The following is a 71,238-nucleotide window of genomic DNA, read 5'->3' on the forward strand; positions in this document are numbered from 1 at the left end:
GCAACGGGGGCTGAGAGGAGCGCCTCTGCAAGAGGAGGCGAGCAGCGGGCAGCCGGAGACTGTGGACGGAGCCTAGCAGCGGCGACAGCGACCAGGATGAAGCACACACGGAGTTGCATCGTGCGGGAGAGAGGCTAACCTAGCATCTGATACCATGTTAGATAAACAGCAACTAGTATTCACTGAGGGCCAAAGGCCATTACATATACATGTTTGGTAAAGTGCAGGAAACCCCTTATACAATGAGGATATACCAAAAAGGGACTGTACACATCTAACAGTGACGATGACAGCATTCGGTGGTCGTTTGCGGAGGGCATGGTCGGCGCAAGTCCTGCATATTTCCCTTGTGTTGCTCGTCGTCAAAGTCGGAGCTGTCGGTTGCTTGCGCGTGTGGCCATCCGTTGGCATTTGCCCTTGTGGCTTCTGTTCCATGTCGGTGGCCAGGTTGGCCGGTGGTGCCCGTGTCATGTGGGTTGTGTTGTATCGGTTTTAGCTCGGTTTTTCGTCAGTTAACCGGGCAATTCTTTTCTTCTTAATCAATGAAAATGGCAAGTCTTTTGCCTCGTTTAAAAAAAAATCATGCTCTTGTTGTTGGTTTCTTGGAACGAGGATAACAACATCCACGAATAACAATTCCAAGTGCATTGACAATTTTTTTGAAAGTAAGTGCATTGACAATTGCATAAAGACTTGGCAGCAATATAAAGTTCCGGAACACCAAATCGCTGTTGCCCTGCAACACATTCTGCAGACCAGAATGCCAGGACCTCGCGCCCCAACCAGAAAATCTTATAAGGTATGTCACGTACCAACAAGATATTATTTTGCTCCACAACAGAAGATGCACCATATCTATCGTCTTATTAGTTACCGTTAGTTACAGTGGAACAACAAACAAGGAGATCAGCTGAATGACAAAACACAGTAACACAATCAAGTCTGGTGATGTAATCCTACATGTGCCCTCAAGCAGAGAGCCACAGCTACCACCGCCCATACCCCAAGTCCTCAAGCAGAGAACCATGAGCACAACACCACTCCTCAAGCAGAGAACCGAGCACCATGATTAGTTAGGACTAGCCGCTAAGAAAGCAGCAGACATCAGCTCAGCGCATAGACATCAGGGTGCGCCTCTGGACAGCCGGGGTCTTGGAAGGCCGAGTAGCCTCGGGATCAGTTCGCTTGAGGTTCCGGCTCACCATCTTCTCAATCGCATCTATGGAGCTGGCCAGTTGCTTCTCCACGCCTACTTCTCCACTTGGTCTGGATGTAGACTGCAAGGAGCAGTCATCAGATGCCTTCACCACCGTGGTGCTCTCGCCCTCGCCCAAGCAGGTTGCTGATGCTGCGGTGGTTTCAACAACTTTAGCCCAGCCAACACCCAGGGTTTCATTTGTTGGTGCTGTGCTTCCATGAATACCCTCGTCTGTTTGTGCTGGATCCTCAGGCTCCGAGGAGTCTTCTTCATCCCACTGGAGCTGCTGCCGAGCCGCAGCATCTCGCAGCCGGCTTTTCCTCTCAACAGCCTGCAGAGAACTTAGTTAGTATAGCACCAGACTGCCATGGAAACATATCATCTTAAAGGGTGAAACTGCATTTCCATTTTCACCATGCTAAAGTTGACAGTCTACAAGCAGATATCAACCCTGAAGCAAACAGAACTATGAGCAGGAATAAAAGGCATGAACAGCTAACTATTTCAGAGATGTTGCATTTTTTTCGATGCATACTCAAGGGAAGCAGTGAGGCAAATTTATAATTCCAAAATATTAGAAAAAAGATGGGTAAATGACTGAACATGGGATTAAAACTTGACACACAAACACATTGCTGAAAGAGAGCATCCAGGTTATAATAACATAGCATAATCGGGAAGAAAAGAAAATCCAGTGTAAACAACACATTACAGAACAAACTGGAGTATAATTCTGAAGGTTTAAAAAAAAAGATGGGTAGATAACTGAACATGGACAAAAACTTGACACAGGAAAACATCAAAGTTCAGTTATCTAAAATTGCATCACCTAAATAACATTATATCCATTGTGTAAGCACTACATTACAGAGCAACTGGAGTGTCGTTCCAAAATATGAGAGTTTATTAATGGATATATGACTGAACGTGGAGTAAAACTTGATACACAAATATCTTGCTGAAAGAGAACACATGAAAAGTAAACTGAGATTGCGGCCCACAAACTACACTATTGATGTACAAATTCATACACCAGGTCAGATGTTGCATGAATCTCAGCAAGGTACAAAACTAGCATAAGCTAGATCATACTGTTGTGAATACTAACTTTGGACGCCATAGACTAGGCACAGCTAAAATGCACATGATCATACAATGTAAAACTGTCATGATCCATGAAGCAGACCCACAAGAGGAAATGTTTATCACCTTGATGACTGATGTGATATCACGGAGTGGGGTCCTTGGGTACCACTCGGGCAGGGAGCTCCTCCTCTTGGGTGCAGCCCACGCAGCCCACGCTGGTGGCACGTTCTCCTTGTTGCTGGACGGTGACGGGACCCGACGAGCAAGCGGCTTGACGGCGCCCTTGTCCACCACGGCTCCGGGAGACGCCACCCTCCTGACGAAGAATCCACCGCCAGAGCGATCGGCTACAGCCGTCCTGCTGGCAATCCTCACTTCAGCCATCTTTACTGCGAGAAGATTGTAGCAGATCAGCAACAACGAAAGAACTCAAGAAACGCATCCAAGATGAACACGTGGTCCTACAAATTCCTGGTACACTCCTCGAGCACGAAGAGCACCCATCAAGAAATCGCCTCGAAACAGAAAAAAATCCTCTATTCTCCGACTCTTTCTGGTCAGAATCTGTAAAAACTTCGAAAGATTCGCAACAAAAGAACCCAAGAATTTTTTTCGAAGTTCCAAAGATTCGCAACCAAAGAACCCAAGATTTGTTTTTCGAAAAGAACCCAAGAATGGATCAGGAAACAGCAGGGACGCCGTTTGGGCGGACGCGAGCCAACCAAATCTGCCCAGATTTCAAACTACTCACCTCAGATTACTCCCGCTCCGAATCCTGCACGCCAATCCTTACCCTTCCGCAGATCTGAGAGGCCATAAACGAGAGAAACGCATCAACGAATTGCTCGGGAAAGGGCAAGAACACAAACCCCCCCAAAAACCTGCAAAATTTCTCACGATTTGCTCTGCTCTTCCCCCCGATTCCAGTCGATTCGAACCTCGCAACGGCTACTTCCTAAGGTACGGCCCTACTTGACCCCTAGGTCTGGGTAGATTCCTCCGGTTCGGACTACAGGGTGGCTATGGGTTTCTATCTAAATCTGCTCTCCTTTTGTTTTTGAGATGAGAAGTTTCTAGGGGTCTATTTTCTAACTAACGGGAAGGGGAGGCGAGGAGCGGGTTCTGGGCTTGTTTCAAATAAGGAGGCCAAAGTGGCCGCCGCTGTACTGGTGTGCGTTGAGTGGACAGGGAGCACCGTCTTGTGTCGTGTGTCTGGCTGGAGGAGGAGATGGCAGAGTCATTCCGGTGTATGGACCTGGTGTATAGTTCATAAAATTATGCCGTTGCTTGGCCCTGCTGCAGAGGTCTTTCTCTTTCCTTTCTGAAATAAGGGTACCAAGTGTAAATATGTAACCCCCTCAAGTCGATTAAGTGTAAGGGCAACTCCAAGGCAAGGACACGTGTTATGTCCGCCCAACAATGGCTCACGCATTGCGTGGACTTAAAAATATAGGCGTCTCAAAGGGATCAGTCGCCTCGCACGCCGTCAGATGTAAAACGCTGCAACCATTTGATCTGTTCCAAACACGAGCACTGCTGTTATGGCGGGGTTGTAACAACAGAGCAACCCCTATCCGATAGTGCAGCCCGCCAATGTTTGTCGGACCGGCGTCCTGTCCAAAGATGCCCCAAGGCAACACCGTGTAGCCCCCAACAGTGCTCCAATGCAACTTCGGCGATGCTTCATCACACGATCATGCACCCCCGCCGCCTCGACGATGCTTCAATGCAACTCCGGCGATGCTCCATCACAACATGCGCCACCCCCACCGCCCCCGACGATGCTCCAATGCAGTGGCGGAGCCACGATTGGACCTAGCCCCAGGCCCCATGCATGCTACAGTGTTACTACAGTGTCAAACAGTACACAATATGCTATAGTCAAGGAAGGGTATTTTCCTCACAGCCCAGGCCCAGGCCCCCCGGCCTGGGTCCTGTCTCCGCCACTGCTCCAATGCAACTCCGACACTGCTCCGTCCCAACATGTGCCACCCCGCTGGCCCGTGATGCCCCAATGCAACTACGACAATGCTCCATCACAACATCGCGGCGACGGTGCTCCATCGTAGCGCGGTGGCAGCAACTGCGGTTGCTGCTATGCAGCGCACGACAGCGGTAGCGGTTGTTGCGATGCAGTGCGTGTGCGGTGATGGACGGTGGCGGGGACGATAAGTAGCTAGGCCGTGTCCCTCACTGCGCCAGTGGTCGGTGGTGGCTTGTTGCTACTTCGTTGGTGGATGTTGCGACGCAGCGCGCGACGGTGACAACGGTGGTTGTTATGCAACGCACGACGTGATGGCGGACACGACGATGAAGAGCGCGGCGGGTAGCGGCATCAGATGCTGCTATGAAGCGCACGACGATGTCGCGCATGCTGCGCGCAGCCTCTTCTACGAACGTTGGTGCCGGGAATGGGAAGCATGCGTGCCCTGCTTCGTCCCTTCGTAGCGTCGGTGGTAGCTGTGATAGAGGCAAAGGTGTCCCGATGTTTCGATGAGATGGTGGCTATCGTTTTCTGTGGGAGTCGACTTTGACGATCTGACTACGAACGTGCGAGACGTCGCGCCTTAGCAATCGCTAAACCAACTTCCGAGGGTTATTGACCACGCCGGAGCACGATCAACCTGACCACGAGGGCCTGTTTCCTGCGAGCAAACGAAGAACAAGCAAGAAACTAAGATTGCAATCTGGATATTGCGAAAATAAGAGGAAAGCTTTATTAATGAAGGTGGGGTTCTGTGATGCCTTGGTCTGGTCGTTGAACACAAACGAAGTACGCGAAGTTGCAGCTATGGCGAACTTTTAATCTAAACAAAACCCAAAGTCTAAACGACGCCCTAAGGGCTGTATATATGGAGGAAGAGGAGCGAATTTCATGGCCCTTGAGGGAGGGGTCCGAAACCAACCCTGACTCTTGTTTCCCCACACATACGGACTCTAAAAACAGCCTATACTTAAGTATTTCGAAATTACATGGGCCTGGCCCAATAATAAGGTGACGCGGCACCTAAAATAGCCTATGGACGAATATTATGAAGTGGCATCTTGTATATTTCGTCCAAGGCTTCATGCACTCATTATGGTGGCCTCAAAGTCCTGAAATCATCACTTGTAACTCCGTTCTTGTTCCCCTCGTGCATGCCATCATCTCCATGCTTGGTCTTGCTCCAGTGTTCATCCCTCTTATCCATGACAGGCCCTTCATTTGTAAGCAAAACAAATGTATCCAATTTAGGCAGTATCATATTCTCATGAACATTAGAATCATTACCAAGAAACGAAAGTACCTGATAATTTAATTGGCGTGCGCGAGCTCTAGTAATTGGTCCAGTATGTATAGCAGCAGGGGCTGTGGGTGTAACAATGGTATTGATGTCCTCATTATCCTCCCCTTCTTGAAATGAAGTCGTCCTCGACGGAAGCTCATCTTCCTCACCCAAATAAGGCCTCAAATCTGCAATGTTAAAAGTGGGACTAACCCCAAAATCTGCAGGCAGCTCAAGTTTATATGCATTATCATTTATTTTCTCTAACACTGTAACACCCCAATAATCCTGCTACAATAAACTCCTGCTACTGACTGCCAAGTCATCACAACTATTTTGCTAATCATCACTTTGTTCCAAATCAAATTCAAATTCATATTCAATTTGCATGTCAAATTATTTTCTTCAAAAATAAAACAAAAATGTTGGTTGGGTTGCAAATTTTCACTAAGGAATTATCATGTAGAAACCAACATCATTTGACTCATAGATAAATTCCTAGGATTTAATAAATGGTCCAACAACATTAAAATAAGCCATTTTTTTAAACAATTAGTCTAACTTTTTCGAATGCTCTGAAACTTTTTGTGCAGCCTTAGGATAACACCGGGTATTTATGTGCCAAGTTTCTTCTACAACTAAAATCATTTGCTACTAAAAGTAAATGCCAAATAAATAAATAATATATAAAAAGGAAAGAGCTAGGTAGACTGGGCTCTAGTCCACAGTGGACAACCCAACCCACCTCACATCATCTCCCTTCTCGCTACAGGAGCAGAGGGGAATCGTGGCGTCCATCCGCCGGCGATGGTCGTGCGTGGCGGCCATCCACGCCCACCTGGCCGCCTACAAAACCTCCCCCCGCGACCCCCTCGGCCGAACCCTAGCGCCTCCCCACTTCCCCTCCCCTCGCGCCGCTTCGCTCTCTCCCGAACACAACCGCCGCCATGCGCCGCTCGATCCCGCGGCCACCGGCGCCCCTACGCCCGAGAACCTTGCCTGGGAGGCGTGCCGGCCGTCGCCTCTTCTTCCTCAACCATTGGTTAAAGCCGGGGCGATCTACAGCGAAGGAATCGGGTCCTTCTTCGTCCTCGGCCGCGGCTTCTTCCCCGACGAACCCCGGCGCCGTCGGTCCTCCTCGAGCCCGCTGCCCTCCCCTACTGAACCACAGTGAGCACACGCTCCCCCTCGTCCCGTTGACTTCGATCCCCGAGCCCCCTAGCCTCTTCTCCGCCGCAACCGTAGCTCGCCTCGCCGCTGCGGCCACTGCTCGCGAAGCTTGTATCCGTGCACGTAGTCGAGCTCGTGGAGCTCCCAGGCCCCGAACGCGCACGCCTGCTCCTCCCCTCTTGACCTCTGTGCTCGATCCCGAGCATCACGTGCTCCGGCCGCCGTCGCGGGTTCGTTTCTGACGAGCTTAGGCCACCCCGCCTCTGGTTCTTGCTCCCTCACATGTGCGCCATCACCAGCACTCGGACGAGCCCTCCCGCGCCTCTTTTGGCTGCCGGAGTGGCGTTTCCGACCATTACTGCCGCGCACTGCTCCCCGCACGTCCTTGCCCTCGCGCCTTGCGTCGCGCTCATCCCCTGGCCGCCTTGGCCGGAGCCAGCCCTGTCCGCGCGCGCCTGGCGCCCGTCCGCGTATGCGTTCCGCCGCGCCCGCTGCTCCCTGCCGCCTCCATCCCGGAGCTCGTCCATGGCCGCGTCGTGATACATGTGCGCCTGCTCGGCTACTGCTTTGTCGCTGTTGTCGCTTTGCTGCACTGCTGCTAGTTACTCCCGCCACTGCCTGCTGATGCTGCTGCTACTTCTTCTGCTGCTGCTCCCCTCGCATGCGCACGCCCGCAGCCGCCGTCGCTGCTTACTGCTGCCCTGTGCTGCGTACTGCTGCTGCTGCTCATGCGCTGCTGTTGCTCATGCCGCTGCTATGCTACTACTGCTGCTAGCTGCTGCTGGTGCTTGGCCATGGCCGCGAGCGCCCCATGTGTGTGCTTGTGCGTGAGCACAGCCACACAATGGATGGCTAGTGCCATTGCTATATGGGGGTGGGCCTAATTAGATTAGGATCTAATTGCTGTTAATGCCATCCTCCTACTAATAGTCACTGACGTTGGGCCCTGCTGCCTAAAGAAAACAATTAAAATCATCTAAATTGAAGTAAGTTAAAGTATAGGCAATGACAACCCACTAGCACTGTTCATATGTTGACTGGTCAACCATTGACTGGGTCAACACAACCCCATTGGCCCCACTCTCATACAGACAGGCTAGAGTATCACTAGGTGACAAAAGTTTATTCTGTTTTTAATTCAGATTTACATATTCCAGAATTTTTGAAAATGCATTAAACTTTGAAAATTCATAAAATAAACCGTAGCTCAGATGAAAATGTTTTCTACATGAAAGTTGCTCAGAACGACGAGACGAATCCGGATACGCAACCCGTTCGTCCACCACACATCCCTAGCATAGAAAACACGCAACTTTCCCCCTTCGGTTCGTTTGTCCGAAAATGCCTAACTTCGGGAAAGCATTCCCGGATGTTACCCCCCTTCGTCGGTAGCGTGTAGCACCGCGTTAGAACACGTCTAGCTTTGCCTGTTGTCCTGTTATGCACTTGCTTGCTCTGTATTTACTGTTTCTTCCCCCTCTTCTCTCCGGTAGACCCCGAGGCCGTTGCTGAGGGCCCGGTGATCGACTACGTCGACGACGACCCCTCCTTTCCAGAGCAACCAGGCAAGCCCCCCCTTTGATCATTCCGATATCGCCCATTCCATTCTCTCATGCTTGCATTAGATTTTGCTACTGTTATTGTTTGCTCCTATTCTGATGCATAGCCTGCTTTTGTAACCTGCTTATTGTTACCTACCTGCTTATCCTAACTGCTTAGTATAGGTTGGTTAGTGATCCATCAGTGACCCCCACCTTGTCCTTGTTGCCCCTGCTTCATCATCGAAGACCCGATCAACGGGATCGAAGACCAGGCCCCGGCACCGCACATCACTTTCCCCTTAGTTGCTCGACACTACTGGGTTACCATCGAGTGCCGAGGGTAAGACCTCATTAGCACTTCTGATGTTAACCTTGTAGTGTAGCTATTCGGTCGTGGTCATCGAGGGTGATTTCCTCCTTAACCACTTCCAACACGGCTCTGTCGTGCAACCCCTCAAGTGTGAACCTCGAGGGTGGATCCTCTTATGTTCACCTTGATGATTACATCGAGTGGAATTCACCGGGGGTGATTCCTCGGGTTTTCCCCTTGATGTTTGGACACACGGATACTTGGACTTTACAACTGTTACTTGGAAAGGCGGGTCGACCCTGAGGGGTACCCGCGAGTGATGTGGAGACGGGTTGACCTAGAGGGTGCCCGTGAGATAATTACGAGGCGTGGCCGGGCATTCCTAGCCCTTGCCGCAAGTCCTCTAGACGGGGCGACGGGGTCACATCTTTCGTGAATCTCTGCTTGTTACCGCACGTTCCTAATCCACTACGATTTGGATATTTGATGCGAGGGGCCTCTGGCCTGATAGCACTAACCATCACGTGGGCATAGTATGGGCGTTCTGCGTCGTATACATCAGCCAAAGCTTAATAGACGTCAGCGACTGAGCGGCGCGCGCCGGGTTGGACTGGTAAGCTCCTGCCTTTTTAAGGAGGTAGCTAGGTCTGCTCACCGGCCGCCCATGCAACGTGCAGGAGTTCCCGGGGCGATGGCCCATGACCCTGGGGGCATAGGTTTAGTCCGGCGTGCTGACCTCTCTATTAAGCCTAGGTCGGGTTGCGGCGTATTGTTTGGCCGAGGCCGGGCATGACCCAGAAAAGTGTGTCCGGCCGGAGTTAATCGAGCGTGGTGGGTAAGTTGGTGCACCCCTGCAGGGAAGAAAACATCTATCGATAGCCTGTCCTACGGTAACGGACACTTGGAGTTGTATCCCGATCGATACAACTAGAACTGGATACTTGTGATGAGAATTGGATTGTGATGAGAAATGGATAGTATGGCTCTGGGATTGCTTTCTCGCAGGAAGTCGAGAAAGGATCTCTGGCCGAGGTTGATAACACTACTACTACTTTACTTTATGCTACTCTACTCCCTCCTGTTGCTGCAAGATGGTGGTTTCCAGAAGATGCTAGTCTTCGATAGGCTAGGCTTTCCCCTTCTCTTCTGGCATTCTGCAGTCCAGTCCACAGATACAGCCCATTTCATTGATACCGATGCATATGTAGTGTAGTTCCTTAATTGCGAGTACTTTGGATGAGTACTCACGGTTGCTTTGCTCCCCCTTTTCCCCCTTTCTTCTTCTTTCCGGTTGATGCAACCAGATGTCGGAGCCCAGGAGCCAGATGCCACCGCGATGCTTACTACTACGTGGAGGCCGCCGACGACTAGGAGTAGTTAGGAGGCTCCCAGGCAGGAGGCCTTGCCTTTTCGATCGATGTTGCTTTTGTGCTAGCCTTCTTAAGGCAAACTTGTCTAACTTATGTCTCTACTCAGATATTGTTGCTTCCGTTGACTCTTATGTTTTCGAGCTTATGTATTCGAGCCCTCGAGGCCCCTGGCTTGTAATATAAAGCTTGTATTATTTCAATTTGTGTCTAGAGTTGTGTTGTGATATCTTCCCGTGAGTCCTTGATCTTGATCGTACACATTTGCGTGTATGATTAGTGTACGATTGAATCGAGGGCGTCACAAACACCTTAAAAGGACCATCAACACGTGGCATTAGCTTTGATTTGCGCAAATTAGGAAATCTATCCTTACGCAAATGTAACCAAACAAGATCTCCAGGTGCAAACACAACATGTTTTCTACCCTTATCTCCAGCAAGTTTATATTTAGCATTCATATGCTCAATATTTTCCTTAGTTAACTCATGCATTTTTTAAATCAATTCAGCACGTTCTTTAGCATCAAAATTAACCTTCTCCGAAGATGGAAGAGGCAACAAATCAATAGGTGCACGAGGTAGGAAACCATACACAATTTCAAAAGGGCACACCTTAGTAGTAGAATGCAATGAACGATTATAAGCAAATTCAATATGAGGCAAGCATTCTTCCCATATTTTCTTATTATTCTTCAAAACAGCCCTAAGCATAGTAGACAATGTTCTATTGACTACTTCAGTTTGTCCATCAGTTTGGGGGTCACAAGTAGTACTAAAAAGCAGTTTAGTCCCCAACTTAGCCCATAAACATCTCCAAAAGTGGCTAAGAAATTTAGTATCACGATCTGAAACAATAGTATTTGGCACACCATGCAAGCGAATAATTTCACGAAAGAACAAATCAGCAACATTAATAGCATCATCGCTTTTATGACATGATATAAAATGTGCCATTTTCGAGAATCTATCCATGACAACAAATATGCTATCCCTCCCCTTATTTGTTCGAGGTAAACCTAAAACAAAGTCCATAGATATATCCTCCCAAGGAACACTAGGTACAGGCAAAGGCATATATAAACCATGAGGATTGAGTCGTGACTTAGCTTTTTGACATGTAGTGCAGCGAGCAACAAAACGCTCAACATCCCGTCTCATCTTTGGCCAAAAAAATGTGTAGCAACCACGTCCTCCGTCTTATTCACGCCAAAGTGTCCCATTAATCCTCCTCCATGCGCCTCCTGCAACAACAAAAGACGAACAGAGCTAGCTGGAATGCATAGCTTGTTAGCACGGAACACAAAGCCATCATTAATAACGAACTTTTGCCATGTTCTTCCTTCTTTACAATTCTGCATTACATCTTTAAAATCAGCACCATGCACATATTGATCTTTGATGGTCTTCAAACCAAATAGTTTGAAGTCAAGTTGTGAAAGTATAGTATAGCGACGAGACAATGCATCAGCAATAACATTTTCTTTACCCTTCTTGTGTTTAATGACATAAGGGAAAGTCTCAATGAATTCAACCCATTTAGCATGTCTACGATTCAGTTTAGCTTGACTTTTAATATGTTTCAGAGAGTCATGATCAGAATATATAACAAATTCTTTGGGCCATAAATAATGTTGCCATGTTTCTAAAGTCCGAACAAGAGCATATAATTCTTTATCATAAGTAGAATAATTCAAACTAGGCCCACTCAATTTTTCAGAAAAGTATGCAACAGGTTTGCCATCTTGTAATAACACATCTCCTAATCCAATTCCACTAGCATCACATTCAAGCTCAAAAGTCTTATTAAAATCAGGAAGTTGGAGTAAAGGAGCATGTGTCAACTTATCTTTCAATACCGTGAAGGCTTCTTCCTGTGTAGTACCCCAAACAAAAGGCACATCCTTCTTTGTAAGCTCATTGAGAGGTGCAGCAATGGTGCTGAAATCTCTCACAAAACGCCTATAGAATCCAGCGAGGCCAAGAAAACTCCTCACTTGTGTGACCGTTTTGGGCTGCGGCCAACTCTCAATAGCTTCAATCTTGGCTTTATCAACTTCAATTTCCTGTGGAGTAACAACATAGCCAAGAAAAGATACTCGGTCGGTGCAGAAGGTGCACTTCCCAAGGTTACCAAACAAACGTGCATCACGTAGAGCAATAAAAACATCACGTAAATGTTCCAAATGTTCCTCCAAAGATTTGCTATAAATCAGTATATCATCAAAATAGACTACCACAAATCGTCCAATGTAAGCACGTAAAACTTCGTTCATTAGTCTCATGAAAGTACTAGGTGCATTAGTTAACCCAAAAGGCATGACTAACCACTCATATAAACCAAACTTAGTTTTAAATGTTGTTTTCCATTAATCTCCCAATTTCATACGAATTTGATGGTATCCACTACGCAAATCAACTTTGGAGAATATTGTAGAGCCACTCAATTCATCAAGCATATCATCTAGCCTAGGAATAGGATGACGATAATGAATAGTAATATTATTAATGCCTCTACAATCAACACACATACGCGACGTACCATCCTTTTTAGGCACTAGTATAATAGGAACAGCACAAGGACTAAGAGATTCGCGTATATAACCTTTGTCGAGCAGCTCCTGTACTTGATGCATAATCTCCTTCGTCTCCTCTGGATTGGTACGGTATGGTGCACGGTTGGGTAGCGATGCACCGGGAACTAAGTCAATTTGATGCTCAATCCCTCGAATAGGTGGAATATTCAATTTCAGTTTAGGAAGATGGTCATGATCTCGTACCTCATGTGGTGGTGCATCCCTACCGTTGCGATGATATGCATGAGGACGACCTGGTGGTGGTGGTGCTGGTGGTTGCACGTAGTTCTGATTTTGATCAACCTCATCCTCGTAATGGTCCTCCACCTCTGCAGTAGCAGCAGGAGCTATAGAAGCACAACACCAGGTACAGCAGCTCCAGAAGTTTGACCATCCTCAAGAGGAACACGCTTCGCTCGTCCGAACTGATTCAGAAGGGGGCGTTGTTGTTGTCGTTGTAGTGGTGCGATAGGTGCAGCCGGCGGTGGTGGTGGAAAACGCGAAAGCAATTCAGCAAACTTGTTATCGAGCTTTATTTCAAACATCTTCTCCATGCCATCTATCTTCTCCATGGCCTCTTCAAATCTGTTTAGCACATCTTGCACCTGTCCACTCATCATTTGCTGAAACTTATCATGAAGCTCCTTGCTCGTCAAGTTCTCCCAGTCAGTCGTTGGCTTGTGATCCTGGCATGGTTAGCAGCAATAGAAACACACAAGAATATGATCCTACAGACTACTAACAAGTGGTGGTGGTGGCGGGTGTCACAAATCCATCAAGCAAATCTCAAATTCTTACCAGTTCTTACCCAGCAGCAGTCGGTGATCGACAACCGATGTAGTCAAAACTCTCAAAGCTTGGATAGAGCGATTACCAGGGAGAGTCAAACGCATGATGTAGATGTATGTGGAGCTGGGAAGGCTTATAATATGGTAGCAAAAAGGGTCAGCAATAATCAATTCAGAGATGCAAAGTTGAATAAACGCTCAACGACGGTACTGTGCTTGTCCTAGGCTAGACCGTGCTAGAGACGCGAGCCTAGAATACTAACAAAATCACGGCGCTGCACGTAAACAAGGGAAAAGCACACTTTGGAAATTTTTTTTTCGCTCTGTTTTTTTGCGCTCTTTTTTTTGCGCTCCTCTTTTTTTTTGCGAAAAATCACTATAATGGCGAGTGTCTCAAAACTCTTCCCAGGTCAAACTGACAGGATGGGTACAAATTTTTTTTTTACTATTTTTTTCGGAAATCAGGGCAGCGACGACGAAAAAGTGCGACAAAAAATCACTATGATGGCGAGTGTCTTAAAAGACTCTTTTTTTCCGAGACCTACTCAGGCAAGGAAACACGAAACAGAAAATAGATGGATCTCGAAAACAAACCTAATATGAAAAGAACTCGGATTGGTGGTGGATATATGGCAGCGGTGGTGGTATATGGTAGCGGTGGTGGTATATGGATACGGATCGGTGGTGGTATATGGATACGGATTGGTGGTGGTATATGGATACAGATTCAGAGCGGTGGCGGATAAGCAGTGGTGGTAGATGGCAAGGCGATGATGATGGTGCGGCGGCGGCATGACAATTTATGACCAGAACTCAAAACTCTAAAAGACTAGACTCTAAGACCAGCAACTTGACACGACGATGCAACCGCAAATTCAACAAAGCAAAAACCCTAAAAAGATTATGCAAAGGCTCAGATTGGTTCGGATATGATGAACTAACCCTAATTTTTTGTGTGGCTTTTTCGTGGACTGTAGGTATGAAGAACAGACTCGATCTAAACTACAAAAAACTGTAAAATCTCACCGAGCAGCCTGGAAATCTGATACCACTTGATAGAGGCAAAGGTGTCCCGATGTTTCGATGAGATGGTGGCTATCATTTTCTGTGGGAGTCGACTTTGACGATCCGACTACGAACGTGCGAGACGTCGCGCCTTAGCAATCGCTAAACCAACTTCCGAGGGTTATTGACCACGCCGGAGCACGATCAACCTGACCACGAGGGCCTGTTTCCTGCGAGCAAACGAAGAACAAGCAAGAAACTAAGATTGCAATCTGGATATTGCGAAAATAAGAGGAAAGCTTTATTAATGAAGGTGGGGTTCTGTGATGCCTTGGTCTGGTCGTTGAACACAAACGAAGTACGCGAAGTTGCAGCTATGGCGAACTTTTAATCTAAACAAAACCCAAAGTCTAAACGACGCCCTAAGGGCTGTATATATGGAGGAAGAGGAGCGAATTTCATGGCCCTTGAGGGAGGGGTCCGAAACCAACCCTGACTCTTGTTTCCCCACACATACGGACTCTAAAAACAGCCTATACTTAAGTATTTCGAAATTACATGGGCCTGGCCCAATAATAAGGTGACGCGGCACCTAAAATAGCCTATGGACGAATATTATGAAGTGGCATCTTGTATATTTCGTCCAAGGCTTCATGCACTCATTATGGTGGCCTCAAAGTCCTGAAATCATCACTTGTAACTCCGTTCTTGTTCCCCTCGTGCATGCCATCATCTCCATGCTTGGTCTTGCTCCAGTGTTCATCCCTCTTATCCATGACAGGCCCTTCATTTGTAAGCAAAACAAATGTATCCAATTTAGGCAGCAACATATTCTCATGAACATTAGAATCATTACCAAAAAATGAAAGTACCTGATAATTTAATTGGCGTGCGCGAGCTCTAGTAATTGGTCCAGTATGTATAGCAGCAGGGGCTGTGGGTGTAACAATGGTATTGATGTCCTCATCAAGCTGGCTACTGCTTCAATGGAGAAGAGAATGGAATACCGGAGAGAGAGAGAGAGGCATGCGAGAATAAACATTGTGTGGCCGTTGAAGAAGATAAGATGAAGGCACAAAAACAGTGGGTGGGTTCACAAAGGACACGTGGGAGAAGAGAGAGGCGACTTACGAGTCACTCTTATCAGCCGGTTGAAAATAAACAATTTCCAAAAATAAGTTTAAAATATACACACAAATTAAACATAATTAAGCATTAAAACGGTCTGTCAACCGCCGTCCAAAATTCACTTAAACATAAATTTTAAAATTGAAAAAGCATCTCCCTATTGCAAATATTCCTTAGAGTAATATTTGTATTAGTATATTTTCATCTTCATAATTATAGAGTTTATATTCTATGTTATAACTGCTATGATCGTGGAATATGTGATTTAGTGGAAAACTCATATGCATGTGTGGAATGAGAAATGGTTAAATCAAACTCAGATGTTGTTGCTTCCGCTGACTTATGTATTCGGGCCTTCGTGGCCCTGGCTTGTAATATAAAGTTTTATGTTTGAATTTGTGTCTAGAGTTGTGTTGTGATATCTTCACGTGAGTCTCTGATCTTGATCGTGCACATTTTCATGTATGATTAGTGCACGATTAAGTGCGGGGTATCACATACTTGTACCCAATGCGAGCAAGAGGGTTGTCAATCCCTCTGTACTCATTAATTGCAAGGATTAATTCTGATAGTGATAGATAGATAAATATAAAGTAAAATAAAAGATAATAAATTGCAGCAAGAAATTTAGGGTTTTAGTAAATATGAAGTGAATAGACCCGGGGGGTCATAGCTTTCACTACATGCATCTCTTTCATGAGCATAGTAACGGTGGGTGGATAAATTACTGTTTGGTAATTGACAGAAAAGCGCATAGTTATGACCATATTCATGGCATCAATATATAGGCATTACGTCTGAGAAAAGTAGACTGTTAATCTTTCTAAATCTACTACTATTACTCCATCCCTCGACCGCTATCCAGCATGCATCTTAAGGTACGGAGTAATGCTTGGAGCATGATGACATAATGTAGACAAAGTAGAATCAATCAATATGATTTTTTTGTGGGAAATCTTCCGATCTATTCATCTTTAATCATGGCAGTACAACGAATACCAAAAATAATAAAAATTACATCCAGATCCATAGACCACCTAGCGACGACTACAAGCACTGAAGTGAGCCGAAGGCGTGCCGCCATCATCGCCCCTCCATCGCCAGAGTCGGGCACAACTTGTTGTGGTAGACAGTCGGAAAGTCATCGTGCTAAGGCCCCATAGGACCAGCGCACCAGAACAGCAATCGCCGCAGATGAAGAATAACATAGATCGGAAGGATCCAATCCGAAGACACACGAACGTAGACGAACACCAACGAGATCCGAGCAAATCCACCAAAGATAGATCCGCCGGAGACACACCTCCACACGCCCACCAAGTTGCTAGACGCACCACTGGAACGGGGGCTAGGCGGGGAGACCTTTATTCCATCTTCAGAAAGCGGCCGCTGAAGGAATTTTGCTTCAGTTGGACTTTGAAAAAGCTTATGATAGAGTTCAGTTTTCCTGAGCAGAACACAAACCCTAACAAAATTGAAAGAAACATCTTTCAATATGATTAACCCCCCATCATTTTACACTTAGTAGCAACAATACAATACGTGCCTTGCTACTCCTCATGTCATAGAGTAAGGTCGACGCAAGATTGAATCTACTACCAAGCACCTCTCCTACCGAAGATAAATTAATCTAATTGGCCAAAGAAGATAAATAAATTGGAGAGAAATACAAGGCTATAGAATCACACATAATAAATCTCAGAAAAGACTCAGTTACTTTCAATGAACAATATGATCATAAACGCACAATTCATCGGATCCCAACCAACACACCGCAAAGATTACACCGAATGGATCTTCGAAGAGATCATTGTATTGAAGATTAGAGAGAAAGAGGGAGAGAGAGAGAGAGAGCGAGAGAGAGAGAGATCTAGCTACTGCTATGGACCCGTAGGTCCTGCGGGAACTACTCACACATCATCATGAAGGCCACAAGGTTGATGAAGATGGCCTCCGTGATCGATTCCCCCTCTGGCAGAGTACCAGCGGAGGCCTCCAGATGGGATCGCGGAAGAACAGAGGATTAGGGCGGCGATAAAATTGTATCAGGTCTTGCTCTGGTGGTTTACGGATTCATGGAAATTTATAGGCATGAAATTAGGTCAAGCGGAGCTATGTGGGGCCCACAAGGTCAGGTGACGCCCCCTGGGGATGCACCATGTGAGCTTGTGGATCTCCCCTAGATCTTGTGGCCTCCCCCCGAAACTTCTAGGGTCTCTCCTGGTCCAGGAAAAATCACCGTAAAGTTTCATCATGTTTGAACTTCGTTTGGTATGGCTTTTCTGCGAAACAAACAAATCGACAAAAAACAGAAACCGGCACTAGGCATTGAGTTAATAGGTTAGTTTCCAAAATGATATAAAATGTCATATAAAGCATACAAGCTTGATAATATAATAGTATAAAACAATAAAAATATATAGATACGTTGGAGACGTATCACGACTTAGCAGAGTGGCGTTCCAGGGGTTTGGCTCCAGACGTTGGGTCTTCGCTTCTTGTATCCGATAATCTCCTCTGGAGAGAACTTTGTCGATGATGAATGACTTTTCTTCGATAAGTGGAATGTTTTGCTTGAGCGTCTACTTTGGCGGTCCCATGGTGGGGAGAGCTTGTCCTTTCCCGTCTTGTCCTGGTACAGACATAGGACGAGGTCGCCGACATTGAACGTCCGACTTCGTACTTCCTGTTCCTGATAGCAACAAAGTTGCTATTGGTAGATGGACAAAGGAGCTCTATGGATGCCCTCAACCCATGAAGAAGAAGGTAAGTCACTCGATCATACTTTTTTATCCATTCAAATTTTAGATTCCTACTGGTCACTTTGACAAATCTGGTTGCTGAAAACCGACTACTCAACTATACTGATGAATTCAGTGTCTGCCACATCTGCAATAAAAGCTCTGAAGGACTACAAGGAGTACAAAAAAACCTTGAAAGACGCCCGAGAGAAGGTCTAGAAGTTTGAGGCGATCGCACCCTTGTACTCAAGTTGCTTCTTTGTCAAATGTTGATTCATTCCTTTTTTGGAAGTGTCCTCACAACTTTTGTAGGATTCTAACATTTGTTCGGTTACTTTGTTGAACTCTTTCTAGTTGATGTTCTATCAACTCGTTTCAATTATCAACCTCTCAACGGCAAACTCAATCCTAGTTGGGATGAGTTTTTCTTCCCTTCTTGCTTCAACTTACTCAAAGGGCAACCATCTTCGGTGAGCAACACAAGCATTCGAAGGATGTTGGTTCTTCCTCTTCTGCGCTTATAAAATTTGTGTTTGGCTTTCTATCGACGTGTTTCATCGACTTTCTTTTGTTGGGATGTGCTTTTCCCCACGAGTGAATTGCAAAAAACCACCACATTCTAAGTTCACTTTCGGATTTGCCACCACATTCCTTATGCGCTCCAAAAATCTACCGGTTTCCTTACTAATTTTCTCAATAAACATTGAAGATGGTTCAAGACAAATTAATCCAATTTCTGACATGCCAGGCCCGCTAGTCAGGTCCACACGGCACTAAAAGTCAACATAAAGGAAGTTGACTGTTAAGTTAAAAGGAGGGGCCACCTGTCAGGGCCCAATCCACAAATCTCGTCCAGCTCCTCACCCCAGCCGAGCGCCACCACCTCGCGCATGGTCTGCCGACTCCCCCGGCCGGGCGCGCCGCCGGTGAGGCCGCCTCCGGCAGCCACGTCCCCTTTCCCCCTTCTCCTTCTCTCTCCCTGGCGCCTCCTCCTTACACTGCGCCCGCTCGCCCAATGGTTGCCGAGCAGAGGCGGCCACGGCTCGCGAGCAGCGCTCGCCGCAGCGACAGATGGCCCCGCCATGGCCTGCTCTCGCCACCACACCGTAAGCCGCTGTGTCGGCCTTCTTAGGCCAGGGAAGACCGTGCCACTGCCCCCCTCGCTTCCTGCTTCTGTGACGCGCGTGGACGGTGTTGGGCTAGCCATGGCCGAGGGGATGCGTGGCCGAAGCTTGGTGGCGTCCATGGTGTCGTTCTTCAGGGCAGGGAGTAGGGTGTGGCCGGGACGAAGCTATGGCCTTGCTCAGCTCCAAGAACCGCCGCCGTTCGCTGCCGAGAACTGTCGGTCCTCTGCGCGCAAGCTGTTTGAAGAAATGCCGTAGAAAGAAATATGGTAGCAAGCTCTAACGGATGGGTCCTACATCCAACTTGACGGTCAATGCTGTTTGTGTTGACTTTTAGTGCCACTTGGACCTGACCACTGGGTCCAACATGTCAGGAATTGGTTTAATTTGTCCCAAATCGGTCATAAGTGTTTATTGGGAAAATTAGTAAGAAAACCGGTAGATTTTTGAGGCCCCCAAGGAATGTGGTGGCAAATCCGAAAGTGAACTTAGAATGTGGTGGTTTTTTGCAATTCACTCTTTCCCCGCCCACCCAACCCTGTTTTTCCTTCAAGAAATCAGAATGTTCAGCCAAGGCCAAGTGTTTCTTATCCGCACGTAAAACCTACGGTGACTTGTTTCAAGTGCATGGAGTTTAAAGACATCATTCTCGTTACCTTCAGTTTAATTCAACTCCAGCCAAAGTGCCATTTGATAATGGTATTTTGGCGACAACTTTTGCTTGACCGGCGTTATGAAATTTTCACTGACAAGAAAAGCCTCAAATATATCTTTTCCCAGCTTGATCTCAATCTTCACCAAACGCGTTGTGTGGATTCTATCTCAGATTTTGATCTTGGTATATCTCATACTCCGTGCAAAGAAAATGTCATCATTGATGCTCTTAGACGCAAGCATAGTAATAGTAATCTAATTCTTTAATTGTCTCATTCTTTGGTTGTGAAGCATTCCAGAAGCTAAGATATTAGAGGCTCTTACATTCAACGCAGTTTTGCTTGCCCGGAAGTTTAGGGCTCCGGTTTTAAATACACATGACACTTCATCAATGTATGAGTCCTTCCAATAGATGATATAAGGTTGGTGTCGAAAAATGATTTTAGGGCAGGAGCGAGAAGGTTTTTGGGCATCCGAAAATTCAGATGATGTAAAACCGGTGCCTAAACTTTCAAACATGAGAGTACCACCATCGAAAAAGCACCCAACCCATGCTGCCGGAGCCGGGCACGGAGACCGTCGTGATCTCCGACGAGGAGTAGCTAGAATCGACGTAGTACGTAGGTTCTACTTCCTTTTGCATGTCTTTGTATGGATATAAGAATTTAACATGAGATGTCCTGATGCAAGAAGTGAAATTTAAGGCGTGCACGACCACTGCCCGTGGACGCGCCAGACACGTTTGAGGGGGCATATTTGTCATATATGGCTGTAGATGCTCTTAGTTGTGTACCACCATCGAAGCACCCAACCTAGTGTACTACTTAGTCTATAGCATCCATATTTGACCATTAGAGCTGGACCCGGATTTTGTCTAACGCGCACAACCCAAATCTCCACCACACATCACCATGCATGTCATATCAGCCGGTACACATGCTGTCACATCTGCATGTCCACTCTCTCCCTTCTCTCTTCTCTCCCCCAAACAAATCCATCCCTTTTATTTCATCTTTTCTATCTTAAATCATTTATACCTTTTAAACCAACATTTCAATTTCAGAGCTTTTTATATATTTGAACTCCTGACAAAAGGACCTTTGTAACAAGATCATCTTGGATATATTTTGACTAGTTTAAATTTTTCAGTAACATATTTCACTCGTTTCATTAACATATTTCACTCGTTTCGCTTGTTTCAATAACAGATTTCAGTCATTTCAATGACGCATTTCACTCATTTTACTCATTTCACTAGTTTCAGTAACTGATTTCACTCATTCCGATCACATATTTCACTCATTTCACTCGTTCCAATAATAGATTTCACTCATCTAAAAAATTGATTCACTAATTTCTTTAATTTAAAAAATTGATTTAACTAACACATTTCACTCGTTCCAATAACAGATTTCACTAATTAAAAAATTCAAAATAGTTGAAACATATCCAATATTGGTCTTGTTCGAAAGGTCTTTGCGCCATGATATATATATATATATATATATATATATATATATGGAATCAAAATATTCGTTTAAATGATATAAATGATTTAAGTTAGAAAAGGTTGAATAAAAGGGATGGAGTTATTTGGGAGAGAGAAGAGAGAGAGAGAGAGTTTTTTTTTAAACGGAGGCAAAAAATTTGCCTCATCGATTAATTAAGCAAAAGAGAATTGCCCAGGTAATTAACGAAAAACAGGGCAAAAACCGATACAAATCAACCACATGTGGGCTACTCACTCGACAACCATATCCAACATGTAACGACCATCTAACCCACACTGCTACATCGCAAAGACACCCCAAACGAGGGTAACTTGGCTAGCGACCACGAGCACCGCCAAATCCACAAAGACAATGCAGGCCATAAGGACAACGCAAGAGAGCGAAGATCATCCATTAAGCAGCCGCCGACGCCTTTTCTGTGGCGTCACTCTTCTTTCCTTTGCTCCTAAGAGCCTCCTCCACAATCGCCTTGCCAGATCCAGGGCTAGCCGCCTCCAAACGTTTAAGCAAGCTATGAAGCTCTAACTCAAAGAGAATGTCATCGACCTTCTCACGCACAGAAATCTTCCTCCTCGATAATGGTTCCTCGTCGTCCTCGTCCCATCCCTGCTTGGCTCCACGGTAAATGTTGTAGATGCCTTGCTTATGGGCATCGTGCGGCTGTTTGCAGAGATCCGTTGCGGTGCTCCCGTTGTTTGGAGAATGGTCATTGTGCGCGTGAATGTCGCAACCCCTGGCGTCCTCTGAGCTCACTATCATGCCTTGATGTGCGGCATGTGTCCCGCCTCGGCGCCGTGCATCGTGTTGCTCCTGCTTCGTGTGAGGGTTTGGTGAGATCCACACCCCCTTCCAAGGCGCTTCACCGTGGGTCTTGGGCAAGAGAGTAGACATGCAGATTTGACAGCATATGTACTGAGTGATGTGATGTGTATGGTCAATGTGCGGTGCAGATTAGAATTGTGCGCCTAACTGGTTAGGCATAGCCATATTCGGCTCAAGCTGGTGTATCACGCGGCCAACCGCGCCAGGGCCTCGCCGGCATGCTCCCCGGTGGACTGCCGGAGCCGGCGGTAGTCGTCGTAGCCGAAAGTTCTGAAGAGGCGGTGGCTGCCGGCGCCGACAAAGGCGTCCGGCGCGCGGACCACGTCGTCCTTGGGCGCTAGCAAGAAGAGCGCGATGGAGACGCGCGGCACCGCCGCCACGCACTGCACGCGGTGCCTCACGTTGTGCAGCGCCCCGTTGCTCCACGCCTACACTAGATGCGCACACAGATACAGAGAGTCGAAGTCAAACGTGGGAGACGTAGGGAGGCCAGAAGATGGAGGCATCCTACTGTACTGTACCGTGGCGACGTCGCCGAGGTTGACGAGGAAGGTGCCCGGGACCGGGTCCACGGGCGCGAACTCGCCGGTGTCCAGGTCCGCCACCTCGAGGCCGCCGACGCGGTCGTCCTCCTGGAGAACGGTGAGGAAGCCGGAGTCCGTGTGGACCTGCACGCCGGTCTCCCCCACGGTGTCCGGCGTGTAGTTGTACCTGTTGATGCGGAACTGGCACGGCCAGTCCTGGAACATGCGGTCGGCCTCGGGCTCCTCCAGGCCGAGGCCCGCGGCCAGCTTCGCCGCCACGTCCACGATTAGCCCGTGCGTCTTCTCCGCATACCTTCTAATGGTCTCCCTGCACAAGAAGAACCTCCGAGCGTCACCACCTCGGGCTCGGGGCGGACGGCACAGGAAAGAAACGGCAAGAAAGGCACCTGAATAGGTACGTGACGTACCTGATGTGCGGTGGCGCGTGGAGGGAGGCGCAGAAGGCGTCGACGTCGGCGGGGGACGCGGCGTCGTAGAGGCCGAACGCCTCGTAGAGCGGGTTCGTGGCGCTCGGCGCGACGTAGCCGCTGCCGGAGATGACGTCGGCGTTGCGGCGCTTGGCGTCGTCGGGGAGGTCGAAGAGGGCGCGCACGGCGGCCTTCATGTCGTCCTGGAGCACGCGCGGCACGCCGTGGCCTGCCACCCGGAAGCAGCCCAGGCGCTGGGCCGCGTCCCGTAGCCGCGCGGCCTCCTCCGGCGCCGCGGCGGCGAGCTGCAGGTCGATCACCGGGATCCCCGCCATCCTCTCCTTGCTGCTGTGCTGCCTGATGTCGTGGTGGTTTTATGCACGAGATTTGTTTTTGTACGGGATGGCGGGGAGTGGGACCGCCTAGTGACTTCCAGCTGGGACTTGTCGGGGGCAACTCTGAGATGAACTTGGACACGCAATTTCGAGATGACCTGAAATCTTCACCGCCACGACTCTAGCTAGAGGAATCACATCATATCATGAATGTGCAATGTCTCTTTGTCTTCGCAACGTACAAAAACCAACTGACAACATAGCGGAGACACCACGGAACTTGCAAACAGACCAACACAAGATACATTGCACAGGCAAAAAAGGCTTGGGACACACAACTTCTTTCCATGGGAACGGGGAAGACGGCAGCAGCCTATCCATCAAATCGTCACCAGAATCAACCATGACAAGACGGTAATGCTACTCGGCTGATGTTCATTCGAGAATGACAAATCATATGTTTTTTATGACAATTTATATTGTCGTCAGGATGTCAATTTTAGTTTGTAAGCACGGTAAATCCTGACAAAAAATGAACTTGGGTGGATTTGTCATGCTTGCCAACTAAACTTGTCATCCTCAGCCAACACAAACTGCCATGCAAATCGTTCGTAGTTGTCATCCTTCCTAGCTGACCGTTCGCTGGTTAAGAGGGTCCTAACAAAAACGCATAGAAAACAAACAGATAAACCCGTATATCCGTTCATTGTCAACCAAAGGGATTTCCATGACATGATTTCTCCACCATGCTATACGGAGACTCATCACAGCTTCGTTACATTTGTCCAGTATGTGCTCACAGCGTGCTATATTCACAATCAAGTGTTCGTGTTGATCCTTGTCCAATCAACATCCCTGCTCACCTGGTCAGTGTCCAATTCAGTTTTTCCAACTCTAGTCAGATCGAAACGTCTCTGCTCTTGTCCTCTGTCATGTGTGGCTATGCCATCTTGCACTTCCTAGTGAACAGTTTAGTAGCTGAGCAGCAGGCGATTACGAGAAGCGCCACAGCAATGACAAAAACTGCAGGTAGCATATGAAGTCCATCAAGACATACAACTAGATAAGTGCTGCAATGTGAGGAAAGAGACAAATCATGGTTTGAAATGTTGAGATCGATATTAGTAGCATACCGGCAATGGTGCCAAAGAACAGCAGCGCAAGGCGGTACCGTACCAGCCATGGAAGCTCTGTTTCGAGACTACAATGTGCTTCAAAAGAATGCCCTTCTTTTTTGTTTGCATGTGCATTTGATGGCTTCAGCTCAGATATAGGGAACTCCACACCATCAACAGAATTGCCATGTAAATCTCTTAGTTCAATTTTAACCCGTGGAGGTACTGCATTCCAATCTATTTCGATGGCTCCAAAATTTGGCTGACCTGATACATACAACAACAGAAGGACCAACTGATGAACGAGTACAAGAACAACTCAAACCACAGCAGAAAATAAATTAAATACGGGCTAAAAATTCGTAGTGATTCACAGTTTCAAGGTAATAGCATTAAACTGCAGCTTTTAGAAGAGAAAACGTGTGAAGCTACAAGTACTAAATATGCAGATGGGGTAAACAAAGGAACAGATTACAACTACACCAGCAACCGAAAAGAACCTTCGTATTGTAATATGATAGAAGCAAGGCAATTCGGTAAGCCAAAACTTCAAACACGTTCTAAGGTAATTGTTTCTTAGGGGGATATATGCTGTCATGACATTCTAATGAAATGAAAGCTTACCATATGAGCATGATTTGTGACGGCAGTTAGGGCTGAAGACTCGCATGGGGGTTGGTGTCAGCCAAGCCAGAAGTCTCATAACAGATTGGAATACTGCTGGTACAGAATTCTCGACAGACTGGGTAAGACCACTTGAGGTAATATCATACAATGGATATTGAGCACCACAGTCAAAACGAGCAATTTCTCCAAAATGAACATCACCACTAATAAATAAGACCCCATTTCTCTGCATATAGTCAGCAGTTAGCACATGTTCCATGAAAATAATAAACAGGTAAGGCAAATATTAATTTTAGATGACATCTGTGGAATCTTGTTAAAAATCCAACACTCCTAGAATGAGTAAATCTAAAGCTTTACAGCATGCTACAAGGACACCTGTTATCAAACTGGGCAACATTTTTTCTAATATGAGAATACTTTACATGGGTCATAAACAAAGTAAAACTCTAAAATATGGCAGCTACTTCATAATGAATATGCCGAAGAAGGACTGCCTTTTATAGTAAGGTAATAGTAAGCAACCTTACTGCTATCGATCAGTCTAAACAGCCGTTCTCTTTCCCTCGGAAAGCGTGCCCAGGACTCCACATAGAACAAAGGTCCAGTGGTGGCAGAAAGATTGGACACCACCTGCATTAACACATTGGAAAATGTTCTGTTACTCTATGCTACTCCAATGAAAAACCAAATACAGATAATAATAAATTAATAATGGAAGTGCCAAAAGAAAGGCCAAAAATCTTCTTCTGCAGTCATTCAGCAGCTGTTAAACACATGGAAGATCGTATTATTCAAATTCTCTCACTAAAATCAATCATAGATGCCACTCATGTTGCTGAATCTTTTTATCTATGTATGAAGTTATAAGAGAATCTTTGGTTCAATACTATCATCTGCCACCAAATTGTGATGACGAACTGAAGGTGTATACCCAAACTTTGCAAATTCCTTATACTACACTAATTTTCTGCATGTTCCAATGCTTTTATGAAAAGTTTAAGTTTACAACATGACCAGTCATGATCCTAGGCCAGATCCATACTTTGCAGTATCCTATATCCATTTCCACCAGAGTTTACCCTGTGTCTATTTTAGGACTAGTGAGAGAATATATTTACCTGAATTGAAGATCCAATGATGGTCATCTCTGACTGAGGACCACGTAGCTCCCTCTCCAGCCACTGCCACTGAGGATCTCCAAGTATAGTTCCATCACTTAAGAGTGGGTCTCTGTGATATCTGGTGTCCAACATTATTACCTGTAATAATGTATGAATATCTGTAGTGCACGTAAAATTAATAGTGAAGGGGAATCTTCAATGAAATTTGCAAACACACTGGTTCACTTTTGTGATTTTGACTGATAAATCACCATTTTAGAGCATGTAGAAGTTGTCAACAACTCAAAACTTATGACAGTGCTCATTATATCTGCCAGGGTGCTATTTTATACTGGTTATAAACAATGAGTGTATTGTGTTTAACCATGCTGGACTTAACAAATATGGAGTAGCATACAAACTATATATGCAAAAGCAACATCAACTTAAAAGACAAGCACAAATCAGCACTCACAAGGTACCAGGTTGTTACAAACCTAACTTGTGATGGGGGTTTCCATGTAAGGAATATAAATAATGAAGCAAAAGATGCTGAAGGAATAACTAGAAGAGCTCAAATATTTATTCTAGAAACCTATGAAATGGTACTTGGTTGCAAGTTATACAAGGATAAAGGGGGAACGTGGTGCACACTGGAAGAATCGCAAACATGTTTATGTATGCCTATGGAGACATCCTATTTGAACAAGAGTTTGACAAGTATATACTTCAAGTTTTACAGAAAAAGTTGGACATGGTATTATAGACTCTACCTTTACACGTTTTCCTTCGGGGCCAAACATGTATGAGGCATAAACACCTGCTTGTTTCCTCCTAAATAAACAAGAGAGAAAGTACTGTGAGGTTTCTGATGGCCTGCAACTGTAGGTGTGAAGATCCTGAAATATTCATAGAAGATTCGAATATTCTGCGGAAAAACAGATTTGCAAGAAACATCATAAAGCAAAAAGAAAGGAATTCTGGAGTACCACCATTTACAAGGCAGTGACCGCATACAAAAGAAGATCAAGAACTCATAATTAATTCCAGCGGTCATGCGTATATACCGTGGACTGTCTTCATCTTCATCCAGGAAATCTAATAGAAGCCTTTGGGAGAACACTTTTCCACTATATTCCTTGCCTGCATCATTCACTCCATAATCATGGTCATCCCATGTTCCAATGACCTGCACATTATAGTGAACAATAGTGATGCCAAGTTCTTAATTAACTAGTAAAAGTGGAAATTTTGAAATAAGAAACGATAACAAAGTTGGGCGAATCTTCATGTGCTCAACGGATACGAAAACTGTCCCGATTCGCAAAAATAGCACTGAGCAATAAAATGAACAAATAAATTTTTGTGGTGGCCTACTGCTCACTGCTCAGTTGCAGTAGATTAACATTCTAGATAGCATGAAATTGACTCCCTCACTGCTGTGGAATAATCAGTGCCATCAACATAGCTGCATTGCATGATACTGAATTTTGTAATGAAGACAAACACAACCCCAAAACCACAAGAAACCTCCCCCACCCAGCTCCAACAAACCATATTTTGGACTTGCAGACACAGAGACCAGACAAAACAATGGACTATTTAACCCTGTAGTAATAAAGAAGCAAAATCTCACAAGACAGTGAAGTCACTAGCAACAACAGTGGGTGCCATCAAGAAACGGAACTGGTCCTGGTCGACCCTAAAGAAACAAAATCTAACGACCGACTACCGAATACACAGGCAATGGCAATTGACTACAGCTAGCAATTCAAGAGAGCAAGCGGCGGGGAGCTCACCCTAGCCCTCTCCCTCAGCTTGGCGTACCCCGGGTTGGCCTTGGCCAGCTCGTACTTCCCGCGCAGCTCCTCCTCGGTCGCCGGGTAGAAGCGCGGCACGTTCCTCCAGGGCCCCACCGTGCGCTCCCTCCCGAACACCCGGGACGGGCGCTTGTTGTCCCCGTAGACGTTGTCCCCGAGCCAGATGAAGACCTGCGGGTCGAACCCCACGATGGCCTCCCACACGGGCTGCAAGGAAACAACAGCAAACAGACCCCCGTCACCTCCATCCACTCAAGCAAGGGCAAGGAAGTTGAGACCAGGCGGTGCAGCGGGCGTTCCGTCGAGCACCTGGGGCGCGCTCTGGTTGGCGCAGGAGCCAAATGCGATCCTGGACACCACGGCGGTGGTGTTGGGGGCGGCGCGGAGGGAGGGGACGAGGAGGATGAGAAGGAAGAGATGAACGAGCCGGGAGCCGGCCATTGGGGCGAGCGAGCTTGAGAGCAGAGAGGAGAAATGGTGGGGGTTCCGCGGAGAAGTGGGGGGATATTCCAGTTCCCACGTTTTCCTTTTTTTTCGAGAATTGCATCGATCGATCCTGGTGCTACGTGTGATGTGGTAAACGAAGCAGGTGGGTGGCTGACGAGGCAAGCAACAGCTTTGACGATCCTGTTTATTGTTCTTCTCTTTTTTTTTTAAGAAAATCCAAACTGAAACGCAAAAACAAAGGACCATAAACACCTAGAGTACCCTAAGACAACCATAACACAAGAAGATCTCCGGAGGCCTGGGTTATCATCCCTGAATCTTGAGAGAAGACCCCTGCAGCAGAAGGATCTGCAACCAGTCGCAAACAGGTCATCATCTTCGACCACGGTACAATTGTCGCCACTCTGTTTCCTCTTTTTTTGACTGAGAGGGCATGGACATCAAACCAACACACCTGCAACAGCCGTCATCATCTTTGGCTTTGAGTACCGCGAAAAGTGTCCCTTCCGGAAAGAAGAGAACTCGAGTCATCCGACCGGTCCAGCACCGCGGCCGGGCATCCACCCAGGCAAAGCAGGATCTCCCACCAGCATCAGCGCAGAGAAAGAAGAAGGACAGCAGCAGCAAATCGTACCAACAAGGAAGAAGAAAGGTCTTCGTCTCCCTACCTCCATCGCCCATCTGAGGATCCAAACGGCCAGTGCAGATGGACCTCCAACAACTATAGCCCGCGACCTCGACGAGATCCCGGGATCCCCAACACCGCTGGCTCCTAGACAAAGACAAAAGCCTCGCCTGACCGCGAACGGAGCCCGGAGAAACTTATTCCGACGCGACACCACCGCAACGGCCTCGGCAGCGTCTCCCTCAACCCTAACCCTACCACACACCCACCTAGTAAACAGACCCGAGATTCCCCCTCCCTCCCGCCGCCGGAGTGGCCGACGGAGAGAGAGGGAACCGGCGGCGTCACGGGCGGCGCGCAAGGGACCCCTAGTCGCCTCCTTGATCGCCTCGAGCGATCCAACTTTTCCGGGCGTGCGGTTGGCGACGCGTACTTCCTCTTCTTCTTTTTCTAAATACTCCCTCCATTCATATATACTATAGTATTTTCTTTTTTTTAAGGAGGTCATCCCCTCCCTCTGCATCAGAAGTATGCATACGGCCACTATAGTATATAGGATCTAATACGTTTTTCGAGGTTTCCTTTGACTATGGGTTAGAGTAGTAATATATGACATGTGTGTTACACAAAGCATAACCTTAGATTCGTATGTGAAAGTAGTTTCTAATCATATAATTTGTATAGGAAACACTTCTCGTCAGAAGTATCATACATCTCATGTATTATTAATCTTGGCAATGATTAAACATAACCTCGAAATTGTATAGGCCCTATATATGGATAGAGGAAACGGGAAAAGTAGTATATGATTAAGCCACTTTACCCTCGTGATTCGTGGTAGAGGTGTTTTTTCTCAAAAGTTAAACAATACTATATCAATACAAATAAATCTATACTTATTTTCTTACTAACAAAGGATGGTGTGTTGCTCCGATTTTTTCATCTGTTTGTCATCGTTTTTGGCCTGAACATTACAGTTCTTTTCTTACACCGCCGTATGCTCCATTTTTTGTTCGTCCATCGCGTGTCTATGTCTGTATACACCGGCGAATCCACTAGAGAATGAAATTGAACTCATCTTATACAATTAGCAAACTGAGACGTTATCCCCCCGATTTCCTCCTGATATAGTACCACGTTGTATGAGGTTTCGTTGCCATGGCCTACCTCGCAACGCGACGACGAGGCTGAGTCCGTGGCTAGAGCACGGCGCCAGCGACGCCTGGCTCCACGAAGGAGGATGCACAACTATCCACGAGTCGGCGAGGGGAGCACGGGGATGGATCTCGACGAGGAGACGTCTGTGGGGTTCAGATCAGGGTTGAGAGAAGGGAGTACGACGGAGAGAGAGAGGGGGGCTCAAATTATGGCGGGCCGCGAGCTCCTCCACCCTATCCATCTTTTTCTTCCCATGTACAGTCTACTTTCCCACCTCGGCCATCGTCCCTCGCCCCAACTGTCACATCCTAGCTAGTTCATGCATTAGAGTGTTGCATCATGTCTATTTTTCACAGAAACTTGAAATGGGGACGTCAGAAACCCTCAGCACCCCCCCTGAAACAACTAGGGTTTACTAAAATCCTTTTCAATGAACCTGAAATGCCCTTCATAAATGTTCACCATCTTTGGTTCTGGCCAAAACCTCTGCCAAAAATGGTTTCATATTTTTGGAGGCCATCTTGGATTTTTGCACAAGCCATAAGTATTTGCATTTGGGCATTTTTAATTCTATAAATATTTTTAAATGCCCAAATAATCTTGAAGGTATTTTTAGGCTGCTGAGAATAATTTCAAAGGTGCCTCAGAATATTTTCAGGATTTTCCCAAATGAAATAGTATTTTTACTATTTCAAAACACAGAACAGAAATAAATAAATAAAAGAGAAAACAGAAAGCGGAGAGACTCACCTGTCAGCCCACCTGGCGGCCCAGCACTGTGCTGGCCCGCGCCAGTCAGCTGCCTGCTCTCGCCAGAGCAGGCAGAGAGGTGACGCCGGCGAGCGCGAGCTCGCCACGGCGCCACCTGCTTGCCGCCCTCGCCCGTGGATGCGCTGGACGAACCCCTCAACGCGCCCCCGAGCCTCTGGACACCGCCATTCTCCCCCGTCGCCTCTCCCTCGCCTTTCCCCCACCATGGCCGACGCCGCCGCAGCCACCTCGCCGGAGTAGCCGCGCCCACCGTCGACCTCGCGCCGTCTCACCGTGTCCAACAGCTCCGCCGTCGCCCCCTCCTTCGAGCAGGTCGAGCCCCGAGCGCTCGCTTGCCCCGAAGCTTCGCCTCCGACCTCGCCTTCGCCGCTCACCGTCGGAGATCCCCTCCGCCGTCGCCACTGCAACAGCTCGCCTCCGACCTCGCCGTCCGCTCCGTCGCAACCGCCGTGAGCATGGCCACCTTCCCATCCTCTCCTCTCTCCCTCTCGAGCTCCGCAGCCACTGCACGAAGCTCACCCGTACGCGCCGCCGCACGAGCTCGTCGCCGACGAGGCTCCGGCCATCCAACGGCCGCACCACCGTAGCCATTAGCTCCACCGCAACGCCAGGAACCTGTAGCACCATCCCACGTCCCTCGCCGTGCTCTCTAGCAACGGATTCAACCACGCCCGTACCCCGGCAGCCGCACGGCTCGTCGCCGGCGTCGATTCCGGCGACCCCGAGCTCCACCACCACCACCAGTCGACGCGGTCCGCCCCCAGCTACACGTAGGTACCCTCCGCCGTCCATTTGGTCGCCGGAGGAGGGATCCCGCACTCCACCGCCGCGTCTGGACGTCGCCGGCGGCTAAACGCCGGCGAGTCAGCGTGTTTTGACCACAGGTTGACCCCCCCAGAGTCACCGACAAGTGGGGCCCGCCTGCTAGTTACTCTGAGTTAGTGATAAAATTAATCCTAACTAGCTAATTACCTAACAGTGACACTGACATAGGGGACCCACACGTCAGGTTTGACCTGGACGACCCCGTTGACCTGCTGACGTCACACTGACGTCAGGCTGACGCAGTAAAGCATTACTGGAATTATTCTTATATTGGAAATTCCAGAAATTATCACAAACTTCAAAAAATCATAGAAAATAATCTATAGCTCAGAATGAAAAGATTTATATATGAAAAATGATCAGAAAAATCCATTCTATCCATCTGTACTGGTTTCATGCATGATTAAGCAAGTTAACCTACTGTTTTATCCAGAACAAGATAAAGCACTAATATGGGCCATTTATGAACTTGGAATTTGAATCTTTGATTCAAAATAGTCCAAACCCATCTGGTCTTAGTTGCACTAGCCCAATACATCCATTTTGCCATGTCTCATGCATGCATCATATTGTTGCACTTGCTTGGTGTTGATTGTGCTTCGATGTGTTCATTGTGGTAGGTCCTGCCTCCGAGGATATTCACGAGTATCCAACTGAAGGGCAGTATCCCACCACCACTCTGTCAGGCAAGCAACCCATTGATCATTTCGATACAAACCCATCTTCTCGCTTCTGCTCTCGTTTACTGCATTAAGACAACGCGATTCAAACTGCTGTGTGTTGCGGTAGTTGAACCCACTTTCCTTTGCATGACCTGTCATTGCCACAGTAACTAGATGAAACCCACTAGCATGAGTAGGAGTTGATTGAGCCATGTTGTGTTCCTACAATGCTATGCTTGCTACGCTTAGAGTTGTGTCAGGTCTGGCTCATCAGGGTGATGAACTAGAGTGAAAGTGTGTGTGTCGATAATGAGAGTGAAGTGTTGAATACGATTTGGTAAAGGTATCGATGGGAGGCCATGTAGGAGTACATGGTGGGTTGTTTCATTGAGACCGTCCCTAAGAACTGAGATCTGTATGCGTGATTTAAGATTCAGCTACTACCACACATTGGGCCCGAAACCAATGGACCCCCTCGGCTTCTTAATCACCCTTGTCCTCTGTCCAGGAGTTGCACGTAGTTTCTGGTGTTTGTAGTAAGCTGGAGGCCGTGGACAGCGCTGACCAAGGGGTGGGCTGTGATGCGGTAGGCTCGTCGCACGGTGTACCGAGTCGCCCGTTTGGTGTCCGGGAACCCTGCACACATCGTTCAGGGCCGTATGTGGAAACCTCGGCCGGACTCCCTGCGGATGGAACCTGAATAGGCGATAAACCTGGACTAGAGACTCGAGTGTTTAGGTAGGCTGTGGCCGACACCCACGTTGGGCTTCCGCTTGAAGGTTGCCGAGTACACGTCTTGTAGCGACGATAAGTGGTGAGAGCGTGTGTGACGAAGTACACCCCTGCAGGGTATAAAACTATTCGAATAGCCGCGTCCGCGGTAAAGGACTACTTGGTCGCTTATGCAGTTCATAGACAAGTAAATGGATACTACTAAAAGCCTCAAGATAAGTGTGAGTGCCGCGGATGGCCCTCTCGTGGGATGACGAGGGAGGATCCACGGTGGGGTATTGAGATGGTGATTAGTGGACTCGTGTGCGAAAACTATTTCACAAGTGGTGTATCGTAGGATAGCTTAGCCAAGAGTCAAGCTGGCTTGCTGCAATAACCCCACTACCTTCTTGAGAATGAACACGTATAGTAGGATCTGTTGTAAGACTTGCTGAGTACCTTTGTACTCATGTTGCTTCAATTACTGTTTTCAGACGACAACACCGCCCCTTCTGATGGGTTCTACGTAGAACTCGACGACGACGAGTGACTTGCCACCCAGGTGGTGATCTAGGCTTGTGAAGGGCCTATGTAGATAGACAGGCTTCGTCAAGCCTTCTTTCTTTCTAGTGTCTGTACCCAGACAGTTTGCTTCCGCATGTGCTTGTATGATTGTATGACTTGAGTGTCGGGTCATGTGACCCCTATCTGTATGAACAAGTTATGTAAGGCTCTCCGGAGCCCTCTAAATAAAGTACTCTGAGTTGTAGAGTTTTGTTGTGATGCCATGTTGTATTTGCACATATCGAGCATATTGTGTGTATGTTTGAAATGCTTGGTATGTGTGGGATCCGACAACCTAGTTGTTTATCCTTGGCAGCCTCTCTTATGGGGAAATGTAGTCTAGTGCCTCCTTGAGCCATAGTAGTCCGCTGCAGCCCGGTTCACCGGAGTCCTGCTAGCCCAGCACTACTGCTCTGGACACTTGACTGGCCGGCATGTGAGTCATATCGTTCCTGTGTCTGTCCCTTCGGGAAAATGTCACACAGTGACATCCGGAGTCCTGCCTAGCCTGCTACAGCCCGGGTTCCCGGAGTCCTGTTAGCCCAGTGCTACAGCCCGGATTCACACGCTGCTGACCGACACGTTCGATGTTGATTCATGTATGCCTGTCCCCATACGTTAGTGCCGCTTGGGGTTCACGACTAGCCATGTCGGCCCGGGTTCTCTGTCATATGGATGCTAGCGACATTGTCATATACGTGAGCCAAAAGGCGCAAACGGTCCCGGGCCATGGTAAGGCGACACCCGTGGGAGTACCGTGCGTGAGGCCGCAATGTGATATGAGGTGTTACAGGCTAGATCGGTGTGACTTGGAATCGGGGTCCTGACAGCGTTGGCATCAGAGCCGGACTGCCTGTAGGTGCGATAAGCCAATCTGGTCGATGTCGAGTCTAGAAATGCTTTAGTTATATGTAGGGGAATTGGTTGTGGGAGGGAACGTAAGGTGCTTTTACTCCTTTACCTCATGCCCTCTGTCTGAGTCATTCTCTTCTCATTCTACGTGGGTTAAGGACTAGGCTCTCTCCTCTCTATCAGGTTCACGTGTTACTAATCCGTAGTAACTTATAGGATGGTTGGTTCCATGCTTCGGTTCAGTCTCTACTATCCTAGTATGTTGTCGGTTGAACCAGAACCTTGACATGATGTTGTTGAGTGGTATTGCAAAACTGTTGCGAATGTCTCAAATCCTTTTCCGAGCATTTACAGCCGTTATGCTGTCCGAATTCTCCTAGAAATACTAATGCCTTGCATTGTTTCGTGCTTTCAGATGGCCACCCGTTCCCAGAACCAAGTGGTTCGTCTGACCCGGTGCATCGGCGTACCTGGTCACACGGCCATGCTGGTCCGAGTGATGGTTGAGACAGGCTATCGTTGGTATCCCGAGTATACCGTCGAGGAGCAGTTCCGAGACTTTAATCAAAGTCAATATCTTTGCACAGTCAGGATTTACCCATCCTATCCTGGAGCCACTGAACCCCTCCATTGCTCTTATGGACTTGGGGTTACCGTCGAGATGTCCGTGCATGACGCAGCTTACTCAATGATGACTATCATGCGAGCCAGAACTGCCTTGCTTCAGAACACCGACTTCCGCTATATGCCAGCAGCACTCCCTGGGGCACAGGGGTACTATCAGGCCACTTACTGTGATTCTACCCATGAGGGCTCACTACTCCGTACCACCACCGAGATGCTTGAGGACAAGGACCGTGAGAATCGTGCCTTGCGAATGGAGCTCTTTAATGCTCGTGCTGATCACTGGGCCACTCTGACACGGTTTGCACCTGCCGTGCAAGCTGGGTTTATGGACATGAGGGACTTGTATCCCGTGCGATCTGGTCTGCCAGAATGTATGGAATGGTGTGATGTAGGAGGCATCACCCCTCCCCATGGACCCCGTCTGCCACCGTTTGTTGGGCCAAGGCCACACCCGAGTCCCTATGGACCGCAAGCTCCACAGGACCGACTATTTCCAGATGATCATGTTCAGCTCCCAGGACATGGTGGTGACTTCTATGAGGATTACTACGGAGACGTCTGAGTTGGTAGTAGTTCCACTAGTATTGTAACAGTTGTAATCTCCACAGTCCTGCGTGTCTTGTGGGATACGACTTGGTGTGTATCACGTTCCGGAGGTGTAGAAAAATAATGTATAGGAGCTTGGAATGCCTCTGATGAGATGTACCGTCTTTCATCGTAGTTGTACCTTAGCCTGGGCTTGTACTAAACTATGTATGGCGTGTATGACCGTTGGTATATGTATGTTGCTATGTTACCATGTCATACCGATGATCATCTCTGCATTCCGTGTTATCCATTACATTCCGCATTTCCCTATCAAGATTTAGCCATCCTCGTCTAAACCGTTGCTTTGTTTCTCCTAGGATGGTTAACACCCGCAACAACCCTGCTGTCCAGGCGCAGGGTGAAGCCAATGCAGCCAGGGCGGAGAATCTGCCCCAACCGCCTTCACTGGCCGAAGTTATGCTGGAGGTAGAAAGAAACAAGCGTGAGACTAACCGCTTGCTAGAGCGAATTGAGCAGAATACTGCACGTCACCAGAGGAACGACCTGGTGTCCATCAATGACTTTATCAAGTTGTACCCACCGAAGTTCAACCATTCCGTCGAGCCCCTTGATGCGGATGATTGGCTTCGCAGCATCACCCATAAGCTACGTTCTGCCAACGTAGCCGAAGCTGATAAGGTTACCTACGCTGCCTATCACCTCGAAGGCCCTGCTAGCCTTTGGTGGGAGAACTTTGAGGCTATGCGCCCAGCTGGCCAAATCACTACTTGGGCTGAGTTCAGTGAGGCTTTCCGTGAGCATCACATTCCGGAGGGTCTCATAGATCGTAAGCGGGAAGAATTCTGCAACTTCACCCAAGGCAGACTGACCGTGGATGCATACAGCCGTGAGTTTGGAAATCTAGCACGCTATGCTCCTGAAGAGGTATCCACCGACGCCAAGAAGCAGGCAAGGTTCCGCAAGGGACTTAGCCCTGAGCTTCGCCGTGATCTCCGTTTGCATGAGTGCACCTCCTTCCAAAAGTTGGTCAATAAGGCCATCAGTGCCGAGACAGGACAGACTGACTATGACGCTACACGCAAGCACTCTCGCGATTTTGGTTCCTCATCCGGCTCCGGATCCCAGAAGCGCCGGGTCTGGATTCCAAACACTGCTCTGCCACCCAGGTTCACTCCGAGGCCATCCTTCGAGGCGCCTCGCCCCAACCAGCAGCATGCACCGCCCAAGGTCTATGGTGGCCCCGCTGCTAATGCTGCTCCACGCCCCAATATTGTGACATGCTTCAAGTGTGGAGAAACGGGTCACTATTTGCGCGAGTGCCCCCGAAACAACCTCAATCAACCTGGACAGTCCGTTGGCCGTGGTAAGCCAGCAGGAAAGACTTACTACGCCAAGCCAGCCACCACTGCACGTGGCCATGTCAACTACGTTTCAGCTGAAGAAACCCATGAGGATCCCAACGTCGTCCTTGGTACGCTCCTTGTTAATTGCCATCCGGCAACTGTTCTTTTCGATACTGGAGCATCTCATTCATTTATCTCTGAGAGCTATGCTCGATTACACAACACCACATTTTGTGACATGCCCACCTCCATGGTAATTCAAACTCCTGGTTCTAAGTGGCAAACCTCTAAGATAAGCCATGGAAATGAAATTCTTGTTGACAGATTGGTCTTCCTTGCATCACTAATAGCTCTCAAGTCCTCGGACATAAACATCATCTTGGGTATGGACTGGATGTCAGCTCATTATGCTAAGATTGATTGCTCCACTAGAACTGTTCAACTCACCCATCCGTCGGGCAAGACAGTCAACGTTTTGACCCGAGTGTCTAAGCGTCAGCTTTACTCATTAAATGCCAACCCTCTTACAGACCTCGAAGATGTGCCGGTAGTCCGTGACTTCCCGGATGTCTTCCCTGAAGAACTACCAGGTATTCCACCTGACAGGGATGTTGAGTTCGTGATAGACCTTGTTCCAGGAACCGTCCCAATCTCTAGAAGACCCTATAAGATGGCACCCCTAGAGCTAGCCGAGCTTAAGAAACAACTCGATGAGTCCTTGAAAAGGGTTTCATCCGTCCTAGTTCTTCTCCGTGGGCTTGCCCCGTCCTCTTCGTCAAGAAGAAGGATGGTACGGATCGGATGGTTGTAGATTACCGACCCGTCAACCTAGTCACAATCAAGAACAAGTATCCGCTTCCCAGGATCAACGATCTGTATGATCAGCTCGCTGGATCCTCAGTCTTCTCTAAGATGGATTTGAGGTTGGGCTACCATCAAATCAAAATCAAGAACGGGGACATTCCTAAAACGGCCTTTGTTACTCGTTATGGCCAATACGAGTATACCGTCATGTCCTTCAGTTTAACCAATGCTCCAGCCACCTTCTCTCGGTTAATGAACTCAATCTTCATGGAGTATTTGGATAAATTCGTCGTAGTATACCTCGATGATATACTCATCTACTCCAAGAACGAGGCAGAACATGCCGAGCATTTAAGGCTAGTACTGACGAAACTTCGAGAGCATCGCCTTTATGCTAAATTCTCTAAGTGTGAATTCTGGTTGCCAGAAGTGACCTATCTAGGCCATGTAATCTCTGGTAAAGGTATTGCTGTCAATCCCGAGCGAGTTCAAGCCATCCTTGACTGGACTCCACCTGAATCGGTCAAGCAAGTTCGGAGTTTCCTTGGCTTAGCGAGCTACTGCCGCCGCTTCGTCGAGAATTTCTCCAAGGTTGCTAAACCTCTAACCGAACTCCTCAAGAAAGATAAAAAGTTCGAGTGGACCCCACAGTGCGAGTTCAGCTTTCAGGAACTGAAAAGACGCCTGACATCTGCCCCCGTACTCGTACCACCAGATTTTTCTAAGGACTTTGTTATCTATTGCGACGCCTCGCGACAAGGACTAGGTTGCATACTCATGCAAGATCGTCATGTGATTGCCTACGCTTCCCGACAGTTGCGTCCACATGAGGATAATTACCCCACACATGATCTAGAGCTTGCAGCCGTAGTCCACGCACTCAAAACATGGCGACATTACCTTCTCGGTAACCGTTGCGAGATTTTCACCGACCACCAGAGTCTAAAATACATTTTCACCCAACCGGATTTGAATCTCAGGCAAAGACGTTGGGTCGAGTTGATCTCAGACTACGACTTAGGAATAACTTACACCCCGGGCAAAGCCAACGTCATGGCTGATGCGCTAAGCCGTAAATCCTATTGTAACAACTTGATGTTACAACAAAGTCAACCACTTCTCCACGAGGAATTCTGTAAGCTTAACCTTCACATTGTTCCCCGAGGATTTCTATCCACCCTGGTGGCGAAACCTACCCTTACGGATCAGATCATCAAAGCTCAGAAGGTAGATCCGGGAATCTCCCGTATTAAGAGAAACATCAAGAAAGGAGTTGCGGATTGTTTCTCCGTTGATGACCAAGGTGTTGTGTTCTTTGGAGACCGCCTAGTGGTTCCCAAGGTACGCAACCTGAGGCGATTGATCCTTAAGGAAGCTCATGAATCTCCTCTCACCATTCATCCCGGTAGTACTAAAATGTATCAAGACCTACGCCAGAGGTTTTGGTGGACTAGGATGAAGAGAGAAATTGCTCAACAAATTGCTAATTGCGACGTCTGCCGTCGTGTTAAAGCAGAGCATCAACGGCCTGCTGGCACCCTTCAGCCTCTGGCTATTCCTGAATGGAAATGGGATAAAATCGGCATGGATTTCATTACCGGGTTTCCCAGGACCAAGAGAGGGAATAATGCTATCTTCGTTGTTGTCGATCGTCTTTCCAAAGTAGCCCACTTCCTACCTGTTCGAGAGAGTATAACCGCTAGCCAGCTAGCAGACTTGTACATCTCCCGAATAGTGTCTCTTCATGGTGTTCCATTGGAAATTAATTCAGACCGTGGGAGTCTCTTCACCTCTCGATTTTGGGAAAGTTTCCAAAATGCTATGGGAACTCGTCTCTCTTTTAGCACCGCCTTTCACCCTCAATCAAGTGGTCAGGTAGAACGAGTTAATCAAATTCTGGAGGATATGCTCCGAGCTTCTGTCATCTCATTTGGCATGGATTGGGAGAAATGCCTTCCATTCGCCGAGTTCGCTTATAACAATAGTTACCAAGCTAGCTTGGGCAAAGCCCCTTTCGAGGTTCTCTATGGACGAAAATGTCGAACGCCTCTTAACTGGTCAGAAACCGGGGAAAGACAACTCTTTGGCCCAGATATTATTCAGGAAGCAGAAGAGCAGGTTCGCATTATTCGTGAGAAATTGAAAACAGCCCAATCTCACCAAAAGAGCCATTATGATCGCAAACATAAGGCTATGACTTTTGAGGTTGACGAGAAGGCTTATCTTCGGGTGACTCCTTTAAAGGGAACCCATCGATTCGGTATCAAAGGCAAATTGGCTCCTCGTTACATTGGACCCTTTCGCATTCTTGCCAAGCGAGGAGAAGTTGCCTACCAATTGGAACTACCTCCGCATCTTTCCAAGGTTCATGACGTCTTCCACGTTTCCCAACTCAGGCGTTGCTTCTCGGATCCTATCCGTGGAGTGGACCACGAAACGCTTGATCTCCAAGATAATCTCACATACCAGGAGTATCCCGTTCGAATCCTTGATCAAGCCGAGCGTACCACTCGACGCCAAAACATCAAGTTTATCAAGGTTCAATGGTCACACCATTCCGAGAAAGAAGCTACTTGGGAAAGGGAGGATCGTCTTCGACTTGAGTACCCCACCTTCTTCCCAACGGATCCTAAATCTCGGGACGAGATTCTTTTGAGCGGGGGTGAGTTGTCACATCCTAGCTAGTTCATGCATTAGAGTGTTGCATCATGTCTATTTTTCACAGAAACTTGAAATGGGGATGTCAGAAACCCCCAGCACCCCCCTGAAACAACTAGGGTTTACTAAAATCCTTTTCAATGAACCTGAAATGCCCTTGATAAATGTTCACCATCTTTGGTTCTGGCCAAAACCTCTGCCAAAAATGGTTTCATATTTTTGGAGGCCATCTTGGATTTTTGCACAAGCCATAAGTATTTGCATCTGGGCATTTTTAATTCTATAAATATTTTCAAATGCCCAAATAATCTTGAAGGTATTTTTAGGCTGCTGAGAATAATTTCAAAGGTGCCTCAGAATATTTTCAGGATTTTCCCAAATGAAATAGTATTTTTACTATTTCAAAACACAGAACATAAATAAATAAATAAAATAGAAAACAGAAAGCGGAGAGACTCACCTGTCAGCCCACCTGGCGGCCCAGCACTGTGCTGGCCCGCGCCAGTCAGCTGCCTGCTCTCGCCAGAGCAGGCAGAGGGGTGACGCCGGCGAGCGCGAGCTCGCCACGGCGCCACCTGCTTGCCGCCCTCGCCCGTGGATGCGCTGGACGAACCCCTCGACGCGCCCCCGAGCCTCTGGACACCGCCATTCTCCCCCGACGCCTCTCCCTCGCCTTTCCCCCACCATGGCCGACACCGCCGCAGCCACCTCGCCGGAGTAGCCGCGCCCACCGTCGACCTCGCGCCGTCTCACCGTGTCCAACAGCTCCGCCGTCGCCCACTCCTTCGAGCAGGTCGAGCCCCGAGCGCTCGCTTGCCCCGAAGCTTCGCCTCCGACCTCGCCTTCGCCGCTCACCGTCGGAGATCCCCTCCGCCGTCGCCACTGCAACAGCTCGCCTCCGACCTCGCCGTCCGCTCCGTCGCAACCGCCGGGAGCATGGCCACCTTCCCATCCTCTCCTCTCTCCCTCTCGAGCTCCGCAGCCACTGCACGAAGCTCACCCGTACGCGCCGCCGCACGAGCTCGTCGCCGACGAGGCTCCGGCCATCCAACGGCCGCACCACCGTAGCCATTAGCTCCACCGCAACGCCAGGAACCTGTAGCACCATCCCACGTCCCTCGCCGTGCTCTCTAGCAACGGATTCAACCACGCCCGTACCCCGGCAGCCGCACGGCTCGTCGCCGGCGTCGATTCCGGCGACCCCGAGCTCCACCACCACCACCAGTCGACGCGGTCCGCCCCCAGCTACACGTAGGTACCCTCCGCCGTCCATTTGGTCGCCGGAGGAGGGATCCCGCACTCCACCGCCGCGTCTGGACGTCGCCGGCGGCTAAACGCCGGCGAGTCAGCGTGTTTTGACCACAGGTTGACCCCCCCAGAGTCACCGACAAGTGGGGCCCGCCTGCTAGTTACTCTGAGTTAGTGATAAAATTAATCCTAACTAGCTAATTACCTAACAGTGACACTGACATAGGGGACCCACACGTCAGGTTTGACCTGGACGACCCCGTTGACCTGCTGACGTCACACTGACGTCAGGCTGACGCAGTAAAGCATTACTGGAATTATTCTTATATTGGAAATTCCAGAAATTATCACAAACTTCAAAAAATCATAGAAAATAATCTATAGCTCAGAATGAAAAGATTTATATATGAAAAATGATCAGAAAAATCCATTCTATCCATCTGTACTGGTTTCATGCATGATTAAGCAAGTTAACCTACTGTTTTATCCAGAACAAGATAAAGCACTAATTGGGCCATTTATGAACTTGGAATTTGAATCTTTGATTCAAAATAGTCCAAACCCATCCGGTCTTAGTTGCACTAGCCCAATACATCAATTTTGCCATGTCTCATGCATGCATCATATTGTTGCACTTGCTTGGTGTTGATTGTGCTTCGATGTGTTCATTGTGGTAGGTCCTGCCTCCGAGGATATTCACGAGTATCCAACTGAAGGGCAGTATCCCACCACCACTTTGTCAGGCAAGCAACCCATTGATCATTTCGATACAAACCCATCTTCTCGCTTCTGCTCTCGTTTACTGCATTAAGACAACGCGATTCAAACTGCTGTGTGTTGCGGTAGTTGAACCCACTTTCCTTTGCATGACCTGTCATTGCCACAGTAACTAGATGAAACCCACTAGCATGAGTAGGAGTTGATTGAGCCATGTTGTGTTCCTACAATGCTATGCTTGCTACGCTTAGAGTTGTGTCAGGTCTGGCTCATCAGGGTGATGAACTAGAGTGAAAGTGTGTGTGTCGATAATGAGAGTGAAGTGTTGAATACGATTTGGTAAAGGTATCGATGGGAGGCCATGTAGGAGTACATGGTGGGTTGTTTCATTGAGACCGTCCCTAAGAACTGAGATCTGTATGCGTGATTTAAGATTCAGCTACTACCACACATTGGGCCCGAAACCAATGGACCCCCTCGGCTTCTTAATCACCCTTGTCCTCTGTCCAGGAGTTGCACGTAGTTTCTGGTGTTTGTAGTAAGCTGGAGGCCGTGGACAGCGCTGACCAAGGGGTGGGCTGTGATGCGGTAGGCTCGTGGCACGGTGTACCGAGTCGCCCGTTTGGTGTCCGGGAACCCTGCACACATCGTTCGGGGCCGTATGTGGAAACCTCGGCCGGACTCCCTGCGGATGGAACCTGAATAGGCGATAAACCTGGACTAGAGAATCGAGTGTTTAGGTAGGCTGTGGCCGACACCCACGTTGGGCTTCCGCTTGAAGGTTGCCGAGTACACGTCTTGTAGCGACGATAAGTGGTGAGAGCGTGTGTGACGAAGTACACCCCTGCAGGGTATAAAACTATTCGAATAGCCGCGTCCGCGGTAAAGGACTACTTGGTCGCTTATGCAGTTCATAGACAAGTAAATGGATACTACTAAAAGCCTCAAGATAAGTGTGAGTGCCGCGGATGGCCCTCTCGTGGGATGACGAGGGAGGATCCACGGTGGGGTATTGAGATGGTGATTAGTGGACTCGTGTGCGAAAACTATTTCACAAGTGGTGTATCGTAGGATAGCTTAGCCAAGAGTCAAGCTGGCTTGCTGCAATAACCCCACTACCTTCTTGAGAATGAACACGTATAGTAGGATCTGTTGTAAGACTTGCTGAGTACCTTTGTACTCATGTTGCTTCAATTACTGTTTTCAGACGACAACACCGCCCCTTCTGATGGGTTCTACGTAGAACTCGACGACGACGAGTGACTTGCCACCCAGGTGGTGATCTAGGCTTGTGAAGGGCCTATGTAGATAGACAGGCTTCGTCAAGCCTTCTTTCTTTCTAGTGTCTGTACCCAGACAGTTTGCTTCCGCATGTGCTTGTATGATTGTATGACTTGAGTGTCGGGTCATGTGACCCCTATCTGTATGAACAAGTTATGTAAGGCTCTCCGGAGCCCTCTAAATAAAGTACTCTGAGTTGTAGAGTTTTGTTGTGATGCCATGTTGTATTTGCACATATCGAGCATATTGTGTGTATGTTTGAAATGCTTGGTATGTGTGGGATCCGACAACCTAGTTGTTTATCCTTGGCAGCCTCTCTTATGGGGAAATGTAGTCTAGTGCCTCCTTGAGCCATAGTAGTCCGCTACAGCTCGGTTCACCGGAGTCCTGCTAGCCCAGCACTACTGCTCTGGACACTTGACTGGCCGGCATGTGAGTCATATCGTTCCTGTGTCTGTCCCTTCGGGAAAATGTCACACGGTGACATCCGGAGTCCTGCCTAACCTGCTACAGCCCGGGTTCCCGGAGTCCTGTTAGCCCAGTGCTACAGCCCGGATTCACACGCTGCTGACCGACACGTTCGATGTTGATTCATGTATGCCTGTCCCCATACGTTAGTGCCGCTTGGGGTTCACGACTAGCCATGTCGGCCCGGGTTCTCTGTCATATGGATGCTAGCGACATTGTCATATACGTGAGCCAAAAGGCGCAAACGGTCCCGGGCCATGGTAAGGCGACACCCGTGGGAGTACCGTGCGTGAGGCCGCAATGTGATATGAGGTGTTACAGGCTAGATCGGTGTGACTTGGAATCGGGGTCCTGACACCAACACCCCACACCCAACCTATTGGGAAATGTAGTAGAAAAAAAATCACCCTACGATCAATTAGGAACACTATGAAGATGCATAAACGGTTTGGATCCGACGTTACCGACTCCGAGTTGTAGCGGAAGAAGACGAATCGGTGTAGATCGTACTTGGAGTCCCTCGAACCATAAATGAACAATCCCACGAACAGCTAACAAATAGTCCCTCAAACGGAAAATCGAAAGCATTGCTTCTCTACGAGTTGCAAGCATACCACTGGTACACGTCGGTGCTATACAAACGATTTTTAACCCCTTTCCGCGACGGCGTTCAGAACCGTCACCTAGTGAGTGACTGCGATAGGGGGTCCTTCCCACACGACACAAAAACCGCCGGGATATGCCTTCCTGGCACACATGCTCGGCAAAATGAGGTCGTTGCTATACAAACGGTTAATTAGCTCGCCGGTCAAACGGTGCGGGGATATCCTACTAATCGACTAAATACGGTTATACATACAGTAGTGCTAAAAAATACAATTATACAGGCGAAATCGTTTCCGGTCGTAAGTACATCACACACAGTTAGTCCCCGCTAAATGTTTCCGTTCGTATATACATCCCACACAGTCACTCCAAGGAAAACGTTTGCGCAAGGTGGCATAACGCAAACAGTTTTCAAGAGAATGTCGTGTGTGATTGTTCATTGATCCAACACGGTTTATTCCTAGAAACCGTGTTCGTTGCCTGGGGTCATCGCCCACGGTGTTTCCTCAATAACCGTTTGCAATAGGAAAACCCAATGAGCGGGCTAATTAGCCAATTAGTAGGATAATTGCCCTATTATTAATAATCCATTAACTAATCTAATTGACATTCATATTAAGCACATAATATATTTCATTTTCATATTAAGGAAGCATGATATAATTGAAATACATCCGAGTACAACATGATATAGCTTCAGCACTCAGCTACCCCATTACACAACTGCACCAGCACCAAGTTTCACATGCAACATCTAGAACCTTTCGAAATTAGCATCATAGACGGTACATAGACAGATGCATCTCATCTGGAAAACTGCTGAAGCGGAAGGCGAATATTGAGCCTTCATTCATGTTGAAGGTCTTTGCAACTTTAGGCCAGTGCCTGTGGATGATTGACCGTTCATCCTTCGACCTCTTTAGGAACACTTCAATATTGAACCGTGTGTGTTGTATGAAAACTTTCCTCGCCTCCTGACCACAGAGGTGATTTGAGAGGTAATCATAAGTGAACCCTGAAAACAAGGATGTGCATAAATATCTTCTCTATATTGGAAATTGGGCAAAGGAATAAAAGAAAGGCAAGGTATAATAGTTAGTACCATCTTGTAAACTCCAGTGCTTCCCATTGTTACCCTGCAACACATATAAGGTAGTTAGTCATCAGGCTAAGTAAGGGTTCGCATGCTATCAGTAAAATATGTTAATGATAAATAAGCACATTGCAGATTCATCAGATTAATTCAAGCCACATGGAAAATCCATTTATCCAAACCAAGCATGATTAAGAACTAGGAAATATAGCACTTGTATATGTTTCTCATGTATTAAGTGCATCCAAATTTGATTTATTCCTCACATGGTATATAATAACAGAATGCGGTCACAACAACTGAACATCGCATTGCAGAATTGAACCAAGCAGTTAACTAAACAACACAACAAATGAACCAAACGTTAACTGAGCACCACATTGCATAATATAACATACTCCTAATAGAAGATCAGACAGTTAACCAAACCAAGCATGCTTAACAACTTGGAAATATAGCAATTGTATTTGTTTCTCATGTATTTAGTACATCCAAATTCGATTATTTCTCACATGGCATACAATAATAGAATGCAGCCATAACAATTGAATATCGCATTGCAGAATTGAACCAAGCAGTTAACTAAACACCACAACAAATGAACCAAACCTTAACTGAGCATCACATTGCACAATTTAACATACTCCTAATAGAAGATCAGACATTTAATCAAACCAAGCATGCTTGATAACATGGAAAATTGCACAATATAACATACTCCTAATAGAAGATCGGACAGTTAACCAAACCAAGCATGCTTGACAACTTGGAAAATTGCACCCTGAAGAATTGAACATCACATTTGCAGAATTGAACCAAACAGTTAACTGAACACCACATTGCATGACATATAGAACATATACTCTAGAGCAGAAGATTGCATGGTAAAAGTAGATAGCACAATCCACTATAATTTGTTAAGGAAAGGCAGTAGCTAGCAAACTGAACATGGGTCCTTATAGTGAGCTAATAAGACAAGCTACTCCTCATTGTTGAAGATATCGATGACGATTGGCTCCTTGGACATGGAAGAGGGCGAGGCCTCCGCATCGTGGGTGCCCTCGTCGTAGTGGTGTGTTGCCTGAGCCGCTCCGGGCACCAACCTGGTGGCTCTCGAGATGAGGTAAGCACGTGCACGCTGAGAAAACACCTCGTAGTCTTTGTCGAAGGCACCGACGGTGGCCTCGAGAAAATGCCACGAACTGTCGTTTAAAGCAACCAACCGAGTCGCGGCGTCGGGGCCTGAGGCCTCGACGGTGGCCTCGACGGTGAGGTGCTCCTCCAAGATCTGGGGGTCGGCACGAATGACAGCCATCGCGACCTCATCCACGCGTGCAATCGCTATTTGCTTCTCCGCTGCCAAATGCTCCTTGAGATCCTGGCTATACTGCGTGCACCATGCCTTAGGGCGGCGCTTATTTGGTGGAGGGGTCGGTGATTTGGGTGAAAGGTGTCGCGCTCGCGCCGGCGGTCGGGGCATGTGGGATGTGGAAGGAGGAGGAGGATGGGGGTTGGGTGTGGATTATCTTCCTGGATAGGCGAGGCCGAGCAGCGTGAAGGAGGGTCGCCGACGAGGAGGTGGCGCTGCAAGCAAGGAGTGAAGGTTTAAACTTGGAAAGGAAGGCGGAAACAGGGAAAATGTGGCTTTTGGTAAGGGGGGCGGGGAGGTAGATATTTCCGCGGAAGCCTAAAATTTGGAATCACTTCAGCGAAAAATCTGGCGCGCAAAGTGTCATCAGACACGGTCCCTTATTCATAGCGGGCTGTGGACTGCAGCCATCGCACCTTCTCGCGTAATCCGTATGCGTACTATACTCCGACGGTGCTCCAAGATATTTTGTGCTGCATCTCACACGGTTGGTTATAATAAACTGTGTGGGATCTACTTGATTTTTTGTCTTGATTTGAATTACATAATGGGGTCACAACGGCAATGGATGGTGTTTAAATTGCTCGACCTTTTATCTGCAGTGAACATGCAACTATATGTGTGTCGTAAAAGAATTAGAATTATTCAGGGTTCGTTTGGACATTTTTATGCATTAACTGAGTTATCAATGCATTTATGTGCATAATTTAAATTTAAACTACACGCACATGCTCCAGTGCATATAAATTTGTTGAAAAATCAAATCTTTGTCCTTGGGTGCATGCTTAGGTCCCATGCAAGAAATGGGAATGAATGTCAAACACCCTGCCACCGTCACTCGGCCGCAAACATTGAGATACCTGGTTTTTAAATTCTAGTAAATCCAATACTTGTCTGAAATTAATGAAACTTGGCATGCTATCATGGAGCGGTATCAACATGTCGTGGTAAATTTCTTGTCCCATTTGGGGCAGGTTTGGGTATGTGCTTCTCACAAACCAGAGCTTCTCACAACAAGCATGATGGTTTCGGTAGGGAACGTCCCACCTTTGGAGACGAAACGATATCCATTGCCTCTTATTGCTTCCAAAATTTTCTCATGTCAACATAGAACAACAGGAGTGTTGTGTCAATTTTTGTGATTTTTCGGGGTTCGTTTGGACATTTTTATGCATTAACTGAGTTTTCAATGCATTTATGTGCATAATTCAAATTTGAACTACACGCACATGCTCCAGTGCATATAAATTGGTTGAAAAATCAAATCTTTGTCCTTCGGTTCATGCTTAGGTCCCATGCAAGAAATGGGAATGAATGTCAAACACCCTGCCACCGTCACTAGGCCGCAAACATTGAGATACCTGGTTTTTAAATTCTAGTAAATCCAATACTGGTCTGAAATTAATGAAACTTGGCATGCTATCATGGAGCGGCATCAACATGCCGTGGTAAATTTTTTGTCCCATTTGGGGCAGGTCTGGGTATGTGTTTCTCACAAACCAACCAGAGCTTCTCACAACAAGCATGATGGTTTCGGTAGGGAACGTCCCACCTTTGGGGACGAAACGATATCCATTGCCTCTTATTGCTTTCAAAAAATTTCTTGTGTCAACATAGAACAACAGGAGTGTTGTGTCATGTTTTGTGATTTTTCGGGGTTCGTTTGGACATTTTTATGCATTAACTGAGTTTTCAATGCATTTATGTGCATAATTCAAATTTGAACTACATGCACATGCTCCAGTGCATATAAATTGGTTGAAAAATCAAATCTTTGTCCTTGGGCGCATGCTTAGGTCCCATGCAAGAAATGGAATGAATGTCAAACACCCTGCCACCGTCACTCGGCCGCAAACATGGAGATACCTAGTTTTTTAATTCTAGTAAATCCAAAACTCGTCTAAAATTCATGAAACTTGGCATGCTATCATGGAGCGGCATCAACATGCCGTGGTAATTTTTTTTGTCCCATTTGTGGCAGGTTTGGGTATATGCTTCTCACAACAAGCATGATGGTTTCGGTAGAGAACGTCCCACCTTTGGGGACGAACCGATATCCATTGCCTCTTATTGCTTTCAAAAAAATTCTCGTGTCAACATAGAACAACAGGAGTATTGTGTCAAATTTTGTGATATTTGGGGTTCGTTTGGACATTTTTATGCATTAACTAAGTTTTCAATGCATTTATGTGCATAATTCAAATTTGAACTACATGCACATGCTCCAGTGCATATAAATTGGTTAAAAAAATCAAATATTTGTCCTTGGGTGCATGCTTAGTTCCCATGCAAGAAATGGGAATGAATGTCAAACACCCTGCCACCGTCACTCGGCCGCAAACATTGAGATACCTGGTTTTAAATTCTAGTAAATCCAAAACTCGTCTGAAATTCATGAAACTTGGCATGCTATCATGGAGCGGCATCAACATGCCGTGGTAAATTTTTTGTCCCATTTGGGGCAGGTTTGGGTATATGCTTCTCACAAACCAGAGCTTCTCACAACAAGCATGATGGTTTCGATAGGGAACATCCCACCTTTGGGGACGAAACGATATACATTGCCTCTTATTGCTTTCAAAAAATTTCTCGTGTCAACATAGAACAACAGGAGTGTTGTGTCAATTTTTGTGATTTTTCGGGGTTCGTTTGGACATTTTTATGCATTAACTGGGTTTTCTAGGCAAACAGTTCATCGGAGCGAACCGTATGCTGTATATCGCACACGCATTGATATGGCTACCCGTTTCTGTTGTTCTGTCTAATCTCAAACAGTTCGTCTGGATCAACCATATACCCTGCTTCGCACACGCAACTAAAATCTAAACCGTTTTTGATGCATCTGTCATCGCAAACGTTTTGCACCTTTTTTGATGGTTTTTACACCACCGTTTGCGATTATTGCATCGCACACAGTTTCATGAAGGGTCCCTGATCGTAGTGTCGCATTAGCAGCATCCTGCAGTAGTGTACGGTCTACACGATCCGGCAGCGCTTCGCCGTCCAGAGCTAATTGTCATCGAAGAAATAGAGGGGGAGATTAGAACAACACTGGGCATCTAATTATGAGTATTAGAGGAATCTAGGTTAAATTTTAATTGATCAACTAGGACCAACTAGAACTAGAGAACTAGAGGAGGCTCCAAAAACTATGTTCAAAAGGTGCATAAGCCTCTAGTATATAGGTTGGGGGGGAGAGAAGGGGCGCCACACAAGGAGGGAGGGACTCTGATATGGGGCTAACCCGGTGTAGGACGATCTTTCACGATTGGAGTGGATTCCCTCGAAGAACACGTGGAAGAACGGGGAGAAATCACAAGGGGAAACACTCAAGAACAAGTCCAATGACACATCCACTAGACAATCAAACACACAAGATCCACAAGGTACATGAACAACAAAGGGAAAGATACAAGGTAAAGTTCATCTCCAAGAGGAGGTCTTGATGATATCCTAGACGGATCTTCCCGTTAGGGGTCTTGAATCCAAGATGGATCTTCTCCGTAGAGGCCGCGGTCTCTCTCGGTGGAGTAGATCACAGAAGTGTTACCGGAAGTCACTAGCGGTTGTACCGGTCATACGGCTGTTACGGGGACAAACAGGGGCGGTACCGGCCTTGCACTGCTCGATCATAGAAGCTGGACCAGTAGTTGGGCGGTAAGAGCGGTTGTACCGCCCAGGCGGTAGTTGGGCGGTACATGGGCGGTTGTACTCTATCTCTGCACTGGGAAAATCCCTCTCCATGCTCTTGGTGTCCATCTCGCATTATTCCTTCTCTTCCATGCTTCCCTCGCAGATGGTGTAGATGTACTCTTGTTCTTGGGCTCCTCCTCGACATCTGTGAAGCTCCGATAATACCTATGTATGCACACGAGAGGAGTGTCAAGTAGTATACCATCCTCGAAGGGGTCAAGAACACGCGTAAAGGAGATGATTCACCTTTGTGTATGTGAAGTAGATGTCACACATGTCATATGCCGAACGGACTCTTGACATGGTGATGTCCGTAGGATGCTCCGCATCATCCCTCCCCCTTGGGAAAGATCCGACCTTGGATCGAAAACCAAATCACCATGGGAAAGAGATGGCATCGCCGTGTAGAAGTCGACGATCACCAAGTACTTGTCATCGTGAAGCTCGAAATGGGTACTTTCCAACGTCGCACCATCTGTGATTCCTTAAAAAGAAGCAAGGACAACAAACACTTGGAAAAACAAATATGGTTAGCGCTAGTGCAAAACTAAGCATTCAAGTGGTGATTCACCGAACAAGTGTCGTCATCATGCAAAGCATATGGTGTGACAAAGGAGTGTGACATGACATGTAAGCATATCAATCGAGCACAAGCAAAGATATCATGGGGACAAGCATGTAAATGCGAGGTAGTGATGCAAATATGTGTGACAAGAGAACGAGCATCTACCTCAAGGTTATAGCAATCATGCATAAAGCGTTCAATGAAAGGTCTATGGTAGGCATAGGAATCATTCACAACACCAAAGAAGATGAGATGTCTAAACACATGGGTCAAGTGCAAGACAATCCAAGGATAAGGTGCATAGGGTGTAGTGAAGATAGTATGTCACTCAACACAATAGAAAGAGCAACTGTTCATTATGTGTGAGGCAATCAAGTCAATCATGTGACAAGCAATGGGACATGACATATGTGAAGAAATGACATTGTTGCAACCAACCATATGATAGGGGCAAGTAATCCAAGAATTGAATGCAACACACAAGGTATATATGTCATGAGGCATGGAAATGTGAAAATGGCAAGTCGAAGCAAGATCTCTAACATGTGCGCAATCAAGTAGTCCAAGATGACCAATAAGTCTCATGGTGGAAGCAACACAAGTAGTATGATCCACAATACCCAAGCTCAAGAAATATGTCACCTTGAAGGCGTGTCCTTGTGCATCCTTCACAATGCCGAAGCGTAAGCAAGTGCGATGTAGAATCATCGTGGTAGAAGGTGGTTCTCTCTCAAGAGCTCGAATGGTCAACTCACGTGAAGTGGAAGTCGACACGAAGTCCAAGTATCCTACACATGCACACAACAAAACAAAGAACGTATGCGCATGGTAGATAAACACATCATCCATCATGATGGTTCTCTTCTTTTGCACATAACCATTAGAAGTAAAAGTGTACGAATAATATGATGCAACAATGGCGATATTCATGCCACTAGGTATATGGTGCAAAGAAGTAAGACAAGCTTGCTTCTCAAGAAATATGTCAAAGTCTCCAAATATATGCGAGAATGCTATGGGGGTAATCTCATGAGCAAGACTATAATCATTGTTGCTATCAATACATGCCAAATCATCTAGCATGAGAGATGCAACATAAGGAGATATATGACAAGAAGCAATGTGAATCATGTGCAAAGCATGGTAATGGTTGTCATCAACCGCATGAAGTGAGCAAATATGAATCATTGGTGATGCAACATAAGCAAGCATAGTAATCAAGTCATGCAAGCTAGTAGTGCGAAGATGCAACATACTAGAGGAAATCATGGCAATCATGTCGTGTGTGCAAATAATAGGCATAGACAATGCACATGACATATCGCAAGCACGAACACAGAGCAAGATCATAGTATCATCATAGTAATGGGTCACAAATGGAACATGACAATAACAAGCAATATCTCCACCAAGCTTGCAAATACACATACAAGTACAAGAATCAATCATCATGTGTAATGAAAAGCATGGGTCACAAATGCATGGTAAAGGCATATGAATAAGCATGTCATGCAAAGTGAACATGGCAAGATGGGCATAAAATATGTAATGGACAATAACCCATAACCATGTGAGGGCCATGTAGAAGAATGCGCGAAGTCTTTGCGCGAAGAGAGCGGTGGGAAAGACAATCCATGGGATCCCAAGTCATCATTGCTCTCTAGAGCTCGTTTTGTCAACTCGTGGGATTGCGAGGTTGACAAGTATTCATGGGTACCTACACAAAAGAGACACAAACCAAAGAAATTGTGTGCATGGTAAATGTACACATCATCCATCATGATGTGTATGTGCACGTGAGAATTAGCACAAGATAAGAATCGCTCAAAGAAATTTGATGCATGGTATAAGAACATGTCATCCATCATGAAAGAATAGTTATTGTGTATAACACGATGTGAACACAAATTGAGAATGCAATTATATGGCACATCAATAGCATGTTTATTCATGGGAAGCATATTGTGCACACAAGTATTGGGATCATGCAATGGATGGGATTGATCAAAATCTCCTAACATGTATGAGGAAACTATAGGGGTCTCCTCATGAGCAATATCAAAAACATCATATGGAGAAAATGGACAACATCCAAAACAATGTATATCCGAAGCTAGGTGGATGGTATGGAATATTAGATAAATGATGCAAAGGGAGCATATCAATATCATCAGAAGAAAAACAAATGCCAATAACCATGGGCTTGTCATCTATGCCATATGTGCAAATTGGGTTTGTTTTGATGGCATATGCATAGTTACTACGAAGAGATTGCAAATATGACATATGGTTGATCTCATGCATAGCATTTGACAAGTCAAGCGGATTGTCAAACATGATGTGACCGAGAGAATTATCACAAGAAATCCTATGTAACATGGCATCACAACTAATAGACTCAACATGGCAATCATCAAACTCATCATAAATGGGTAAATCATCGCATGGGGAAGTCGCACTAGCATGAAGCATGGTAATAGGTTGATCAACATCATCCAAGCAATCGATGTCAAGATGGTCCAATAGTGGGACAAGAGCATCACCTTCACCTATGTTACCTTTGTCATTCCACTCAAGTGGTGTAGGTGAGGTGGTAAAGACCAAATGGTGGTCATCATCATCAGCTTGATGGAACCATGTGGGGTGGCATCATATTCCACCATGGCCATCGTCTTGTCCAAAGGAAGGACGTAGTTGTCGCGAATCAGGGCGTCATCATATATGGGACCTAGCACCAAATGAGAAGACACAATAGAGGTAGAGGTCAAGTCGTTAGTGTTGAAATTGGTCTCACAAGACCTATGAACTATCTCACTCTCTCTATGTGGTGGTTCACTCACTCCCTCAAGGTAGGTGCACTCAAACTCACATATGGTGGAGTCACTCATCTCAGTCAAGTGGTGGGGGTTGTGGCTCTCCTCACATGGGAATGTGGGCAACTCATCATATATGGGGCTAGCGGTGAAGTCACTCTCACTCTCAATATGGTGGCACAAGTCACTCAAGTCGTCATACGTCGCCTGTTGGGAAATGTAGCATGCAATTTAAAAAAAATCCTACACTCACGCAAGATCTATCTAGGAGATGCATAGCAGCAAGAGGGGGATAGTGTGTCCATGTACCCTCGTAGACCGAAAGCGGAAGCGTTGGACAACGCGGTTGATGTAGTCGAACTTCTTCTCGTTCTGACCGATCAAGCACCAAACGCACGGCACCTCCGAGTTCTGCACACGTTCAGATCGATGACGTCCCTCGAACTCTTGATCCAGCAAAGTGTCGAGGGAGAGTTCTGTCAGCACGACGGCGTGGTGACGGTGACGGTGAAGTAATCCGCGCAGGGCTTCGCCTAAGCACTACGTGAATATGACCGGAGGCGTAAACCGTGGAGAGGGGTGTTGCACACGGCTAGGAATCAATATTGTGTGTTTAGCGGTGCCCCATGTCGGTGTCAAAACCGGCAGATCTCGGGTAGGGGGGCCCAAGCTGTGAGTCTAAGGATCAATGGTAACAGGGGACAATGGGAACACGATGTTTACCCAGGTTCGGGCCCTCTTAATGGAGGTAAAACCCTACGTCCTTCTTGATTGTATTCAATGAGTATAGGGGTTACAAGAGTTGATCTACCTCGAGATCATAATGGCTAAACCCTAGTTGTCTAGCCTATGATTATTCTGATAGCCTCCACGGACCAAACCCTCCGGTTTATATACACACCGGTGGGGCCTAGGGTTTTTACATAGTCGGGTTGCAGAGGAAGGAAATGTTACATACATACATCAAACTTGCCGTCCACGCCTATAGAAGTCCTACCCGGACACGGGGGATAGTCTTCTGCTTTATCTTCACAGCCCATCAGTCCGGCCCGTATCGAATAGACCGGACACTTGAGGACCCCCTAATCCAGGAATCCCTCAGTAGCCCCCGAACTTGCCTTCAATGACGATGTAGTATCCGGCTTATGTCTTCGGCTTTGCAAGGCGGGTTCTTCACCATACTCCTGATTGACGATAGTCCGGTTTCAACCTCCATATTCTGCCTTTACAATTCCTTCCTGACATTGCCTCGATTTCCATGCATCGGGCGAATGTGAATGGTCCACATATTTTTTACAAATAAACCCCTTAACACGCCAGGGCGACATCTATATAAGGAGGTAAGATCTCCCCATGCCATTCCACATCGCGCAGAGAGCACCAGAGCAAACCACGAAAAAACTTCAAAACATGGCGAGCGCTCCTGGCTCTTCCTCGCGCCCTCACGGCCCTCAACTAGGTGACTGGCGAAGCTGCTCGGTGTCTCACCTTCAGCTGAATCGACTTCAGACGCAGGGATATCTCCCTCCCACAGATCTAGTCTCCGTGCGGGCGGGATTAGCCTCGATTGGCAATGATGTGCTAGCAGAGAACTTCCCCAACCCCAACAAGGAAGAGAGGGTGTGCTTTGTCTCGTTTCTTCTGAGGGTCTTGGGATTCCCGATCCACCCCTTCCTCAGGGGTCTATTGGAATTCTACGGGATCCTACTGCACAACCTCACACCAGGTTCGATCCTGCACATTTCGGGTTTTGTCGCTCTCTTCGGATTGTTCTTAGGCTGCGAGGCTCATTTTGAACTATGGAGAAAGTTCTTTTGCCTCGTCCCTCGTCATCGAGGGGGTTCTATATTGAAGTGGGCGGCGCCGAATTATGGCATATAGCCAGATCAGGTTACCCCGTCGGAACTCCCAAGAAGGCATCCGAAGAATGGACTTCGGAATGGTTTTATATCGAGGATGTCCCCCTTCTGGACCCAGTTCGACATGGACTTCCCAAATTCTCCAGTGCTCCTTTGAAGAAACGCCTCAACTGGCGCCCCCAGAGCCCCAAAGAAGAAGACTGTGCGGAAGTAAGGAGGTTGGTCGGCAAGGTTAGGTTACTTGCCCATTCCGAACTCTCGATAATCGAAGTCATGGCCATCGCGATAAAGCGATGCATCCAGCCCCTTCAGTCCAGAGTGACCCCTTTATGGTGTTACAATGGGGAGGATGACGCATCTCATTATAAGCGCGAGGGTCCGGATACCCCGGCCGCTCCGGCCACCATTTTGGCAGATCTTTATAAGGGGGAGAAATAAGAGTTCCTCCGTTTGAATTGCCGGGAAGGTTTTTCCATGTATAACCCCATTGAATGGGTAATTTTTTGATTATCAGCATCGTCCTACCTCATTATCAAGGTGTACTAATCAAATTGTTCTGGCTGCCTTAAAACAGACATGGAGGAAGGTCGTCGAAAATGTGCACCGCCCCTCCCCACAGCCAGAGGACCATGCTCGCAACGAAGACCCCGACTTTCATGAGGATCCAAATATATTCATAGAGTTTGATGATGGAGTCTTTTATCAAGCGAGCCTTGACGGCTTGGATGTGGCTATTACGGCTGACTACCCCGACCTGTTTCCTTTCTCCAAGGTAAGTATTGGGAAATCATCCTCCAAAAGAGGATCCCCCACTTGCGTCTCGCCCATCACACTGAATCGTGCTTTATAGGGTCGGCGCTCAATGAGCTGCACTCCATCAAGTGCGGCCCCTAGGAAGGTGGCATCCACGCAGGGTGAGCCTTCAAAATGAAAGGAAATCGGGAGCGCCGTCAAGCCCCCTCCTTCATCGAAGAGGTATAACTTTTAACATGTGCCTAGGCATAAGACCAGATTGTCATATTTCTCTTCCCATCTTATTTCAGGAGGAGCACACGACGGACCATGTCAAAAGTCCCAGCTAGCTGAGCATCAGCTAATCCGGCATCGGGCTCATAAACCAGGACGAGAGCCAATACGGATGCAGCACCAACTCATCCACCTCATGAGGATTTGGATGACGTATCCGTCACAAATTCCGAAGTGGAGAGCGTGATGAATCATTGACGACTGAAAGAGACCATGCATGCTCCAATTTTTACTAAGCAGGAATTTACTGCACTTAGCACCGTGGATGCATATATCCGAGCCACCCGGGACGGACTTGCTGGAGTTGCTCACCTGTTCTAAAAAGATACACATGTAATGGTGTGCGTAAATTTAATAGATATATGCCAGTAGCCCCCGAGACTTGAAACATTTTAGGCCAACCGATTTAAGGATCGTTATTACCGCAGGTCCTCAAAGAGAAGAACAACGCCCAGTCCCAGGAGCTTGAAACGAGCCGGACAAAGCTAAACGCCGCCACCACAGAGCTAGAAGAACTGAAGAAGGTCACGATGACCGTTGATCAAAGAACAAACTGGAGGAGGAAAATGATAAGCAAGCCGAAGAGATAAAGAGCTTAAAGGCTCAATTATCGGACGCTCAAAAACAGAATAGAAAGTTGAAAGGCGGCATGTTCAGTATGACTTCTGAACCCTCCAAGTTACTCATATTATCCCATAATTCAGAGTGTTACAATGTTGTTCTTGCAGGTCTATTAACCGGTCGACATGAAGAAGAAGTATTCGGATTTCGAGGCGACGTGCTAAAAGAGTTGTCCGTAGTGCATGAGTGGGCCCGGAAAGCCATGAGAAGAATGGCCAAGGCTCTATGGTCGTCCGATGCCCCTCCAGAGAGTATGGAGGGGTTGGCGAACCTGTTCAAAGGTGCCCGACGCCGTTTTGAGCTATGGAAGGCGTCAGCATGCCGAGAAGGTGCACGAGAGGCATGGGCGATGGTGAAAATGTGCTACACCGAGCTCGATCCGAATCACATGGCCCGAGTTGGACCTCAGGGACCGGACAGGAAAGAGATTCCCGTGAACTTGGTATATGACCAAGTGATGATAGCTGCGAAGTATTCGCAAGAAGACTGTAGCTTAGACAACATTATAGATGACATAGATAAAGAGTAGGCGTTTGATTCAATGTATCAATGCACTTTATCATCGAACTTATCTCCAATCAAATCTGTCAAAATTTGTCATCGCAGACCTTCGGCTTCAACCTTCAAACCAAGAAGTTGGAGTGTTTCCGGATACCATGTTGGAATGTAATAAACATTCATTATGTCTGGAAACCAGGCAATCCGGTCATGTTGCTCGAACAGACAAAATTTGTTCGGGGAGTTATGTTATATTACTATTTAACATAAGAAACATCTTCCAGGGAAAATAGTTCCGTTAAGGGTTCCTTTCCTTGGGTCGGCGTGCTTAAGTATGCATGCCTAGGCTTTGATCGAATTACGGGCAGCCTATCCCGTATTTGTTTAGAAGAATTACACAAATGTAAATAATCTGTCGTTGCTTGCTGACCAATTATTCCCTTAAGAACGCTAGCTTTCGACTTCACCCATCTGAGGTACAGATCTGGAGTACCCGGTTGTAACAATCGCAGAGGTGCTCCCTTTACACCCTAGCCGAACAATCGGGAACGTAGGGTATAAAGGGAGCCAGGCAACCCAGCTTGGCAAAAACTCAAGTCATAGTGGTGCATATAATGGCAAAAGATGTATAGAACAAACGACGTAAACAATGTAAGCAACAAGCTTTTAGTAATAAGCTTCGTCAAAGAAGCCCCCAGTTATTGTGGGGTGTATACATTTAAAGATGTGTACCCCTAACAGTTCGGTAGATCCGAACATACCCTGGGATATGAAAAGGAAAAATAAAAAATAAAAAAGGAGAGGAGAAAAAAGGAACCTAGTAAAAAAAAGGATGCGACCGAACTATCCGTAGAATCGTCGGAGCCGAGCAACGTTCCATGGATTCGGCTCAAGGCGATTATCCGATGCATTACGAAGGCGATAGGCTCCTCCTGTGAGAACTTCATCAATGAAGAAGGGGCCCTCCCATCTTGGTTTGAGCTTGTCCTTCTTCTTCTCCGAGAGACACAAGACAAGTTCACCAACGTTATAAGTCTTGGCCCGCACTTCTCTGCTTTGGTATCGCCTGGACTATTGTTGATAAAGTGCGGAACGGGCTTGGGCAATATCACGCTCCTCTTCGAGACCGTCTAGGTCGTCCTGCCGGTCGAGCTCGGCCTCTCTCTCTTCATACATGCGCACTCGAGGTGAGTCATGAATAATTTCGCAGGGCAGGACAACTTCCACGCTTTACACCATGAAGAAAGGTGTATATCCGGTTGTCCGGTTAGGTGTAGTCTGCAGCCCCCAGAGCACGGAATCGAGTTCCTCAACCCAGTGCTTATCTGACTCCCGTAGGGAACGCACCAGTCGGGGTTTAATGCCGCTCATTATCAGGCCATTGGCCCATTCAACCTGACCGTTTGTTTAAGGGTGGTAGACGGATGCATAGTCGAGTTTAATGCCCAATTTAGCGCACCCGTTTTCATCTCATCGGCTGTAAAATTAGAACCATTGTCAGTGATGATGCTGTGCGGGACATCGTAGCGGTGTACCACACCGGATATAAAGTCAATCACTAGTCCTGCTTCAGCCGTTTTTACTGGTTTGGCCTCTATTCACTTAGTGAATTTATCCACCATAACCAGTAAATATTTCTTTTTGTGGCTTCCCCCTTTAAGGGGTCCGACCATATCGAGCCCCCAGACCGCAAAGGGCCAAGTAATGGGGATTGTTCTTAAGGCAGTGGGAGGCATATGACTTTGATTGGCGAAAAGCTGACATCCCACACAACGTTGGACAAGAGCTTGTGTATCTGCTCGGGCCGTTGGCCAGAAAAACCTGTCCGGAAAGCCTTCCTTACGAGGGCCCGAGCTGTGGCGTGATGACCGCCCAGACTAGCATGTATTTCAGCCAAGAGTTGTCATCCCTCCTCTTCGGAGATACACCGCTGGAGAACTCCTGTAGTACTTTTCTTGTATAGTTCACCTTCGTGAAGTTTGTAGGCTTTAGAGCGCCGAACTATGCGATGGGCCTCATTTTGATCATCAGGAAGCTCCTGCCTATTAAGGTAGACTAGGAAGGGTTCAGTCCACGGAGCAATAATGCCCATGATCTCGTGAGCAGAGTGTGTTATTTCAGTATCCGAACCCCTGATGATACCTGTATCGTGTTCGGCTAATGGGGGTGTGACCAGGTCCGTACTTGCGGCTCCGCTCTCGTCCTGCCATACCACGGATCGCTTGAAGATCCTTTCGAAAAAGGTATTAGGCGGGACAGGGTCACGCTTGGTGCCCATGCGAGCGAGTATATCCGCTGCCTGGTTATTGTCTCTAGTGATGTGATGAAATTCGAGCCCCTCGAACCGAGCTGGTATTTTTAATACGACGTTTCGATATGCCGCCATTTTTGGATCTTTTGCATCGAACTCTCCATTTACTTGAGATATTGCGAGGTTTGAGTCGCCGCACACCTCTAGGCGTTGTATACCCATGGAGACAGCCATGCGGAGACCATGTAGAAGTGCCTCGTATTCGGCTGCGTTATTGGAGTCCGTATACATGATTTGCAACACGTAGCGGACTGTGTCCCCTGTAGGGGATGTCAAGATGACGCCAACCCCCAGTCCAGCTAGCATTTTAGAGCTGTCGAAGGACATGATCCAGTTGGAGTATGAACTGTACTCTTTAGGGAGCTCGGCTTCTGTCCACTCGGCGACGTAGTCGGCCAGCACCTGAGATTTAATAGCTCGGCGTGGCTTGTATGTTATTTCAAACGGTAAGAGCTCAATGGCCCATTTAGCTATACGGGTGGTGGCATCCCTATGTTTATGATATCGTTGAGTGGTACTTCGGAAGCCACCGTGATCGAACACTCTTGAAAATAGTGCCGGAGTTTTCGGGATGCCATAAAGACCGCGTAAGCTATGTTTTGGTAGTGAGGGTATCGGAATTTGCATGGTGTAAGGACCTCCGATATGTAAAACAATGGTTTTTGGATGGGGAATTTATGTCCCTCTTCCCCTTGCTCGACGACGAGTACAGTGCTCACTACCTGGTGAGATGCAGAGATATAAAGCAACATAGGCTCGCCAACACTTGGGGCGGCTAGGATTGGGTTGCCTGCTAGTAAGGTTTTTATTTATTCCAATCCGGCTGTGGCCGCATCCGTCCATTCAAAGTTTTCAGTGTGTCTAAGCAATCTATAAAGTGGTAATGCTTTTTCTCCCAATCTGGAGATGAAGCGGCTCAAAGCCGCCACGCACCCTGCTAGTTTTTGGACCTGCTTTAAGTTTGTTGGTGTGGCCAATTGCGACAAAGCTTGGATTTTAGCTGGGTTTGCTTCAATTCCTCTATAGGAGACAATGAATCCTAGTAGCTTTCCGGCTGGAACGCCGAAGACACATTTTTCCGGATTGAGCCGTATGTCGTATGTTCGGAGGTTGTCAAATGTGAGGCGGAGATCGTCAACCAATGATTCGACGTGCTTAGTCTTGATGACCACGTCATCCACATATGCTTCAACTGTCTTGCCGATTTGTTTTTTCAAGCATGTTTGAATCATGCGTTGGTAAGTGGCACCAGCGTTTTTAAGCCCAAAAGGCATAGTGTTGAAACAGAAAGGCCCATACGGGGTGATGAACGCCGTTGCGGCCTGGTCGGACTCCTTCATTTTAATCTGATGGTATCTGGAGTAAGCATCGAGAAAACATAGTGAGTCGTGTCCCGCGATCGTATCGATGATCTGGTCATTGCGGGGCAATGGGAAAGGGTCTTTAGGGCAAGCCTTATTGAGGTCTTTGAAATCGATACAAAGGCGCCAAGATTTATGCTTGTTTGGCACCATAACCAAGCTGGCTAGCCAATCCGGGTGTTTGATTTCTCTGATGAACCCGGCTTCGAGTAGTTTGGCTAGCTCCACCCCCATAGCTTGTCGTTTGGGTTCGGAAAATCATCGCAACGTTTGTTTGACTGGTTTGAACCCCTTGATTATGTTGAGGCTGTGTTCGGCCAGTCTGCATGGATCCCGGGCACGTCCGAAGGGTGCCAGGCAAAGATATCCCAATTTTCACATAGGAACGCGTGTAAGGCGGCATCTACCGTCAGATCCAGCTGCGCCCTGATGGACGCTGTTTTATTAGGATCCGTCGGGTGCACTTGAAATTTAACTATTTCATTTGCTCGCTTGAAAGAGGTGCATTTAGGTCTCTTATCAAGAATCACATCATCCTTGTCCACCGTGGATCGTAGGTGGTTAATTCTTCGGCCGCAAAGGCTTCGGATAGTGCCTCAAGGGCCAAGGATGCGGTTTTGTTTTCGGCACAGAGTGCTATATCCGGATCACTCGTAACTATGATTATTCCATTGGGCCCTGGCATTTTAAGCTTCATGTACCCATAATGGGGCACGGCTTGGAAGCGCAAAAAAGCGCCCCGCCCTAGAAGGGCGTGGTATCCGCTATTGAAGGGAGCAATGTGAAAGAGCAACTCCTCCGACCTATAATTTTCAGGCGTGCCGAATACTACGTCAAGTTTAATCCTCCCTGAACACTGTGCTTCTCGACTGGGGATGATACCTCGAAAGGTGGTACTGCTTTGCTCGATGCGTGTTCTATCGATCTGCATTTTTGTCGAGCGTGTCCTCGTAGATGAGGTTAAGCCCACTGCCGCCGTCCATGAGCACTTTGGTAAGTCGAAAGCCATCCACAATTGGGTTTAGGACTAAGGCGGCGGGTGCTCGGACTGATCGGGCCCTTGGTTCATCGTCAGCAGTGAAGGTTATTGCCGCATCGTTCCATGGGCTCACTGCGGTTACTTGGTGGACTTCGGCGAGGTTGCGGAGTGCCCTCTTACGCCGATTATTTGAAGAGAAGGTCTCAAAGACCGTAAGGACGTTAAAATCATCATCCTCCGGAGAATGCTTCTCTAGAGTGGCGGTGGTGAGGATGGCCTCGCCACTTTTAGCTACCTGCCGGAGTACCCAACATGCTCGAAGGTTGTGAGTTGAGTCAGTGCTCGACGTCGTATGTACCGGACAGGGCTTGTTGAGGAGTTCATCAAGAACGGACCTGTATCCCATAGAGGGTTTGTTTTTCTTGCCGACGGGCTTATGGTCGGATGCCTCGTAAGGGTGTATCCGTTTTGCCCGGGCAGTGCACTGCTTAAAGGCAGCAGGTTCCAATTGGGTTTTCCGGGCCTTCCAAGTGCTTTCCATTGCGCAGTACTTCTGTACTACATGCGATAGTTCCATGAAACTTTGTATGCGATGACGGTTGAGGGCATTCCGAATTCCCTCATCGGTACAATTGCGATGGAAGACCGAGACCGCATCATCCTCGCAGCAATCTTTAATCTTGTTTCTCACAAGTAGGAACCTGGCCCAAAAGCGATGGACCATTTACTGAGGTTGCTGCCGTACATACATCAGATCATATATGTCTGGAGGGCCTGAATTACTTGGGGAGTATTGATTGTGGTGGGTGGGTGGGCTAAAACTCAAATCCCGACCCAGGATTGTATCCGGAGCTTGTAAAATCTCCAAGGTCACCAGTTTGGGTCCGGGAAGATCCAAGTGCTCCCTGGACCCTATGTCCGACCCTGAGTTCGGGGGACGCGAAGTCTCATCCAGAGGGAGGGTGTCCGACTTAAGGGGTTCGGAGATCCGAACATAGCTGGTCTTTAACTTAGGGGAAGAAGTGTTTTCGGCCCGTTCCTCGACGATCGCTACCAGGTGGGTGATCAGCGGGAGATTGATTTCCCTTTGGTCAGGTTTAAGCCTGATCCGATCATAGTCTGTTGAAAGCCCCAGGGCGGCGATGCGATCTAGCAACTCCTTTAAGGACGAGATGTCCGCTGGATCCATCTTTTTGGAGTATTCGAGACCGATGCGGGGGGTGGTGTTTGGCGATCGCAGGGGATGCCGTCGGCTCGATGGCCATGCGGGTGCCCACGGTGAAACCGCCGAGCTGGAGGACCTGTCCTGAAGTTAGGCTCCTTCCAGAAGTGATATTGTTGTTGATGACAAGGCGAGCCATAGATCGCTTTTCGTGACTACACAGTGGAGCTCTTAATGAAAGCATCAATGTCGGTGTCAAAACCAGCAGATCTCGGGTAGGGGGCCCAAGCTGTGAGTCTAAGGATCAATGGTAACAGGTGACAATGGGAACACGATGTTTACCCAGGTTTGGGCCCTCTTAATGGAGGTAAAACCCTACGCCCTGCTTGATTGTATTCGATAAGGGGTTACAAGAGTTGATCTACCTCGAGATCGTAATGGCTAAACCCTAGCTGTCTAGCCTATGTTTGTTCTGATAGCCTTCACGGACTAAACCCTCCGGTTTATATACACACCGGAGGGGCCTAGGGTTTTTACATAGTTGGTTTGCAGAGGAAGGAAATAGTACATCTGGACATCAAACTTGCCGTCCACGCCTATAGAAGTCCTACTCGGACACGGGGGATAGTCTTCTGCTTTATCTTCACGGCCCATCAGTCCTGCCCATATCGAACAGACCGCACACCCGAGGACCCCCTAATCCAGGACTCCCTCACCCCCACATATATATAGGTGGGAGAGGGAGGGGAGCAGCAAGGGGCTCCCCAAGTAGGAGTAATCCTACTTGGGCGCCTCCTCCAAGTCGGCCTGCCCCCTTCCATAAGTGTCGGAGGGGGAAGGAAAGAGAGGGGGGAGAGAGGGAAATGGGGAGGCCGAATCCTTCCCTTTCCTTCTCCCTTCCCTCCTTTCCTTCTTCTCCTATTTCGGCCTACTTGGGGTGCACCAGCCCCATAGGGGCTGGTCTGTCCCCTTGGCCCATTAGGCCCATGTAGTTGCCCAGGGGATGCTCGGAACCCCTTTCGGTGACCCGATATGTACCCGATACCCCCAGAACACTTCCGGTGTCTGAATATCATCGTCCTATATATGAATCTTTACCTATCGACCATTTCAAGACTCCTTGTCATGTCTGTGATATCATCCGGGACTGCGAACAATATTCAATCACCAAATCACATAACTCATATAATACAAAATCATCATCGAACGTTAAGCATGCAGACCCTACAGGTTTGAGAACTATGTAGACTTGACCGAGACACCTCTCCGGTCAATAACCAATAGAGGAACCTGGATGCTCATATTGGTTCCCACTTATTCTACGAAGATCTTTATCGGTCGTACCATAATGACAACATACGTTATTCTCTTTGTCATCGGTATGTTACTTGCCCGAGATTCGATCGTTGGTATCTTCATACCTAGTTCAATCTCGTTACTGGCAAGTCTCTTTACTTGTTCCGTAATACATCATCCTGCAACTAACTCATTAGTCACATTGCTTGCAAGGCTTATTATGATGTGTATTACCGAGAGGGCCCAGAGATACCTCTCTGATACTTGGAGTGACAAATCCTAATCTCGATCTATGCCAACCCAAGAAAAACCTTCGGAGATACCCGTAGAGCATCTTTATAATCACCCAGTTATGTTGAGACGTTTGATAGCGCACAAGGTATTCCTCCGGTATCTGGGAGTTGCATAATCTCTTAGTCGAAGGAATATGTATTTATATGATGAAAGCAATAGCAGTAAAACTGAACGATCAATATGCTAAGCTAACGGATGGGTCTTGTCCATCACATCATTCTCCTAATGATGTGATCCCGTTCATCAAATGACAACACATGTCTATGGTTAGGAAACTTAACCATCTTTGATTAACGAGCTAGTCTAGTCGAGTCTTATTAGGGACATTGTGTTTTGTCTATGTATCCACACATGTATCAAGTTTCTGGTTAATACAATTCTAGCATGAATAATAAACATTTATCATGATATAAGGAAATATAAACAACAACTTTATTATTGCCTCTAGGGCATATTTCCTTCAGTCTCCCACTTGCACTAGAGTCAATAATCTAGTTCACATTGCCATGTGATTTAACACCAATAGTTCACATCTTTATGTGATTAACACCCATAGTTCACATCGCCATGTGACCAACACCCAAAGGGTTTACTAGAGTCAATAATCTAGTTCACATCGCTATGTGATTAACACCCAAAGAGTACTAAGGTGTGATCATGTTTTGCTTGTGAGAGAAGTTTAGTGAACGGGTCTGCCATATTCAGATCCGTATGTATTTTGCAAATTTCTATGTCTACAATGCTCTGCATGGAGCTACTCTAGCTAATTTCTCCCACTTTCAATATATATCCAGATCAAGACTCAGAGTCATCTAGATCGGTGTCAAAGCTTGCATCAACGTAACTCTTTACGACAAACTCTTCATCACCTCCATAACCAAGAAACGTTTCCTTAGTCCTCTTTAGGAACCTAAGGATAATTTTGACCGCTGTTCAGTGATCTACTCCTGGATCACTATTTTACCCCTTTGCCAAACTCATGGCAAGGTACACAACAGGTCTGGTACACAGCATGCCATACTTTATAGAACCTATGACTGAGGCACAGGGAATGACTCTCATTCTCTCTCTATATTCTGCCGTGGTCGGGTTTTGAGTCTTACTCAACTTCACACCTTGTAACACAGGCAAGAACCCTTTCTTTGACTGATCCATTTTGAACTGCTTGTAAACTTTATCAAGGTATGTGCTTTGTGAAAGTCCTATTAAGCGTCTTGATCTATCTCTATAGATCTTGATGCCCAATATATAAGCAGCTTCATCGAGGTCTTTCATTGAAAAACTTTTATTCAATTATCCTTTTAGGCTATCCAGAAATTATATATCATTTCCAATCAAAAATATGTCATCCACATATAATATTAGAAATGCTACAGAGCTCCCACTCACTTTCTTGTAAATACAGGCTTCTCCAAAAGTCTGTATAAAACCATATGCTTTGATCACCCCATCAAAGCGTATATGCCAACTCCGAGATGCTTGCACTAGTCCATAAATGGATCGCTGGAGCTTGCACACTTTGTTAGCACCTTTAGGATCGACAAAACTTTTTGGTTGCATCATATACAACTCTTCTTTAAGAAATCCATTAAGGAATGCAGTTTTGACATCCATTTGCTAGATTTCATAATCATAAAATGCGGCAATTGCTAACATGATTCGGACAGACTTAAGCATCGCTACGGGTGAGAAAGTCTCATCGTAGTCAACTCCTTGAAATTGTCGAAAACCTTTCGAGACAAGTCGAGCTTTGTAGACAATAACATTAGCATCAGCGTCAGTCTTCTTCTTGAAGATCCATTTATTCTCCATGGCTCGCCGATCATCAGGCAAGTCAACCAAAGTCCATACCTTGTTCTCATACATGGATCCTATCTAAGATTTCATGGCCTCAAGCCATTTTTGCGGAATCTGGGCTCATCATCGCTTCCTCATAGTTCGTAGGTTCATCATGGTCTAGTAACATGACTTCCAGAACAAGATTGCCATACCACTCTGGTGCGGAACGTGCTCTAGTTGACCTACGAGGTTCGGTAGTAACTTGATCTGAAGTTTCATGATCATTATCATTAGCTTCTTCTCTAGTTGGTGTAGGCATCACGGGAACGGTTTTCTGTGATGAGCTACTTTCCAAATTGAGAGAAGGTACATTTACCTCATCAAGTTCTACTTTCCTCCCGCTCACTTCTTTCGAGAGAAACTCCTTTTCTAGAAAGGATCCATTCTTGGCAACAAAGATCTTGCCTTCGGATCCGTGGTAGAAGGTGTACCCATTAGTTTCTTTTGGGTGTCCTATGAAGATCCACTTCTCCGATTTGGGTTCGAGCTTATCAGGCTGAAGATTTTTCACATAAGCATCGCAACCCCAAACTTTAAGAAACGACAGCTTAGGTTTGTTGCCAAACATAGTTCATACGGTGTCATCTCAACGGATTTAGACGGTGCCCTTTTTAACGTGAATGCAACTGTCTCTAATGCATAACCCCAAAACGACAGTGGCAAATTGGTAAGAGACACCATAGATCGCACCATATCTAATAAAGTACAGTTACGACGTTTAGACACACTATTACGTTGTGGTGTTCCAGGTGGCGTGAGTTGTGAAACTATTCCACATTGTTTTAAATGAAGGACAAACTCGTAACCCAAATATTCGCCTCTACGATCAGATCGTAGAAACTTTATTTTCTTGTTATGATGATTCTCCACTTCACTCTGAAATTCTTTAAGCTTTTCAAATATTTCAGACTTGTGTTTCGTCAAGTAGATATATGTATATCTGCTCAAATCATCTGTGAAGGTCAAAAAATAACGATACGCACCGCGAGCCTCAACACTCATCAGACCGCATACATCGGTATGTATTATTTCCAATAAGTCATTAGCTCGCTCCATTGTTCCGGAGAACGGAGTTTTAGTCATCTTGCCCATGAGGCATGGTTCGCAAGTATCAAATGATTCATAATCAAGTGATTCCAAAAGCCCATCTGCATGGAGTTTCTTCATGCGTTTTACACCAATATGACCTAAATGGCAGTGCCACAAATATGTTGCACTATCATTATCAACTTTGCATCTTTTGGCATCAATATTATGAATATGTGTATCACTATAATCAAGATTCAATAAACCATTTATATTGAGTGTATGACCATAGAAGGTTTTATTCATGTAAACAGTACAACAACTATTCTTTGAATTAAATGAATAACTGTATTGCAATAAACACGATCCAATCATATTCATGCTCAACGCAAACACCAAATAACATTTATTTTAGGTTCAACACTAATACCAAAGGTAAAGGGAGTGTGCGATGGTGATCTTATCAACCTTGGAATCACTTCCAACACACATCGTCACCTTGCCCTTAATTAATATTTGTTCATTTTGCAGCTCCTGTTTCGAGTTACAAATCTTAGCAACTGAACCGGTATCAAATACCCAGGGGCTACTATGAACACTAGTAAAGTACACATCAATAACATGTATATCAAATATACCTTTGTTCACTTTGCCATCCTTCTTATTCGCCAAGTATTTGGAGCGGTTCGACTTCCAGTGACCATTTCCTTTGTAGTGGTAGTACTCAGTTTCAGGCTTGGGTCCAGCTTTGGGCTTCTTCTCAAGAGTGACAACTTGCTTGCCATTCTTCTTGAAGTTCCATTTCTTTCCCTTGCCCTTTTTCTTGAAACTAGTGGTCTTGTTAATCGTCAACACTTGATGTTCTTTCTTGATTTCTACCTTCGCCAATTTCAGCATCGCGAAGAGCTTGGAAATAATTTTTTGTCATCCCTTGCATATTATAGTTCATCACGAAGTTCTAGTAACTAGAGAACTCTGTCAATCACTATCTTATCTGGAAGATTAACTCCCACTTGATTCAAGCGATTGTAGTACCTAGACATTCTGAGCACATGCTCACTAGCTGACCTATTCTCCTCCATCTTGTAGGCAAAGTACTTGTCAGAGGTCTCATACTTCTTAACACTGGCATGAGTCTGAAATATCATTTTCAGCTCTTGGAACATCTCATATGCTCCATGGCGTTCAAAACTTTTTTGAAGTCCCGGTTCTAAGCCGTAAATCATGGTGCACTAAACTATCAAGTAGTCATCATACCAAGCTTGTCAAACGTTCATAACGTCTGCATCTGCTCCTGCAATAGGTCTGTCACCTAGCGGTGCATTAAGGACATAATTTTTCTGTGCAGCAATGAGGATAATCCTCAGATCGCGGACCTAGTCCGCATCATTTCTACTATCATATTTCAACTTAGTTTTCTCTAGGAACATATCAAAAATAAAACAGGGGAGCTATACGCGAGCTATTGATCTACAACATAGTTATGCAAATACTATTAAGACTAAGTTCATGATAAATTAAGTTCAATTAATCAAATTACTTAAGAACTCCCACTTAGATAGACATCCCTCAAGTCATCTAAATGATATGTGATCCAAATCAACTAAACCATGTCCGATCATCACGTAGATGGAGTAGTCATCAATGGTGAACATCTCTATGTTGATCATATCTACTATATGATTCACGTTCGACCTTTCGGTCTCCAGTGTTCCAAGGCCATGTCTGTACATGCTAGGCTCGTCAAGTTTAACCCGGGTATTCCGCATGTGCAAAACTGTCTTGCACCTGTTGTATGTGAACGTAGAGCCTATCACACCCAATCATCACGTGGTGTCTCAGCACGACGAACTGTCGCAACGGTGCATACTCAGGGTGGACACTTATACCTTGAAATTTTAGTGAGGGATCATCTTATAATGCTACCGTCGTACTAAGCAAAATAAGATGCATAAAAGATAAACATCGCATGCAATCAAAATATGTGACATGATATGGCCATCATCATTTTGTGCTTTTGATCTCCATATCCAAAGCACCATCATGATCTCCATCGTCACCAGCTTGACACCTTGATCTCCATCATAGCGTCGTGGTCGTCTCGCCAACTATTGCTTCTACAACTATCGCTAACGCATCGTGATAAAGTAAACCAATTACATGGTTTTTGCATTTTATACAATAAAGTGACAACCATAAGGCTCCTGCCAGTTGCCGATAACTTTTACAAAACATGATCATCTCATACAATAACGTATATCACATCATGTCTTGACCAT

General features: G+C 46.8%; 4 protein-coding genes across 8 annotated transcripts; 1 reads left to right on the forward strand and 3 right to left on the reverse strand.

Annotated features, from left to right (window-relative positions):
* Window positions 1-705: 705 nt before the first annotated feature.
* LOC123144667 (protein GIGAS CELL1) lies at window positions 706-3,415 on the reverse strand. Of its 4 annotated transcripts, none has more exons than XM_044563872.1 (4): window positions 3,182-3,415; window positions 3,036-3,089; window positions 2,408-2,668; window positions 706-1,529 (listed from the first exon to the last, which is right to left on the reverse strand). In XM_044563872.1, the coding sequence occupies exons 3-4, from the start codon at window positions 2,666-2,668 to the stop codon at window positions 1,110-1,112; spliced, it is 681 nt and encodes a 226-aa protein (XP_044419807.1). In that variant the 5' UTR covers window positions 3,036-3,089; window positions 3,182-3,415; the 3' UTR covers window positions 706-1,109. The 4 variants fall into 4 exon arrangements, with proteins under 4 accessions (XP_044419807.1, XP_044419808.1, XP_044419805.1 ...); XM_044563873.1 differs by having other exon boundaries at window positions 3,166-3,415; XM_044563870.1 differs by having other exon boundaries at window positions 2,408-2,673; window positions 3,182-3,410.
* A 1,164-nt stretch (window positions 3,416-4,579) lies between these two features.
* LOC123142582 (uncharacterized) lies at window positions 4,580-9,961 on the forward strand. Its single transcript, XM_044561434.1, has 3 exons — window positions 4,580-4,682; window positions 6,279-6,720; window positions 9,862-9,961. Exons 1-3 carry the CDS (start codon window positions 4,580-4,582, stop codon window positions 9,950-9,952), a joined length of 636 nt encoding a protein of 211 aa, XP_044417369.1. The 3' UTR covers window positions 9,953-9,961.
* A 7,152-nt stretch (window positions 9,962-17,113) lies between these two features.
* On the reverse strand, window positions 17,114-23,855 carry LOC123144670 (2-oxoglutarate-dependent dioxygenase DAO). Of its 2 annotated transcripts, none has more exons than XM_044563876.1 (3): window positions 23,239-23,855; window positions 22,808-23,138; window positions 17,114-17,716 (listed from the first exon to the last, which is right to left on the reverse strand). In XM_044563876.1, exons 1-3 carry the CDS (start codon window positions 23,571-23,573, stop codon window positions 17,537-17,539), a joined length of 846 nt encoding a protein of 281 aa, XP_044419811.1. In that variant the 5' UTR covers window positions 23,574-23,855; the 3' UTR covers window positions 17,114-17,536. The 2 variants fall into 2 exon arrangements, with proteins under 2 accessions (XP_044419811.1, XP_044419810.1); XM_044563875.1 differs by lacking the exon at window positions 17,114-17,716 and adding an exon at window positions 22,144-22,714 and having other exon boundaries at window positions 23,239-23,825.
* Window positions 23,856-24,244: 389 nt separating this feature from the next.
* On the reverse strand, window positions 24,245-28,794 carry LOC123144669 (alkaline phosphatase D). The gene is made up of 9 exons (XM_044563874.1): window positions 28,548-28,794; window positions 28,218-28,445; window positions 27,486-27,607; window positions 27,192-27,252; window positions 26,437-26,577; window positions 25,841-25,948; window positions 25,313-25,541; window positions 24,707-24,955; window positions 24,245-24,596 (listed from the first exon to the last, which is right to left on the reverse strand). Exons 1-9 carry the CDS (start codon window positions 28,677-28,679, stop codon window positions 24,514-24,516), a joined length of 1,353 nt encoding a protein of 450 aa, XP_044419809.1. The 5' UTR covers window positions 28,680-28,794; the 3' UTR covers window positions 24,245-24,513.
* Between the last annotated feature and the right edge of the window lie 42,444 nt (window positions 28,795-71,238).

This window comes from Triticum aestivum, chromosome 6D, assembly GCF_018294505.1.
Source record: "Triticum aestivum cultivar Chinese Spring chromosome 6D, IWGSC CS RefSeq v2.1, whole genome shotgun sequence".
NCBI lineage: Eukaryota > Viridiplantae > Streptophyta > Magnoliopsida > Poales > Poaceae > Triticum > Triticum aestivum.

Coding starts and splice junctions, on each gene's coding strand:
- LOC123144667 (XM_044563872.1), bottom strand. CDS start 2,668: ATGGCTGAAGTGAGGATTGCCAGCAGGACGGCTGTAGCCGATCGCTCT. Junction 1,530..2,407: donor ATATCACATCAGTCATCAAG/GTGATAAACATT, acceptor AGTTCTCTGCAG/GCTGTTGAGAGGAAAAGCCG.
- LOC123142582 (XM_044561434.1), top strand. CDS start 4,580: ATGGCGGACACGACGATGAAGAGCGCGGCGGGTAGCGGCATCAGATGC. Junction 4,683..6,278: donor GCGCAGCCTCTTCTACGAAC/GTTGGTGCCGGG, acceptor TCTAGTCCACAG/TGGACAACCCAACCCACCTC. Junction 6,721..9,861: donor CCCTCCCCTACTGAACCACA/GTGAGCACACGC, acceptor TTCTTCTTTCCG/GTTGATGCAACCAGATGTCG.
- LOC123144670 (XM_044563875.1), bottom strand. CDS start 23,573: ATGGCGGGGATCCCGGTGATCGACCTGCAGCTCGCCGCCGCGGCGCCG. Junction 23,139..23,238: donor CACGCGCCACCGCACATCAG/GTACGTCACGTA, acceptor CTTCTTGTGCAG/GGAGACCATTAGAAGGTATG. Junction 22,715..22,807: donor ACCTCGGCGACGTCGCCACG/GTACAGTACAGT, acceptor CATCTAGTGTAG/GCGTGGAGCAACGGGGCGCT.
- LOC123144669 (XM_044563874.1), bottom strand. CDS start 28,679: ATGGCCGGCTCCCGGCTCGTTCATCTCTTCCTTCTCATCCTCCTCGTC. Junction 27,608..28,217: donor AGCTGAGGGAGAGGGCTAGG/GTGAGCTCCCCG, acceptor TATAATGTGCAG/GTCATTGGAACATGGGATGA. Junction 27,253..27,485: donor GAAGATGAAGACAGTCCACG/GTATATACGCAT, acceptor TTGTTTATTTAG/GAGGAAACAAGCAGGTGTTT.